This window comes from Hydra vulgaris, chromosome 11, assembly GCF_038396675.1.
Source record: "Hydra vulgaris chromosome 11, alternate assembly HydraT2T_AEP".
Taxonomy (NCBI): domain Eukaryota; kingdom Metazoa; phylum Cnidaria; class Hydrozoa; order Anthoathecata; family Hydridae; genus Hydra; species Hydra vulgaris.
The window spans coordinates 8,726,314-8,798,402 of NC_088930.1; the positions used below are offsets into that span (position 1 = coordinate 8,726,314).

Below are 72,089 nucleotides of genomic sequence, written 5' to 3' on the forward strand. Positions count from 1 at the left end.
CTACAGAATGATATTCCTCGGCAATAACATAACAATACCATTGGATCTTCCTAGTCAATAATATTTTAGGCAGAACTTATCATTTGTCATGTAGCTTAATAAATTTAATATTAAATAAGTTGTAATAACTTATTTATGATTAAATTAATTACATCGACAAATTTGACAGTCTAAAATATTATATAATAGGGTAGAAAAAAAAGTATACCTTGTACTAGGGTAAAAGTACTTGTACTTGTAAAAGTATACTTTGTACTATTTGATTTTTTGCGTGTTGCAATATGAGAATTATCAGCCATAACGTTACATGATTTTGAACTAAGCTTTGTAATATATCTATTAAACCTAAATTAATAAAACTTAGATATAAGATAATATAATATGTTTAGATAAAATATTATACATGTGACATTTTATTTTTGTCAAAAATGGATTGCGACGTTATAAGATATCTTATACCTATATATCTTATATACCTAGATATCTTATACTTTTTTTATTATTATAAAACTACAATCCAAAACAATTATATTATTATAAAAGTAAAATAAAAAGTAATTACAATAATGAATATATAAACTACATATTTCATATAATCATTATATTTAAAAAATTTGGAAAATTGTTTGCGGAAAATATCCTGAAAAATTCAGAATATTTTTCCCCTCATTTTTCCCTTAATTTTGCAATGCTTAATTTAAGCAATGCTATACTTGAGAGAAACTTGCTTTACATATTGGAAGGTCGTCAACATTGAAAGATAAGTATAATGCAGTTTCAAATACAATAGCATCATAATCATCTTTTTGTGGGGAAAACATTGAACAAATCCGCGTTAATAACCTGTTTTATATTGTACATAATAACAATAGTAATAAAAGTCATATAATATATACAATAATAATTTCATAAATATAATTCAAATATATATATTAATCATATAATATTTAAATAATATAAAAAAATGAAATAAATAAGTATTAACCTTTTTTAACAAGTAAAGCACAAGATCAAGATGTCATATATTACAAGAAGATAAAGTATCTAATAATAAAAAATAACATAACACATTTATTCATTGATATTATTATAGGCAAATTCTTTAGCCTTGTTGATAAAAACCAAATAATAGCCTATTAAATAGGAGAAAATCTTTTTTTGGTTTTTATCTAATCGACTCTTGAGCAATAATGTATGCAGAAGTTCTACAGACATTATTATTGCTCAAGAATCAAGAATAAGTTCTGCTAGAACTTATAATTTGTCCATGTAGCTTACTTAATTTGATATTAAATTTGTTATAACATAACTTATTTTGTACTAAATTAAGTAAGCAAAATGGGCAAATTTGCCAGTCTAAAATATTATATCATAAAGTATAAAAAAAGTATACCTTGTATTTGAGTTTAATCTTATTTGTGTGGCAAATAGGGACGCTTGGTACTAATTTATTTAACTTAATTTGATATAATTTGGATATTAGATAATACAATTTAAAATATATTGGACTATATAGTTCTGTTTTAAATGCGTCGTAAGATGTTATACAGACCAATTTTTTTTTTTTTTAATTATGATACAACTACAATAAAAATTAGTTATATTATCATAACAGTAAAATAATTATAACTAATATAATGAATACAAAAACTATTCTATAAAAAAATAAATAATATATAAAAAAATATTATTTCATATTTCTTATCACAGGTTTTTGTTAAGAATAAAAAAAGTTCCGAAAGACGCAATATTTTGGCACGTAACTTTCACGTAAAGTAGTAACCTGGACAAAGTTACCTAAAATACACGTGATTGAAACGTGAATAAAACGTTGCGTGCCTACTGGGTATTGCAAGAAACAAATTTTAGAAAATCTTCCTTTACTTTACAGCATTCATCCACATATCAAACAATTACAGTCATTTGTTCTGTTTAGCTAACATCTGAAGCTTTATCAGCTAAAATAGAAAAAAACTTTGCTTTCTTATTGTCTGTCGATAGCAATTGAACAACACCTGCACAAATATCAATCAACTCATTCTGCACTACCTTAGATCCATAATTAGCATTTTTTAAATGATTTTTAAAATGGTCACTCAAGATCTTGTCACCGCATAATGTTATCAGGTCTAATAAGCATAGGAAATTACCAGCATTATTACGTTGCTCAACCAGATATTTGACATCATCTCTGTGTCCTTTAAGCGATACATTCTGCTACAACAAAAATGAGTTGCACGTGTTATTGAAAACAAAATTTGTTGATTTCTAGAAATATTATCAGATAGAAACTTATTGAGTTGCAAATTAATTGGAACAGCTTTATTACTCATCGCTGCTTGAAAATCAAGCATTATCTGTATTGAGGTTTTATGCATTAGAGAAGTGTTATTATGTGATAATATTCTTACATTTCCAACTGACCAAAGCCGATATGGAAATTTATAAAATTGAGTAGTTAAAGAGGCTTTTCTGAACAGAACACAAGAGATACAAAACAACCTATCATAATATTTTGAATAACACAGCCATGAAAATTTTTTGAACCAAACAGGGTTACATTTATGACCATTAGTTTTAGGAAATATGTAGTCAGAAGGTGGCACCCATACACTCATTAGAAGATTATACTTCTCATGTTTTGATAATTTTTCCACTTTGTCTACAAACAACCTAATATCAAATTTATTACATTCATCTTCTGTTGTTGTCTTTTCATAAATAACATGCAGTTTCGGAATTATGACACCTGATATCGATTTTTTAATTTGTTATTTAAATCCAAAGATGAATCAGACTCAGGCAATGGTTTATTGTTCATAGAAAAAAAAATCCTTAATACTCGATGAGGGTTTGATCAAATTACTTTTTTGAATAGCAGAACAGTGGGGTATTTGAACAAGTTGGGTATTTGAAGTGCATTTTTCTCCTGCTACAACAATATTTTTTACAGAATTTAAACTTGTTTAAGTACAAACTAAAATATTTCGAAATTCTGGCTGAGCGCTTTTAACAGATACCAAAGGCACATTGTAATTAGTTTTCAAAAAATGCATTTTTCCCATATGTGTAAAGTTGCTTGGAATTTATTTTTTCGTGTCAACATTTTACAGTATTAAGTTAATTATTTGATTGGGTTATATTGGGTTTATATATCATCAACTTTAGACTTCTTAGCCTCAAATGCAGTATATGCATTTGAGGCTAAGAAGTCTAAACTTGAATGCTCGAGACGAAAAACAGGATGCACAGCCAAAAAATTTGCGTTCTTGCATAATTCAATTGCACAAAGTTTCCTAAGAGTTGGTGCTAGTGTATTTTTTCTGAATAAAGCAATGGAGACAGCAGAAAATAAACAATTGCCATCTTGAGGAGTTTTGGACATAAGATTAAATTTATGTACATACACACAAATATATATATATATATATATATATATATATATATATATATATATATATATATATATATATATATATATATATATATATATATCAGTGGCGTAACTAGGGGGAGCACAGCCCCGCAAGGCGGTTGGGCCCCGGAGCTTAGAGGGCCCCGCGAAGATTTTTCACGTATTCTTAAATAAAAAACAGATAATTTTTCAACAATAGGAAATCTATCATAGAATTTAATTTTAATAGAATTTCTATTATAGAATTTAATTTCAATAGAAATTCTATTATAGAATTTAATTTCAATAAAAATTCTATTATAGAATTTAATTTCAATAGAAATCCCATAATAGATTTAGTTTCAATAAAAGTTTTATCGGAGAATTAAATTTCAATAGAAATTCTATTTCAGAATTTAACTTCGATAGCAAATCCATCATAGAATTTCTATTGAATGTTAGTAAACATTAGCGAATAGTAACGTTGTCTATTATAGAAATACCGCTGATATAATTTAGTACTTTAGTATTTGTCGATAAAGTCAGGTGTTTTTATAGTGGAAAATTAAGTATAAATTATTAAATATAATTATATTCAGAAGGTAAGTGCTTTTCTATTTATATGCATTCATGCAAAGCAGTAAAAAAGTCATATAATTATAATTTTCATTACAATAAGTTGAGTTATCAAAATGTTTAGCTAATAGGTAATAAATTAGTTATATTTAAAATATTGGTAATATTTTTTAACTGCTTGTTAAAATAATCTTGCAATTTTATTCTAGCGATTTAAAATATCCTATATAAATTAATTACTGAGATTTGAATTTTTAAATAAAAAATGTATATAAAAGCGATACAGGTAGAACCATGTTTTTGTGTTGAGTACGCAGGAGGTTTTGCTATAGTACGAGGATAGTACGAATTAACAAAGAAACACAAATTATGTGTTCATATTTGATATAAAATTAAAAGGGCGGACTCAAGATACGAACTAAAGAATAAATACAATTTAAGTTTATTATTTATTCAAAAATATTTAGCCACATATATTTATATCTATAGGGTTAATACATATAATTGTTCTAATAAAACATTTTTCTTACAATAGCATGGACTCAAAAAGAACCTATATGAGTGGAGCCAGAAAAAGGAAATTAAAAAAGGAGGCTGATGATAGATTACGTAAAAACAATAAAAGATATCCTTATTTTTTTCATCAGTAGAACAGAAACCTAGTGAAGAAGTTGCAGATAAAAATATCAATGTCGTTACTAGTACTTCTCAAGCAACCCAACAAGAAGAAATGTTATCTGTTAACTTAGAACACAAGGAAATTTCGAAAGATCAAAACAAATCTCGTTATAAAAGTAATGCATATATTTTTGCAAACCCTAACAATCTCACCACTGCAATGCAAGTTGAAGAAACAGATCCAGAACCGAATATATTTCAGGAATTAAATACATTAACAACAGATATGGGATATTTTAAAGGAAAATTTCTAGATGATAGCACAAATTATTATTTCCTCTGAAAGATGCAAACCAAAAGGACCATTTAAAAAAGATCCTTCACAAAATTTTAGACATTTTTCCACAAATTATTATTATTGTGCATATAAATTAGGTCGAACACAGCGATTTTGGCTCTGTTATTCCAAAATTCTGGACTCAGCATATTGTGAACCATGTTGGTTATTTTCAAATGATAAAAATAACCAATGGCGTACGGGAGTTCGAGACTGGAAAGGGCTAAGTAAAAAAATAAAAAGTCATGCTAATAGCCTAAAACATATTGAAGCATGTCAAGTATACGATCATTGGAAACAAAAAAGGACACTTAATGAGGATACAGAGACAATAATTCGTCATAAAGCTTCATTTTGGAAGATGGTATTGGAAAGGTTATTTAACATCACTTTAATGTTAACAAAAAACTCACTTGCATTTAGAGGTCATAGTGAAGTGTTAGCAGATGAAATTTACAATGGCAATTTTTGTCTCATGTTTATTTGCTGTCAAAGAACGACGATACAATGAAACAAGTACTCAATAAGCCTAAAGGCACTATAAAATATCTTAGTCCAGCTATCCAAAATGAAGTGATTCAATGTTTAAGCCAATATTTAGAAAAAATATTATTATTCGAAATAAATGAATCTGCCTTTTTTTCTATTATAGTTGACAAACTCAAGATGTATCTAGAAAAGAACAATTAAGTTTAATTTTTAGATACGTTCACATAATGCGCAAACAGGACACTCAACCCTGTCAATTAGAGATTAAAGAAACATTTTTGGGTTTTTATGAAATAAAGGATCATTGCTTGAAAATAAAGGAATAGATTTAAAAAAGTGCCGTGGTCAAGGATATGACGGAGCTAATGTGATGAGCGGCATTTATAACAGGGTTCAGAAAAAAATAAATAATATTCAGCCATCTGCACAATATGTTCATTGTGCGAGTCACAATTTAAACCTGGTTATAAATGACGCTGTTTCTGGTTATAGAGAAGTAAACAATTTTTTTATAATTTTACAAGAAATTTACTCCTTTTTTGGCAACAGTGTTAAAAGATGGGATTTGGTATCAAATTTTAGCGGGGAGTCGGAAGTAACATTAAAAAAATTAAACCCAACAAGATGGTCTTCAAGAATTAATTCTTTATTAGCTATAAAGTTACGTTTTTTAGATATAGTTAAAACTTTAACAGAAATTTCTTTAAAATATTCGAAAAGAGTAGAACAAACTAAAGCTCTAAAATTAAGAGACAAAATATCAAACTTTGAATTTGTTTTTATTTGCGTCATTATGTATCACATATTAACGAATGTAAATTATGCTTCAAAAAACTTACAAAAAAAGTACATAGATCTATACGAAGCGGCCACGTTATTTGGTACACTGAAATTCAAGTTAAAAGATTTTAGATCAAATTACGATTTATTTAAATTAGAGGCTGTTACTATTTGCAGTAAGTGGAAAATAAGACCAATATTTAAGGTTAAGAGGCAATCCAAATATGCGAGGCATTTTGATAATTTAAGTGGAAGTGATTTAAACGAATGCGCTGAAAAAGATTTCAAATTAATGTTTTTTATAGGACCATAGATATTGTTAACGTGCAAATAAGTGATAGATTTACTGGAATGGAAAAACTTTCAAATCTTTTTAATTTTTTGCAACCTCAAAATTTAATAAAATTGTCTGAAGATGATCTAATTAAATCAGCTAAATTATTGCAACATAGTCCCAGTGAAAAATAAAACCGCGTCCCACATGGGTTACGCGTGGGTTCCGTGTGGGATTGATGGGATTTACGTGGGACGGTTTTTCCCATGTGGTATCCGTATGAAAATTTGTCACCTTAAACCCATGTGGGTAATCCCACATGGGTTACATGTGGGAACCATATGGTATTTACACACATGGGAAATCCCACGTGGGTTTCCTGTGGGATTTGCATGGGAATTAATTTGAAAGCTGGAAACTAGAAAAAAATTTTTTTTTAAAACTAAAAAAAAAATTTTAAATCGACATTGCATTGCGTTACGTTTACATTGTGTGAAAATATTTTATATTAATATAGAGAATGGCAAGCAAGTATGTAAGTACCACGAATAATGTTTATCTTTCTTTATAGAAATAAGATTAAGATTTGTGCAAATAGACTTATTATCAGGATAATATAATAGTTATTTGAATATAGATCTTGAGTAAAGTATTTGCAAACAACTGATGCAAGTTGAAATGTTGTCAAAAACCAATCTTGCATGCATGGAACACTGCAGTGTCCCACAAAGAAATGCAGGTTTGAAAGTTAATGAATTTTCAATTTTCTTTATTAAAAAAAGATAAAAATAGGATGGAGATGGGTTTCTGTAACTTTTTTTATACTCCAAAACTTTTAACTTTAGATATAATAAGGTCCTTAAGACTTAAGGGACTTACGAACTACATTGAGAAACAAAAACAGATATTTAAAAATAGATATTTACAGAAACTTTTCAATTTTTAATCTGGAGTACCACAGTGTTATTAAGAATAAAGCCTCAGGGTCCAGTTTTCAAAGTAATATGATCTAAAGTAATGTTTAAATAAAATAATATGCTTTAAAATGCGTATAGTTATACATATAACTCCTGATAGTTAACTATATGTATAACTAGTTATACATATAATTTGTTATAAAAACTTATTTTTTAAGGTTATGCTTGAACAAATTAGTACCAATTAATTCAAATTCAAGATTTAGTTCAAGTTCAAGTTCTTATTTATTCATTGTTTTTGTTAATTTTATATTTATTTGTTCAAATTTATCAGTTAGTACTATTTTTTACTACAGTAAGAATGTTTATCATTGTTGAACGTGATTTTATTAGTAACTTAATTTTATTTTCAACATATTTTGACAACACCCTTTATATTTTAAATGATGACAGCTTTACTTTTCTATTGATGTTAAATTCATTACGTTTCAATAACTCGGATTGAATCTTAACTGAATTATTGTAAGCTTTGTAGGGGTTTATTATATATCAAATGGTGTTGTAAATGAAGTAAAAATAATATATATATATATATATATATATATATATATATATATATATATATATATATATATATATATATATATATATATATATATACATAGTGGTCACATAGGTGGTCAAAGCTTGCTCAATAGGTAGGGTCTCAGCATAACAATGTTTTTTTCTTACACTTTCTAAAGAGAAATATGGCAAATTGATTACTTATTTTACCTAAATCATAGGGTCATCTATGCATAATGATGTCAGATGATGACCCGGTTTATTGAACACCTTTACCCTTTTATCAAACTCAGTCAATTTTTTTGCCATCTCCCATTGAAAATGATGTCAGTTTTTGTTATCATATTATGATGGTATATCTGAATTGTTAATATAATATAAAAAATGCATATACCATCAATTTTTTTCTGGTTCAATTATACATTTATTCTCAACTGTACTAAAAGTAAAAAAAAAACATAAATTGTTCTTTCACATAAGCAAGCTAATTTCTGAATTTAAATTGTTTTTCCTATGATCCTCTACAGTTTCAAGCAACAAAAGCAAGAAGTTTTTAGACCACATTGTTGCTGTAAATACCTCTAAAACCTGCTCATAGCTAGCATAAATTGTTTTACTTTTTTTTAAAATAAAATATTTTACTTTTTTTTTTAATTCCATTTTTTAATTGACATTATTTTGGTCTTAACATCCCCTCCCCATTGTCAATTATTGTTAAACTTACACTGCCCCTTTATCTACTGGCATTATTTATGGATGATCCCATAGCCTAAATACTATATATATATATATATATATATATATATATATATATATATATATATATATATATATATATATATATATATATATATATATATATATATATATATATATATATATATATATATATATATATATATATATATGTATATATGTATATATATATATATGTGTATATATATATATATATATATATATATATATATATATATATATATATATATATATATATATATATATGTATATATATATATATATGTATATATATATATATATATATATATATATATATGTATATATATATATATATATGTATATATATATATATATATATATATATATATATATATATATATATATGTATATATATATATATATATATTATTTTTACTTTATTTACAACACCATTTGATATACAATAAACCCTTACAAAGCTTACAATAATTCAGTTAAGATTCAATCTGAGTTATTGAAATGTAATAAATTTAACATCAATAGAAAAGCTGTCATCATTTAAAATGTAAAGGGTGTTGTCAAAATATGTTGAAAGTAAAATTAAGTTACTAATAATATCACGTTCAACAATGATAAATATTGTTACTGTAGTAAGAATTAGTACTAGTTAACAAATTTGAACAAATAAATATAAAATAGTGAAAAAACAATGAACAAATAAGAACTTGAACTTGAACTAAATCTTGAATTTGAATTAATTGGTACTAATTTGTTCAAGCATAACCTTAAAAAAAAAGTTTATATAAAAAGTTTTATGTATAACTAGTTATACTTATAGTTAACTATCAGGAGTTATATGTATAACTGCATGCATTTTAAAGCATTTTTTTTTATTTATATATCACTTTAGATCGTATTACTTTGAATACTGGACCCAGAGACTTTTTTCCCCAATTACACTGTGGTACTCCAGATTAAAAATTGAAAAGTTTATGTAAATATCCTGTTTTTGTTCCTCAATGTACTTTGTAGGTTCTTTAAGTTTTACAAACCTTATTATATATAAAGTTAAAAGTTTTGGAGCCTAAAAAAAGTTACAGAAACCTCCCTATCTCCCCCCTATTTTAATACTTTTTTTTAATAAAGAAAATTTGACTTTCAAACCAGCATTTCTTTGTGGGACACTGCAGTGTCCCATGCATGCATGCTTGGTTTTTGACAACATTTGAACTTGCATCAGTCAATTGTTTGCAGATAATATACTCAAGAACTATATTTAAATATCATATGAACATGTTAGAGAATGTTTATATGATATTTGAACATTACAAGTTTAATAATATTGTTGTGATATGTTATATAAATAATACCATAATAGATTATAATATGAAAATAAGATAGGATATGAAGGTAATGATCAAAGAATAAATTTACTTATAGAAATTTAGATGTTTGTTTATTAGTTTCAGAATATTATATTATGTGTAACCGCGGCCTTCTATAATAACAGGCCTTGACATCGCGCAACAAAGTTGTTAAACTGAAGGCCTATTCCTAATACTGTGTTTACATTTTCATCTTTTAACATTAGACGAAAGTTTGTGTTTACGCTTTTTTAATAAATCTTTAAAATTTGATTGGTTTATAAATTAGATAGCGCAACTTCAAGACGATAACGTTGTAAGGTTTATTGGGTTAACATTGTAAGGTTATAATATTGTCAAACTAATGACAAGTTTTTTTAATAATTAAAATGCCTTTAAAATGCTGTGTATCTCTTTGCAAGTCGAACTATTTCAACTACAACAAAAATATCAATTTATACAACTACAACTGCAATATCAATTGCAACTACAACAAAAATATCAATACTCAACTACTACAAAAATATCAATTTATAAATTCCCGAAGAATCTAGAGGAGAGAAAAAGATGTAGTGAAACTATCCCAAGAACTGGTTTTATTTTTACAGAATATACATCAATATGTCAACTGCATTGGCCAAATAAAGCACCTTTTAAAAGCAAATATGGGAAGCAACGACCTTTAAACCTACTATCTGTTTTTAAAAATATTCCGCCTAGTTGTTTAGCCACACCAGCAAGTAAAGTTAGAAAAACTGTAACTTCAAGCGGTTTTCCAGATGAGTTAAATTTTACCAGATGAGTTAAATGATTTTCTAAAAGAGGATGAACTTATATTGGCGATATTCAATCTTTGTTAAGTGATAATAATGATGTTATTGTTTTCCAGCTTAATAAAAAAAGTTTACACATACAATAAAAAATGTACAAACTTGGTGTTTCATTATTTATTTGAGTAATTTTCATTGATTATTCATTTGTAGCTAACCATAATAGCACAATTTGTAGTATTTCATCTTTAGCTGTAAACAAATTAAAGTTAATAAAAACAAAATCAGCTTTATTTGAAGCAGTTAGATTTTTAAAAAATAAAGAAAGTTCGCTTCAGTCAAATATTCTATTCGAACACCTTAATGCTATGAGAAAAGTTAATGTTGGTGAAGTTTAATATACTTCAGATATTATATGTAGAGCATATGAGTATTTTGCTATGCGACGAAGTTTATATGATAGTTTGTGTATTGACTACAAGTTGCCAAGTATAAGGACTTTATCACGATTGACTTCAAAAATAAGCTCAATGGAGGACCTAAGTTTCATAAAGAGTATTTTTATGAATTTAAATCTATTGAAAAGAACTTCCATACTACTAATTGATGAGTTCTATGTCAAAGCGTCATTACTTTACCAAAGAGGTGCTTTGTTTGGTCAAGCAGTAAACTACCCTGAAAAGTTAGCTAAAACAATTTTATCATTTATGATTAAATGTCTTTTTGGAGGTCCAGAATTTATATGTAGAGCTCAACCTGTTGCAAATCTTTCCTCTGAATTTCAGTTTGCTCAATGTCAACAAATTGTTGATACGATAAATAATATTGAAAATAGTAAGACACTGGTAATAATTACTGATGGTAACCGTGTAAATTAAAGATTTTTTGGAATGTTTAAAACAGTTGATAATAAACCATGGTTAACAAAATCAGGTATATATTTATTGTATGATTATGTGCATCTCTTAAAATCTATACGAAACAATTGGTTGACAAAAAAGACTGGCGAACTTCAATTTTTGAACAATAAAGAACTGGCTTTGGCTAAGTGGAGTGATTTAGAAACTTTATATAAAACTGAGTGCAATAGTCTTTTTAAACTCTCTAAACTTACAGCTAAATCAGTTTATCCAAAACCAATAGAGAGACAATCTGTAAAGTTTTGTTTGTCTGTTTTTTGCGAAGAAACAGTAGCTGCATTAAGAACGCATCCAGAGATTGAAAATAAAGCATCTGAAGGTACTGCTGTATTTATTGAAAAAATAAGTTTTTTTCGAATGTTGTTAATGTCAAAGCACCTGGTGCTGGCATTCGGTTTAGAAATGAATTATGCGGAGAAATCCACTCAGTTGGTGATCAACAGGTACAACTGCTATGAGATATTGCTGAACTGTCAAATTTTATGAAACCTACAGGTAAGCGTGTAAAACAGCTTACGCTAGATACTAGCAATGCAATAGTGCATTCATGTTATGGCTTTATTGATCCTGTAGAAACTTTGTTGAGTAATGGAGCAAAGTATGTCTTATTAGGTTGGTTTTTAACAGATCCACTTAAAAAAGCTTTTTCTAAGCTTCGACAGGGATCTGGAGGTACTTACTTTATAAACGCTAAATCTGTAATTGAAAAAATTAATATTCAACATACTAAATTGTATGGATGGTCATACTTGTGACATATGTTTTAAAGATATTTCTACTGATGAAAAAGAACTTCTAGATAATATACATGATCTTTAAAGTTCAGTTAATAAATCTACATTAGAGGCTATAGTTTACATAGCTGGCTATGTGCAAAAAAGCGAAATAAAAATTTATGATGATTCTACCAATTATTATTATAAATATGAAAGTTATCTGTATAGCCAAAACAGAGGCGGACTTGAAATTCCTTCTGATACTCTTGTCTAATGGTCAATATTTTGCTTTTTTTTTTTCAAGGTGCTACTGACCCTTAATGCAGAACATTTTGTGTTACTCAGTTTCAGTTCATTGCTGCTAAATATAAATTTAAAATCACAAAAAAACAATGCAGAGTATATTCTGATATTCTGCTAAAGTATTACAAACTAATTACCACTCCCAAAATACTAAAGCTATCATAATTTATGTAAAAATTAGTTTTGTAATTTATTATGCTATTTACTTGTTATGTTTTTTATTTTCTCATTAGCCTATATGTCTCTCAATATGTTTGGATTTGTAAATATTTACCCTGTTGAGATATATTGATAAAACTTTTTTTTCGCTTGAATCAACTTTTGTTGGTGTTTTTTATTGCTAGTGATTTTTATTGTTACCATTTTTAGCAAAAAAAATTAAAAATACAGTTATCTTACTAATATATAGATATATACTTTGATATTGTTCTGCTTGTTATTGATACTATTTAACATTATATAAATATTCTTAATGAAATTTGAAATACGAAAAATATACATAGACTGCCATTACACCCTACCTTATATAAAAATATATCAATAGAAGTAAAAGTAAAAGTTTAATCGGCCTTCAGTTTTTACGGCATTTTGCGCGATGTCAAGGCCTGTTATTATAGAAGGCCTTGTGTGTGACGAAAAAGTAAAGATACTTTTGCATCCAGTGGCTATTGCACTCAACATCTACATCATTGAAAAGTAGGTTTTTACATTTTTGATTTTGTTTTTTTGTTTAACTACTTATCCTAATTGATCACTTTTTTTCAGGATTCTCCTCATGGGTTCAAGCTCATTACGCATAATATGTGTTCAATTACCCATAATATGTGTTCAATTACCCATAATACGTTAGTCATTGTAAGTAATAAATTAGGAAATAATTATTTGTGAAATATTGTAGTCATTAATGACTCTCTCTCTCTCTCTCTCTCTCTCTCTCTTCTCTCTCTCTCTCTCTCTCTCTCTCTCTTCTCTCTCTCTCTCTCTCTCTCTCTCTCTCTCTATATATATATATATATATATATATATATATATATATATATATATATATATATATATATATATATATATATATATATATATATATATATATATATATATATATATATATATATATATATATATATATATATATATATATGTATATATATATATGTATATTTATATTTATATATTTATATATATATATATTTATATTTATATATATTTGTATTTATATTTTTTTTTTTAGAAAATGTTTGAAGAAAGTTAGAAGAAAAAAAAACCTTGGTATTATGCAAGCCGAACCGATTTAATTAATTCAATCGACAATAAACGGCGTGGAAATCGCAAAAGAAAAAATAATATTTTTAATATTCATTTTGGATGTATTGATTAATAGCATTTATTTTAAAATAAATTCATTTTGCAACACGTTTTTTAATTTTATAAAATTTCGTCATAATAGTTGAAGGTAAGTCCCACATAGGTTATAGGTGGAAAACATCACATGTAAAAGATAAAAAATGCTAGACATTTTGAATACCAAATGGGATAAAGTACCAAATACCAGATTAAGTTAAGCCTCTCTGAAAGCTTCGATGATTAATTTTAAATTACTTTTTAAGTAATTTTTAAATTAAAAGAATTTTAAGAATTATCATAGAAGCATTCGGACTTTCATTTGTCTAGTATTGACTACTTTTATACCATTTGGATTAAAATATGTGGCATTTAAGATCTATAACATGTAGTATTTTCCACCTATATCCCATGTAGGATTTACCACATAAAACCCGTGGGATTTACCATATGAAACCCACATGGGACAAAATAATAATCCCCATATGGGTTACATATGGTAAAAACCCACGCGTATCCTATATGGGATTTACCATATGGAATCCATGTGGGATTTACCATATGAAACCCACATGGGACAAAATAATAATCCCCACATGGGTTACATATGGAAAAAATCCACGCGTATCCCATGTGCGCCTTTTCACTGGGGTTACCCAGACGATTTGACAAAACATTTTCCAACCCAATTAATTAATGCAATCACTTTTATTAAAAACGACATCACAGAAGCAACTACATTAAAAGATTTAGCTGACATACTGCTCATCAAATACAGTTTTATGGAGTGCGATTTTTCAGATGTAAACACAGCAATATTGCTATTGATGACAATACCTGTGACAGTTGCAAGTGCTGAAAGATCTTTCAGCAAATTAAAGATTATCAAATCATATTTAAGAAATAGCATGTCTCAGGAGCGTCTCAAACATTGTGCAATTTTGGCAATAGAGAACGAAAAAGCACAAACATTAGAACTAGATAAAGTAATTGCGGAATTTGCGAATAAGAAGGCAAGAAAAGTTTATGTTTAAAGTTGTTCAACAAATACAAAGTTTCTTAGAATATTCTTCAATTTTTTTTTCTATTCTTGATAGCATTCTAAGAATTACTGTCTTAAGATAGTATAGTTATTATGAAAATAAAAATTCTCCCATAGGCTTAAGTGAGGTAAAGTTAGTTTTTGCTATTAAGGATGTTCCTTCTTTTTTATAATTATTTTGTGAAAAGATTCTAGATTATTTCTCAAATTTATGAAATAAATATTTTTATATACTTAATCGTGTAATATTAACTCAATATAAAAAGCAAATATTGGATATTTCATTTGTAAATATATTTTGAAAAAATTTAAAGTGGGAGGGCCCCTTTTCGTTTATGGCGGGGGGGGGGGGGGGGGGCAAATTTATAGTAACGCCACATATATATATATATATGTGGCGTAACTATAAATTTATATACACACACACACACACACACACATATATATATATATATATATATATATATATATATATATATATATATATATATATATATATATATATATATATATATATATATATATATATATATATACACACATATATATATATATATGGGCAATTCCACGTAAAAGAGGAAAAAAAAAAAAAAAAAAAAAATTCTCGGCACCTTAAAAAAACTTCATTAAATTTATTTTCCAAATATTTAATAATAATTTTAATAAAAAAATTTATTAAAAAAATAATTTTATCATACTATAACATACTCTTAAAGTTGTAAGGGTTATATGAGCATTTTTTGACGTTTATATATAGTTATGTTGTGAAGCGTTGAAAAAAGTTTCAGTGCTGTTTTTTTAAATAACTATTACTTCTAAGTTTGACTAAAAGGCAAAATCAAGCATTATGCATAATATTTTTTATAAAAAAGAACTCTAACTAGGTCTATAAGAAGAACATATTAATGAAAACAAGACGTTACGACCGTCACAAAAAAAAGTCGAAAAGCTTTTTCTATCCTTCGTATCAAACTTTTTAAAACTACAACCATGGTAAAAGTAAAGACTCATACATATTTTATCATCGTTTCAAAAAAAAAACATTAAAATGCTTTAAATCACTCTTTCAACATATTACTAAGTACGTTACGACCATCACGATACGTTTGCTCTTCCGTAACGGCTTCTTGACTTAAAAAATAAAAGTTTAAGCGCGAACGATATAATCCATTTCAAACGATTTACGTCATTTAAACCAAGTTATAATATTAATCAACTTTGTTTATTGTTTAATTTGCAGTTTGTTTATTCATTTTATTACTAAACTTGTTAAAGTTTTTTTTGAAACCATAAGTAACTGTTTTCAAAAAATTGATGTAAATAATTTTTTTTTAAGAAATAAAAACTTTTTAACAAAAAGGCAATTTTTTTTAGATTAAATGTTGTTTATAGTTTGCCCTGCAACTTTTTGGTTTAATCGATTTCGCGGTTGTTTTTTTATTTACAACATTTCGCGGGTTTTTTTAAAATATATAACGGAGCATATATCATAAACAGCAGCCGTTATATTTAATAACATATTTAAAATGCCAAAATCAGATGCTGAAAGATCGAAAGCTTATAGAGCAAGAAACAGAAAAGCTTTGTTAGAAAAAGAAAGAATTAGAAGTTATCTAAGGAGGCAGTTATTGACACCAAGAAAAGAGAACAAACAAAAAAATCAAGCGAAGGTTCGCAACCAAAGGCTAAGAATGAAAAAAAAACTTGATTTCATAACTAACGTCAGTCTAAATTCTACGCAAGACAATTCTTATAACTGCAAATCGTCAATGAGAAAGGCATTAAACAAGTATTTATTATATTAACATATATTTTTTAATATAATTGCTTACACATAATTTGGGTTCTTTTATATCAAATAACATATTTAGGACAAAACAGGCTCTTCCAAAATCTCCAAATAAAAGACGAACTATTTTAGAGCAGTTGGGTGCTGAATATGGCCTATGCACTGCTAAAGAAACACATCGAGTTCACTTTACATCAGAAGAAATTAAAAAAGTAAAAGTATTTTATGAAAGAGAAGATATATCAGTTATGTCTCCTGGAAGAAAAGACTTTATGAAAATTGACGGAGAAATAGTTCAAAAACGCTACTTAGTTATGAATTTGAAGGAGCTGCATCAACTGTATTGTGAGGAGAATGCTGACAAAAAAATTAAATTGAGTAAGTTTTGTGAATTAAGGCCAACATACATTCTTACGTGCAAAGATACACCACTTGAAACATGTGGTTGTATTTATCACAGTAATTTTACTTATTTGTGTGCTGCTTTGGCAAGTAAAATACCTTTTCCTTTGTATTGCAATAAATGGTTAGAAAATTATGTATTGTGCAAGCCCCCAACGTACCAATGTTGGATAATGAAATGTTCATTGTGCTGTGATAGTAAACTATTGAAAGTTTCTTTGCCCGAAATCGGAGACATGGATACCTTAATCAGCTATAAATGGTGGATTAAAGAAGATCATCGCTGTGTACTTAGTCAACATAAAAAAAACATAAAAGATACTTTTAAACATTTCCGCGACTATTTACCAGAGTTTACTGAGCATCATCTCACTAAAAAGCACCAGTCTGAGCAATACCGCAGTCAAAAAGAAAATCTCGAACCAGGCCAAATTTTGATACTTTGATTATTCACAAAACTATACATGTGGTTATCAGGATGCTGTTCAAGCTGCTTATTGGTCGCAGTCAACTATTACCTTGTTTACAGTTGTAATCTATCGCTACCAATTAGAGTCAAAATCATTTGTAATAATATCCGACGATAATGATAAAACAAAACGCGCCACTACAACATACTTAACTGAAATATTTGACCTCTATTGCATTGATTATTTAAAAAAAGTTATATTATGGAGTGATGGTCCATGCACTCAATTCAAAAATAGATACATGGCCAAATTCATACAACATTGCTCTGTGAAATATCATTTTCAAAGTATAGAATGGAACTTTTTTGCTACCTCTCACGGTAAAGGAGCAGTTGATGGGGTAGGAGGGTCATTAAAGCGATTTGTTTGAAACAGCGTAAAATCTCGTGAAGTGATCGTCTTAAACGCTAAAGACTTTCTCTTAGCATCAAATGGGTGCAAAACTTATGTTAGACTTATCAACACAGATGATATTAATCTAAGGTGGGCCTTAATATCTGATAAAATAGAAAAAGCGAAAGCCGTTGCAAATATTACCAAAATGCATTTCTGGCAAGTAAAAAATGGAAAGTTTTTGGTTTCAAAATTCTCTAATATTTTGTAATGGGGTTGCGGAACTATTTTAAAATTTATATATTAGTAAAAAAAATTTACTTGTCTAAGATATTTTTTTCCTATATTGGATTCCCGGCTCCGCAAAACATTTGCGAGTCGTATGAAAGTACATACTCCTAGATATTGAGCTATACTAAATAGAGTTAATAAAACAAAAAAAACAGGGAGCATAAATAGCATTAAGCGTTCGTTGCCTACTCCAAAAAAACGATCCCAGTATTGAAGAATCACCATGGATAACCTTGATAATGTTATAAAGTTCATATTTTTTAACATAATTTAATTGGTTTTTATAGACATTTATCTTTTTTTATTTCATTTATTGCGTTATTTGTTGTTTTTCATTTTTGGCTTTTTCGTTACGACCGTCACGACATAAAACTTAATAAAATTCATGGAAAACTTCAAGCGAAAACTATGAAACTTACCATATAGTAAGTTCAATGTGTAATTAAAGAACACAGCAAAGGATTTTTTTTCTCTCTGTGTAGATGGCTGCATAAAGATTGACAAAGTTTGTTTGTTTAGATTTGTCAAAAAGTAAGCGTTACGACCGTCACGCTACGTTGAGTTGATTTTTCAAATAAATTGAACACTTGAATAATTTAACTTTTGAATACTAAATTATATAATAGTATTTAACATTTCTAGAAATTTTCATGTAAATACCATTCTTGGTTCATTTTTAATGGCTGAAAACGCGTCAAATGTTACGACCGTCACTTGCGTGGAATTGCCCATATATATATATATATATATATATATATATATATATATATATATATATATATATATATATATATATATATATATATATATATATATATATATATATATATATATATATTCAAGGCCGTAGACTTTTTTGGATGTTTGAGCTATGCGACTTTGAAACATGAAGAAAACTCCATATTTAAGTATATTATATATGATATATATATATGAGGATATATGAGATATGATATATATATATGAGGCATATACCCAGTGAAAAAGCGCACATGGGATACGGGTGGATTTTTTCCATATGTAACCCATGTGGGGATTATTATTTTGTCCCACGTGGGTTTCATATGGTAAATCCCACATGGATTCCATATGGTAAATCCCATATGGGATACGCGTGGGTTTTTACCATATGTAACCCATATGGGGATTATTATTTTGCCCCATGTGGGTTTCATATGGTAAATCCCACATGGGTTTTATGTGGTAAATCCTACATGGGATATAGGCGAAAAATACTACATGTTATAGATCTTAAATGCCACATATTTTAATCCAAATGGCATAAAAGTAGTCAATACCAGACAAATGAAAGTCCGAATGCTTCTATAATAATTTTTAAAAATCCTTCAATTTAAAAATTACTTAATTAGTAATTTAAAATTAATCATCGAAGCTTTCAGAGAGGCTTAACTTTATCTGGTATTTGCTACTTTATCCCATTTGGGATTCAAAATGTGTAGCATTTTTCATCTTTTACATGTGATGTTTTCCACCTTTAACCTATGTGGAATTTACCATAAACTATTATAACGAAATTTTATAGAATTAAAAAACGTGTTACAAAATGAATTTATTTTTAATTAAATGCTATTAATGAATACATTCAAAATATATATTGAAAATATTATTTTTTCTTTTGCGATTTTCACGCCGTCTTTTGTTGATTGAATTAAGTAAATCGCTTCGGCTTGCATAGTACCAAAGTTTTTAGTATTTTCTAACTTTCTTTAAACATTTTCTAAAAAAAAATATATATATATTTATAAATAAATACAATATATATATATATATATATATATATATATATATATATATATATATATATATATATATATATATATATATATATATATATATATATATATATATAGAGAGAGAGAGAGAGAGAGTATTGTGAAAAAGTTAAGAACCACAAAAAAAACAAATCACAATTTATTTTTATTTTTAAATTTCTTTTTAACCGAATATATTTTTCTGGTAAAAAGAATAATAATAATAAATTTTAGAAAATAGACAAACAAAATAAAAAATAATAATAGTGATAAAAACTTTTAAACAAATATAAAAAATGTATTTAAAGTTTTATAGGTAATATTTATTTTAAAAAAATTGTGAAAAAGTTAAGAACCACAGAATAAAAAACGATAATTTTTACCACCAAATACCGCGTAATTCTACCATGAATTTTTAAGCACTCATTTATACGATTTGGCATTGAGTCTATTAAATTCTCTAAAATATGTTTGGGAACATTTCCAAGTATTGCTGGTAAAATATTGCGCAACTCCTCAAGGCTCCTTGGTGCTTTCTTGGCAATCTCTTTATCAAGCCAACTCCGAAGATTTTCAATGCAATTTAGATCTGGGCTATTTGGTGGCCAAGTTAGACGCTCAATATTTTTACTTTCGAACCATTCAGAGACAATTTTAGCCCTGTGACGTGGTGCATTGTCTTGCTGAAAAATGAACGGAACGCTTTGCTCAAGTGCATCAATTGACGGTAACAAGTTGTTATTTAAAATATCGACATAATAAGTAGAGTTGAGTTGACCATCAAATAATTTAAACATACCGAGACCATAATATGTCATGCAGCACCATATTCCAACCGACCCACTACCTTGTTTTGTTCTTTGAACGATACAATTGTGATTATATTTTTCTGAAGGCTGCCTGCGAATCATAATTCGGTTTTTTCGGTTATCAACCTCGATATTCATCTCATCACTGAACATTACTGTCCTCCATTTTTGTTTAGACCATTCTTTGACGCTTTGGCAAAATTCTTTTCGCTTTTTTATATGTCGTTTGGTAAGTTGCGGTTTTAGAACAGCTTTTTTCCATAACATATTGTTAGCTAATAGTTTCCTACGCACAAGTGATGCCGAGGCTTGACGTCCATTTGAAAGCTTCCATTCCCTTCTTAATTCATGCGACGGCATGGTTCGATTTTTCTTTGCCAACCTGATTAAAAGGCGATCATCATTGGGTGTCGTCAAACGCGGTCTTCCAGAACGATGGCGATCAACGTAAGATTTCGTCTCTTTGAATCTTTTGATGATTGTTAGCACCGAACTATGTGATCGCTTTACTATTCTTCCAATTTCGCGAGCGGATTTACCTTCCTGGTGAAAATGCACCACTTTTACACGATTTTCATAGGTAATAGCTTTTCTGCTCATTTTTTCAAAAGGAAAGAATTTTTTTTTGTTTGAAATTAAATACTTTTTTTAAAAGTATTTAAAAAAATTAATTTTTTTCAAATGTTTTTATTGGTTCTTTGGTAATAACTCAGGTCATTAAAAGAATATTTTAAAAAAAAGGGAAAAATAAATTTAAAAAGACGTTTCCGCCGCATTTAGCACAAAAAATTCTTTGTGGTTCTTAACTTTTTCACAAAAAAAATATAAAAAAAAATTAACACATAATATTTAATCCTTATTTTTTATAGGTTTTATTAACTAACTTTCAAAAAAAAAAATTTTTTCTTTTTTCTCATGCTATATTTAATGTTTGAAAAAAAAAGACTATTTTATTATCTATAGAATAAAAATTAATTAAATTTATTTGAAAAAAATTTTTTTTTTTATTTAGTGGTTCTTAACTTTTTCACAATACTGTATGTATATATATGTATATATATATATATATATATATATATATATATATATATATATATATATATAAAGAGAGAGAGAGAGAGAGAGAGAGAGAGAGAGAGAGAGAGAGAGAGAGAGAGAGAGAGCAATTTTAATAAGGAACCTTATTAGTCGAACAATTTTAATTATTAGCCAGGTTGAAGTCATTAATGACTACAATATTTCACAAATAATTATTTCCTAATTTATTACTTACAATGACTACCGTATCATGGGTAATTGAACACATATTATGCATAATGAGCTTGAACCCATGAAGAGAATCCTGAAAAAAAGTGATCAATTAGGATAAGTAGTTAAACAAAAAAACAAAAACAAAAATGTAAAAACCTAATTTTTCAATATTGTAGACGTTGGGTGCAATAGCCACTGGATGCAAAAGTATCTTTACTTTTTCGTCACACACACGGCCTTCTATAATCTACAGGCCTTGACATCGCGCAAATTGCCGTAAAAACTGAACGCCGATTAAACTTTCACTTTTACTTATATTGATATATTTTTATATTAGGTAGGGTGTAATGGCAGTCTATGTTTTCTAATAATAATCTCTAGTAAAGACGGAAATATAAAAAGAAAATCAAAAAATTGTTAAAAGATAATCATATTTTTCGTATTTCAAATTTCATTAAGAATATTTATGTAATATTAAATAGTATCAATAACAAGCAAAACCATAACAAAGTATATATCTATATATTTGAAAGATAACTGTATTTTTAATTTTTTTTGCTAAAAATGGTAACAAAAATCACCAACAATAAAAAACACCAACAAAAGTTGATTCAAGCAAAAAAAAAGTTTTATCAATATATCTCAACAGGGTAAATATTTACAAATCCAAACATATTGAGAGACGTATAGGCTAATGAGAAAATAAAAAACATAACAAGTAAATAGCATAATAAATTACAAAACTAATTTTTACAAAAATTATGATAGCTTTAGTATTTTGGGAGTGGTAATTAGTGAGTAAGTCTTTAGCAGAATATTAGAATATACTCTGCATTGTTTTTATGTGATTTTAAATTTATATTTAGCAGCAATGAACTGAAACTGAATAACACAAAATGTTCTGCATAAAGGGTCAGTAGCAACTTGAAAAAAAAAAAAGCAAAATATTGACCATTGGACAAGAGTATCAGAAGGAATTTCAAGTCCGCCTCTGTTTAGGCTATACAGATAACTTCCATATTTATAATAATAATTAGTAGAATCATCATAAATTTTTATTTCGCTTTTTTGCACATAGCCAGCTATGTAAACTATAGCCATTAATGTAGATTTATTAGCTGAGCTTTCAAGATCATGTATATTATCCAGAAGTTCTTTTTCATCAGTAGAAATATCTCTAAAACATGTCACAAGTAAGACCATCGATACCATCAACAGAAATGTCAAGTTGTAATATCAATTTAGTATGTTGAATATTAATTTTTTCAATTACAGATTTAGCGTTTATAAAGTAAGTACCTCCAGATTCCTGTCAAAGCTTAGAAAAAGCTTTTTCAAGTGGATCTGTTGAAAACCAACCTAATAGGACATACTTTGCTCCATTACTCAACAAAGTTTTTATGAGATCAATAAAGCCATAACATGAATGCCCTATTGCATTGCTAGTATCTAGCGTAAGCTGTTTTACACGCTTACCAGTAGGTTTCATAAAATTTGACAGTTCAGCAATATCTCATAGCAGTTGTAACTGTTGATCACCAACTGAGTGGATTTCTCCGCATAATTCATTTCTAAACCGAATGCCAGCACCAAGTGCTTTGACATTAACAACATTCGAAAAAAACTTATTTTTTCAATAAATACAGCAGTACCTTCAGATGCTTTATTTTCAATCTCTGGATGCGTTCTTAATGCAGCTACTGTTTCTTCGCAAAAAACAGACAAACAAAACTTTACAGATTGTCTCTCTATTGGTTTTGGATAAACTGATTTAGCTGTAAGTTTAGAGAGCTTAAAAAGACTATTGCACTCAGTTTTATATAAAGTTTCTAAATCACTCCACTTAGCCAAAGCCAGTTCTTTATTGTTCAAAAATTGAAGTTCGCCAGTCTTTTTTGTCAACCAATTGTTTCGTATAGATTTTAAGAGATGCACATAATCATACAATAAATATATACCTGATTTTGTTAACCATGGTTTATTATCAACTGTTTTAAACATTCCAAAAAATCTTTAATTTACACGGTTACCATCAGTAATTATTACCAGTGTCTTACTATTTTCAATATTATTTATCGTATCAACAATTTGTTGACATTGAGCAAACTGAAATTCAGAGGAAAGATTTGCAACAGGTTGAGCTCTACATATAAATTCTGGACCTCCAAAAAGACATTTAATCATAAATGATAAAATTGTTTTAGCTAACTTTTCAGGGTAGTTTACTGCTTGACCAAACAAAGCACCTCTTTGGTAAAGTAATGAAGCTTTGACATAGAACTCATCAATTAGTAGTATGGAAGTTCTTTTCAATAGATTTAAATTCATAAAAATACTCTTTATGAAACTTAGGTCCTCCATTGAGCTTATTTTTGAAGTCAATCGTGATAAAGTCCTTATACTTGGCAACTTGTAGTCAATACACAAACAATCATATAAACTTCGTCGCATAGCAAAATACTCATATGCTCTACATATAATATCTGAAGTATATAAAACGTTACCAACATTACTTTTCCTCATAGCATTAAGGTGTTCGAATAGAATATTTGACCGAAGCGAACTTTCTTTATTTTTTAAAAATCTAACTGCTTCAAATAAAGCTGATTTTACTTTTATTAACTTTAATTTGTTTACAGCTAAAGATGAAATATTACAAGTTGTGCCATTATGGTTAGCTACAAATGAATATTAATTAAAAATTACAAAAATAAATAATGGAACACCAAGTTTGTACATTTTTGATTATATGTGTAAACTTTTTTTATTAAGCTAGAAAACAATATCATCGTTATTATCACTTAACAAAGATTGAATATCGTCAAATATAAGTTCATCCTCTTTTAGAAAATCATTTAACTCATCTGGGAAAATGCTTCGAAAACCGCTTGAAGTTACAGTTTTTCTAACTTTACTTGCTGGTGTGGCTAAACAACTACGGAATATTTATAAAAATAGATGGTGGGTTTTAAGGTCGTTGCTTCCCATATTTGCTTTCAAAAGGTGCTTCATTTGGCCAATGCAGTTGACATACTGCTGTATAGTCTGTAACAATAAAAGCAGTTCTTGGGATAGCTTCACTACATCTTTTTCTCTCCTCTAGATTCTTTGGGAATTTATAAATTGATATTTTTGTTGTAGTTGAGTATTGATATTTTTGTTGTAATTGTAATTGATATTGTAGTTGTATAAATTGATATTTTTGTTGTAGTTGAGATAGTTTGACTAGCAAAGAGGTACACAGCATTTTAAAGGCATTTTAATTATTAAAAAAACTTATTGTTAGTTTGACAATATTGTTACCTTACAATGTAACGCCTTGAACCTTACAACGTTATCGTATTGAAGTTGCGCTATCTAATTTATAAACAAATCAAATTTTAAAGATTTATTAAAAAAGCGCAAACACAAACTTTCGTCTAATGTTAAATGATGAAAATGTAAACACAGTATTAGGAATTGGCCTTCAGTTTAACAACTTAGTTGCGCGATGTCAAGGCCTGTTATTATAGAAGGCCGTGGTCACACATAATATAATATTCTGAAACTAATAAACTAATAAACATCTAAATTTCTATAAGTAAATTTATTCTTTGATCATTGCCTTCATATCTCATCTTATTTTCATATCATAATCTATTATGGTATTATTTATATAACAAATCACAACAATATTATTAAATTTGTGATGTTCAAATATCATATGAACATTATCTAACATGTTCATATGATATTTGAATATAGTTCTTGAGTATATTACCTGCAAACAATTGACTGATGCAAGTTCAAATGTTGTCAAAAACCAAGCATGCATGCATGGTTTTTGACACACTGCAGTGTCCCACAAAGAAATGCTGGTTTGAAAGTCAAATTTTCTTTATCAAAAAAAAAAATTAAAATAGGGGGGAGATAGGGAGGTTTCTGTAACTTTTTTTAGGCTCCAAAACTTTTAACTTTATATATAATAAGGTTCATAAAACTTAAGGGACTTACAAAGTACATTGAGGAACAAAAACAGGATATTTACAGAAACTTTTCAATTTTTAATCTGGAGTACCACAGTGTAATTGGGAATAAAGTCTCTGGGTTCAGTATTCAAAGTAATATGATCTAATGTAATATATAAATTAAATAAAATGCTTTAAAATGCATGCAGTTAAACATATTACTCCTGATAGTTAACTATTTGTATAACTAGTTATACATAAAATTTATTATATATAACTTATTTTTTAAGGTTATGCTTGAACAAATTAGTACCAATTAATTCAAATTCAAGATATAGTTCAAGTTCTTATTTGTTTATTGTTTTTTCACTATTTTATATTTATTTGTTCAAATTTGTTAACTAGTACTAATTCTTACTACAGTAAGAATATTTATCATTGTTGAACGTGATTTTATTAGTAACTTAATTTTACTTTCAACATATTTTGACAACACATTTTACATTTTAAATGATGACAGCTTTACTTTTCAATTGATGTTAAATTTATTACGTTTCAATAACTCAGATTGAATTTTAACTGAATTATTGTAAGCTTTGTAAGGGTTTATTGTATATCAAATGGTGTTGTAAATAAAGTAAAAATAATATATATATATATATATATATATATATATATATACATATATATATATATATATATATATATATATATATATATATATATATATATATATATATATATATATATATATATATATATATATATATATATATATATATATATATATATATATATAGTATTTAGGCTATGGGATCATCCATAAATGATGCCAGTAGATAGAGGGGCAGTTTGAGTTTAACAATAATTGACAATGGGGAGGGGATGTTGAGAATTGAATTTTGAATTAAAAATTGAATTAAAAAAAAAAGTAAATTATTTTATTTCAAAAAAAAAGTAAAACAATTTATGCTAGCTACGAGCAGGTTTTAAAGGTATTTACACCAACAATGTGGTCTAAAAACTTCTTGCTTTTGTTGCTTAAAACTGTAGAGGATCATAGGAAAAACAATTTAAATTCCAAAATTAGCTTGCTTATCTGAAAGATCAATTTATGTTTGTTTTTTTTGCTTTTAGTACTGTTGAGAATAAATGTATAATTGAACCAGAAAAAAATTGATGGTATATGCATTTTTTATATTATATTAACAATTCAGATATACCAACATAATATGATAACAAAAACTGACATCATTTTCAATGGGAGATGGCAAAAAATTGACTGAGTTTGATAAAGGGTGAAGGTGTTCAATAAACCGGGTCATCATCTTACATCATTATGCATAGATGACCTATGATTTAGGTAAAATAAGTAATCAATTTGCCATATTTCTCTTTAGAAAGTGTAAGAAAAAAGCATTGTTATGCTGAGAACCTACCTTTTGAGCAAGCTTTGACCACCTATTTTATAAATTTGAGAGACAGAAGTGGAGGTGCGAATCGCAAAAGAACTAATAACAATGCTCTAAATTGATTTTAACTTTGTAGACTAACATTAAGATAGTATTTAGAAATAATAAATGAAGTTTACATGATTTTTATAATTTGTATTTATTTCCATTAATTATCAGTTGTCAGTCTCTATTTTATAAAATGAATTAAAAAACTATTTATTTATAGTATAATAATAATACATAAATACTAGTTTCCTAATGCTATTATCATCACAATGTTAATGGTATTCGTTTTAAAGTGAAATTTTGTATCAATTTTGTTGTTTTAATGTTATATATATATATATACATATATATATATATATATATATAAATATATATATATATATATATATATATATATATATATATATATATATATATATATATATATTATTTTTACTTTATTTACAACGCCATTTGATATATAACAAACCCCTACAAAGCTTACAATAATTCAATTAAAATTCAATCTGAGTTATTGAAACGTAATAAATTTAACATCAATAGAAAAGTAAAGCTGTCATCATTTAAAATGTAAAGGGTGTTGTCAAAATATGTTGAAAATAAAATTAAGTTACTAATAAAATCACATTCAACAATGATAAACATTCTCACTGTAGTAAGAAATAGTACTAATTGATAAATTTGAACAAATAAATACGAAATTAACAAAAACAATGAATATATAAAAACTTTAACTTGAACTTTAACTAATTCTTGAATTTGAATTAATTGGTACTAACTTGTTCACGCATAACCTTAACAAATAAGTTTTTATAACAAATTATATGTATAAATAGTTATGCATATAGTTAACTATCAGGAATATAACTCGGAGTTATACATATAACTTATATGTACAACTATATGCATTTTAAAGCATATTATTTTATTTAAACATTACTTTAGATCATATTACTTTGAAAACTGGACCCAGAGGCTTTATTCCTAATAACACTGTGGTACTCCTGATTAAAAATTGAGTTTCTGTAAATATTCTGTTTTTGTTCCTCAATGTAGTTCGTAAGTCCCTTAAGTCTTAAGGACCTTATTATATCTAAAGTTAAAAGTTTTGGAGCATAAAAAAAGTTATAGAAACCCACTCCATGCTATTTTTTTCTTTATTTAATAAAAAAAATTGGGAATTCTTTGACTTTTAAACCTGCATTTCTTTGTGGGACACTGCAGTGTCCCATGCATCCAAGATTGGTTTTTGAAAACATTTCAATTTGCATCAGTTAATTGTTTGCAAATAATATACTCAAGATCTATATTCAAATAACTATTATATTATCCTAATAATACGTCTATTTGCACAAATCTTAATCTTATTTCTATAAAGAAAGATAAACATACTTGCCTGCTATTCTCTATATTAATATAAAATATTTTCACGCAATATAAATGTAACGCAATGCAATTTAAAAATATCGATTAAAAAATTTTTTTTTAGTTTTTTAAAATCTTTTTTAGTTTTCAGCCTTCAAATTAATTCCCATGCAAATCCCACAAGAAACCCACGTGGGATTTCCCATGTGTGTAAATACCATATGGTTACCACACGGAACCCACGTGGAACCCATGTGGGACGCGGTTTTTTTTTTCACTGGGTATATGAGGAATGAGGATGCTACGCAAAAAACTGCCGTGGTTGGAGACTGGGAACAACAAAAAACCCAAAACGTTAGCCCCCCCTCCCCCAGCCCCAAATAGGAGGGCAATGAGTCATATTTGTTATTTTTTTTTTGTCATTTTTTATTTGTTGATGAATATAAATAAAGTTTAAAATTAAAAAAAACAAAACAAATATGACTCATTGTCCTCCTATTTGGGGCTGGGGGGCTAACGTTTTGGGGTTTTTGTTGTTTCCAGTCTCCAATAACCGCAGTTTTTTGCGTAGCAATGAACATACTTAAATATGAAGTTTTCTTCATGTTTCAAAGTCGCTTAGCTCAAACATCAAAAAAAGTTGTCTGCGGTCTTGAATATATATATATATATATATATATATATATATATATATATATATATATATATATATATATATATATATATATATATATATATATATATATATATATATATATATATATATATATATATATATATATATATATACATAGTTACGTGCGTATCTGGGGTTTTTTTTCACAGCGTGCTCGAAGTCGGTGTGGTAAGAATGTATTTATTTGTCATTTTTTTTTAGAATTTTATATCAGCTTAGACTTTATTAAAATGTAGAATGTTTTATGTTGAATAAATTATGGTTTTTTTTTAATGTGTAGTAAATTTTTCAGTTTTTTTATTGCTATTTAAAATTTCGTTCCTGTTCCGGAACTGCATTGATATTGAAGGCATGTTGGTACACATTTGAAATTTTCCAGTCAACTGTTTAAATCAATTTTCTATGTGCCTGCCGAATTTCATTAAACAAAAATTTCTGACCACGTCTTTTTTTTCGACCCAGTGGAGGTTCCATTTCCACCTCTTTTAGTGTTACTATTACTGTTACACTTTATTAAACTGTTTCTGCTACTGTAACTGTTACTTTTTGTTATAAACTCTGTTGTTTTTTTACAGTTACCAGTGATTTTTATTCGGTTTTAAATTTTCGTATCTGTTCCAGGAGTACATTAATATTGAAGGCATGTTGGTACATATTTGAAATTTTTCAGTCAACTGTATAAATCTATTTTCGATGTCCATGCCAAATTTTATTTAAAAATATTCCTGACCACATACCCTATTGTTCCGCGCAGTGGAGGTATGTATTTCCACTTCCGTTACATGCTGTTAGGGGGAGGGGTGGTTTTTGACGGTGAGCATTCAGTATATTTGATTTTTTATTCATATTAATGATATATTTTATTAGAACTGTTATCCAAACTTTTTTGTTTTAATAGCCTTTTACTACTAAGAATATTTGTGTTTTCTTTTTTTATAATTTTAAAATCATTTACACAAAAACTAACAATTTAAAAAAGAAATTTTAGAAAAAAATTAAATAATTAATTTGAATAAAAAATATCAAGAAATATAAAAACCATTAACCGGTATATGCCTGCCGGATTGTAGCAATATTCAAATTGAAAAATATATGTAATCTTTTCTAAATATATATTCAATCATTTTCAAATATATATTCAATCTTTTTCAAATATATTCAATCTTTTTCAAATATATTCAATCTTTTTCAAATATATTCAATCTTTTTCAAATATATTCAATCTTTTTCAAATATATTCAATCTTTTTCAAATATATTCAATCTTTTTCAAATATATATTCAATATTCCTGGGGAGAACGCGGCCAATCGGCTTTTGGTTGAACAAAACATTGTCAACATTTAAAAATACTTTAATAATATTATTTATAGAAAAAGCGTGTAGTTATAAAAAGCAGTTATACTTATACCGATATGGATAGTTATAGCAAAGTTGCATCTTTGTTAGAGGAAGCTTCTATTCTTCTTCGCACAAATCAAAGCACAAATATCAGCAGGCCACAATCGGAACTCACAATAACCTCCACATTACAAAGAGCTAGAGGAATGCTCAATGAAAGTGGTTCATCGGGTATTTTTAGGCGCCTTAATAGAAACGATAGATTAAGGTCGTCAGCACCATACAGTAGCAATATAGGCAACCACATAGGCAATCAAAATAAATCAAAGAAAATGACAAAAACATTAGAATTTGCACTAATTTCATCTACAGAAAATCATAAAAGAACAATTCCTAAAATGGGATTCTGTAATTGCAAATGGAATTTTGATTATCAATGAATTCGATAGTGAACATAAGAGAGAAAATAAGAGAGAAAATAAAGGAGTCGTTGCATGAAAAATTTCCTTTGCTGGGTTCAGATGAATTCGATTTTGTTAAAGTATCACGAAAAAAAATATCAAAATTAAATAAATGCTCAAATATTAATTACTCATATGATGTTGTAAAAAAACTAGCTGGACAAGGGCTTTTATATTTACAGCTAAAAGAACGATGCAATGATCATCAAATGATCATTCCAACGGAAGTTATTGAAATTCCATCAGCTTCATTTGTATCAAAAAGTTCACAACTAATAGATCAAGAAGATGTTAATGAAGTTGATATACAGGAAATAAAAGAACTTACATCAGCTTCATTTGTAGCAAAAGGTTCAGTTGATAAAAATATATATATTGAAATTGATTTTGAAAACCAAAAAATTAAGGAAATTAAAGAAAATAATCTTCAGGATCCAATAGAAATTTTAAGGTTTCTTCAAAAAACAATGATCAAGGGCAGAGTTCAAGATATAGAAAACATTGATGAAAACACGGATAAAGATTCTGAGACAAACTTTATTTGTATCGATCGACAAAATATTTTAATGTCAACATTTGCTGTATTAGAATCCGTTGAAAATTTTTTAATTACATTTGAAGTTGACTTTATGGGAGAACTAGCTAAGGATTATGGTGGTCCGAGGAGAGAGTGGATACGAGAATGCAATAGAATGATTAAAGAGAGATTATTTGATAGTGGTTTGAGAGAACTCTTTGCTGAGGAATATTACTTTGTAGGTTTGTTAATTGGTATTGCACTCTTTCAAGGAGGGCAGCTACCAACATATTTACCAGACAGCATCATTATTAAGATCACCGAAAATACAGCAGATATTTGTATATCTAATATACAAAAAGGTTTAAACAAGTTTAATTTGATAAGGTTTTTCAAAGAGTTTCCACAATTACTTGAATTATTAAGACCTTCAAAAGTACAATTCACAGCAAAAATGCTTTTAAAATTATTGAAGCCAAAATTTTCATCAGAAGGGTCGACAGCTTTAGTTAAAGAAAAAGAGAGATTTATTCTATGTTTGTGAAATATGTCAGAGAGGTAAGTTTTTTTTAAATGTAAAACAGTGATCACTGTGATGTTTTAGATGTTACATATAATATATTATTTAGGTTGCCAGTGGTAGAAGAGAGTGTGTTTCATTGGCAAATATTCTTTCTTTCGTCACTGGAGCTTCAGAAGAGCCTCTACTTGGGTTTGCATTGCAACCGTCTGTTGAATTTATTCCTACTATTGAAGCTGATGAAAAAGTAAAAGATCTATTATATTTAATAAAATAGTAGTATTTAACTGAAAGATTTTGCTCATACTCAAAATAAATATCGGAATAATTTATTTCATTCAAATTTAGTTTGTTATCGGAAACTAAATTATAATTTGAAAGATGTATATTATTAAAATATTATTTTTATAGTCTGTCAAGTCATGTTATCCAGCTACTGGTAATATGTAATCTAGTACAACCTGATTCATGTTAACATTAGGAAGGGCATTTAATTGTAAAAATGTTGCTTTAACTTTTCTATAATGGTTTTTAAGTGTCACTATGAAGTGGTTTGGATGGTTCTTCATAGTTTATGGTTTTTAGATTTCTTCATAATACAAAACTTGCAAAATTAAAAAACGTAAAAAAGGGCAACTTTGGCCCTGCATGTTTCTGCATGACTTTGTTTCACAATATATATTTTGTTTTAAAATGTTTATATTCTCTACCATAACAGTGTTCCCACAGTCCTGCAATGTCCGGGACTAGTATCCTAGAAAGTCCTGGGATTTTTCTTTTTTTTTCTCAAGAATCCTGGAAAAGCCCTGGAATTTTTAAAGTGTAGGGGAAGTTCGTGTACCTAGGGCCACGTATTTTCAACTTCAAAGTTTAATGCTCCGCACTTGTCTAAAAATTGTAAAACTGATATGATCAAATGTATATACCAATTACTTTCTATTGATATAAGTATATTGACTTAAATAAAAAAGTTCCGCCATATAGAGGGGTTTGAAAAAAATTGGCCATAGGTACAGTGAGCTTTTTTTTAATTGTATCCAATTTAATTGTAGACCAATTGTGGCCAATTTTTAATTGGCCACCAGCTATTGTACCTAGGATAATTTAGGTGCAAAGTGGGACAAAACCACCCCAGTTTACTTTAATTAGTGTGATTTCTATAATAAGCTAAAAACATAAACAAGAATAATATGCAAGATCTTGAAATTTTTTTAATAAATACGCAAAAATGCGTGTAAAAAAACTCCATGCTTGGATTTATGATGTAATTTTTCAAAAAATATTTGAAGGTTATTTTCATAAAAAATTGTTTTTTTAAATAAAAATAATAAAACTAGACATTCTTAAGTGTTGCAAGTTATAATAATATTTTTATTTTTGTTCATTTATAGGATCAGAAGACACATGAAGCATATATGTATATACCAACTGCACATACTTGCTCTAATTGTTTAGTTTTGCCGCGTGGCTCGCTGTTATGCAAGCTTCCAGCTAATAACGACCTTTTTGATGTTTATGACATGGCATTTACTAATAACTTTTTTGGAACAATATGATTTTGCGATATGTTTGATGATATTTTTACATGTTCATATATGAAGTCTTACCAAGTAATATATAATATTTGAGAGAAACGCTAATCTTTTTTTTCCAAGTCTCTGGTTTACCCTCTAAAAATATTAAGAGACCGTCTAGAACGAATGCAAAAATTTAAAAAGTAACCTTATTATGGATAATTTCCATTTAGTAGCAAATGAATATATTGCTTGATTTGAATATAGGCTCAAAACGAATTACATGGAAGTAAAAAAATATAGTACTCTCGAGTCCTTAATAACCCACCCCCCCCCCCATTCCCCCTGTCCCGTTTCTTCCCACCCCCCTTGTAATACTCGAGAGTATAGAGACACAGGATTCTACACAGTAGAACCTATTCTGTACACATTAACAAGCAGCTAATACAAAATAAAATAGAACAAGAAGTTAAATTCATCTGAAATTATAAATAAGATTCAAATTTTTCCACCACAAGTGCTAAGGCTTCTATGTAAATGTCGATTGCCATTTCAGTGGATTCTTTAGACATATCTATTGAATTTCTGACGAATGCTTCAATATCAATTCTATTCGGAATACTAACTGAGTTAACAACAACATTGTTTAAATCGTGAGATAAAGGGCCGTCAACATCTACTCCATAGATATTAAAATCATTTATATCATTTTCAGTTTCATCTCTTGACATAGGGTTGTCAATATTTATCATTCCCATAGCCCATATTTGATTGGGAGTCCAATTTTCTTCTGTAGATAAACGATGGTCGTTGTACATAAGTTTAAACTCTTTCAAGGAAAGATTTATTCTTTCTAAATAAACTATATGCAGTGTGAACATGTGAATTGGATTTTCAATATCTAAAATGCCGCTCTGTTCCATAGCATAAAAAGTGTAATAAAAAGATAAAACGACGCATCGAAACACATCTCTCCATAACCTCTCTATTCTTTAATTTCTTGTGGAAGATCCAGCTAAAAAACTCCCTATGCCATGACCTCTTCTTGCAATCATTTCATCACATATAAGAACATTTTCTACCCCAAAGTCTACTCTTATTCTTGAAGGCGTTGAAAACTCGCTTGTCGCATTTAAAAAAAGATTTAACACCGTTTCTGCTAAATTATTTGTATTGACTTCCAAAAACATTACTTTCCTTGATTTACCATCAATGCACCCATGTATTACGAATTTCCAACGAATTAGAGAGTGATGTCCATCTATATGCCATAAAGAATTTGGCCATGGTACATAATAAGATCGCCTTCTAACCAATGCTCCCCATTGCAATGCAGTATTCCTATGATCCACTCTGTTTAAACTAGAGCGGATTCTTCTTCTTTGTATATGGTAACCTTTTGATCTAAAATAACCAGATAATAATGGTTCCCCTGTTGCTACACCGTGACGAGATATGTATTCAGCTATAATTCTGTCTATTTCGTGGTCATTGATGTTGCTAAAACGACCTGTTTTGTTTAAATTAAGTTCATTTACTCTGCGATGAACTGTCCAACGTGAAACACCTAAAACCTTCGATGCAACATTCCAAGAAAAACCCAAACACTTAAATTCTTTTAGAACATTTTTTGGAATTTCGTACTTTGGCCTTCCAGGGGTTTTACTATATAACACATCAATATTGATACTGCAGTATTTTGAAGATTTTTCATGATAATAAAGGGAAAGCATTTTCCGAATCTCCAAAAATATATATAATATACTTTCTATTCTTTCTTTGTTGTTTAAATCACCAATAAACTCTTCATTAAAACTGTTCAATACTGGAATAAGTTGATCGATTAAATCAATATGCTGTAATAATAACGGCAAATAATCACCACAAGTGGTTTTTCCAATAAAAGATTCAACTTCATCTAGAAAAAATATTAAATTTTTATAAAGATCTGCACCCATGTCTTTTTCAATGATTTCGGTCGCCATTGTTTTTGTTTGTGTTTAATTTTTTTGTTTGCCATTAATTGTAGTTATTATCCTTCTATTTACGCGCGTAAATTGCTTTATCCCAGGAATATTGAATATATATTTGAAAAAGATTGAATATATTTGAAAAAGATTGAATATATATTTGAAAAAGATTGAATATATTTGAAAAAGATTGAATATATATTTGAAAAAGATTGAATATATTTGAAAAAGATTGAATATATATTTAGAAAATATTGCATATATTTTTCAATTTGAATATTGCTACAATCCGGCAGGCATACCGGTAATTAAGTTTACAGAGTAACATTTTAAAATACTAAATTATACTTCAATACAATAAATCAATAAAAGTTGCGTTTTTGTTTGATATTATTTTTTTATAACATAAATAGTTAAAGATAAAATCGCGATCTGACAATATACAAGAAGTTTGGAAGTATCAAAATCTCTTTCGTTGAAGTAGTTTCATAAGTGTGATACTAATTCAAACATTTTTTGACGAAAAAATTATGTAACAAATAAAAAAAGATATAAAAAAGAAAAAGCTTTTTATGAGTATCGCCTTTAGCAATTTTCATAATCGCGCTCGCTGACGTTATCTCGAGCACATAATCACGCCCGATGAAAACATATTGTAATTTTACGAGCGCGATATAACACGCTTGACGATTTTCTTCATCCCAAGCCCTGAATGATATAATCACCTTAAGCTATATACGATGCATAAAAATTATATATATATATTCAAAAAATTTTTTATAGATTAATAATGATTTTTTAAATTATTTAATTATGATTAATAGCTGACCCAATTATATAGTGGCAAATTATGGTTGTTGAATTTAATTTAGTGCATCATGGGACCTCACAAGAAAACATATCTATTTTGAGGTAAAGCTAAAATTTATTTAGATTGTAATTTTCCAATACCAGCTCATTTAAAAATTGCTGTAAAAATGGACATGTACTGCATAAATTTGCAACCAACAACGATTCATTTGAAGTAACTGTAGAATTAAACGGTAAGTATTTCAACATCAAAATTTGTTCAAGTCAGATTCTACAACTAGTTAGAACATCAAAAGTCTTTGTAAACCATTTTTCACGAAATTCGAAACCATTTGTTGACATCTGTGACATGCTTTTTGCAAATCAAATAACAACATCTGCTGTGGCACAAACATCGCAATCAATCGCAACCTCAATTGAGATGGCTACATGTTATTCATTTTCTTTTCAACAAATCAGTGTTTCATCTGGATCAAATAGTGATCACTTATCTTCTTTATCTCGTCCTACTTTAAAAAAGAGGATATTAAAGGTTTAAGAGATAAGGCAAAAGCTAGACCATACAGATTTAAATATCTAAATCAAGCTATTACTTGTAAGGAAAAGATAATTTCTCAACTTTTTATTTTTTATTTTTTTATTTTAGGTGCCCCAAGAAGTCCTAACGGTCTTGTCACAGAGCAACGCGGAAGAGCATTTAATCAGGAAGTTCACGCCTCCTTCCTTACCGCGACGCGAAAATATGCCCAAAGCTCGTTTCGAACCTGGATCTCCTGCATATAAAGCAAGCGTTCTAACCACTGCGCCACGGCCGCACAAATTTACAGTTAAAAAAACTTCAAAATCAAATTTTTTGTTTGAAACAACAGTTGACATTCACGCAAAGCAAGTTTTCTTATCAAAAGGCAATGTTAAGCCAACAACTTGCTGAAAAAATTTCTGCAATTCTTGTACTGCAAAATGATATACTGATTTTACAGGAAGAGTTGGAGGAAATTCAGCAAGTAACACAAAACACCGAAAATGAAAAATGCTACTCAGCAGATATTAGGTATTGTATATGACATTCTTGTGTGCCAAGTTCCTACATATAGTGTGTCATCTCTACTCCGTTGAAAGAAGTATTTGCCACGTGTGGTTCGATAATGCTACTTACACCCAGGATTAAGGATTGAGATTGGGGAATGTGGAGGCCAGTGGTTTTTGTCAATAAAAGCAGGAAAATTATCACAACACCATTGTTGAGTTAAATGATGCGTATGTGAGGTTGCTCAATTTTGTTGAAATGTCCAATCATCACCAAACACCTCGTTTCCATATTTCAAGGCTACTGGCAACACTTTTTTTATATACTAGTCATGATTTACTGTATCTTTGTCCAAAATAACCAGTGGTGTAACACCTTTTGAACAAACTCCCAACCAAACCATTACCTTTTGAGGGAATTTTTGTTTCTGTTTAATACCACCATCTTTATCGGCTTCATTACAATTAGTGGACCATATGCAATCATTTTGGGCATTGTACATACCATTTAAATCAAAAAAAATTTCATCTGAAAACAGAATTTTCAGTGTTTGTTCTTTTCAAAAATGGTTTCTTATCCAATTTGCAAATTTAATTCTCTTGACTTTTTGACCATTTGTAAGCAGTGATTCAACTCTGTGTTTGTATGCCTGCAAATTGAGATCCTTTTGAAGTTTTCTTTGAATACTGGTTCTAAAGATATTGAGTTTATTAGCTAATTTTCGAGATGTAATCCTTTTTTTACATTTCAGACGACTTCAGATTTTTTGAATGTTTGCATTTGTTCGAACTGATCAGAGTTGAATCATTTGGACCACCAAATGATTCAACTCTGATGGACATTTCAACTCAATAGAGCCTGTCTCTCTTATCATTTGACACCACCGATTTATTGTACGCAACCCAATGACACCCTTAATATCAGCAAATATTTTTGATGGACCATCACCATTTTGGTATTTAGAAAGTACAAGCTTTTGCAAATCTTTAGATTTCATTATCTACAAATAAAATTAAAAACCATAAAACAAAGCCATCGAGACAGATTTATAGACAATTTAATAATAAATCTTTTTAAAAAAAATTCACTGTTCTAGCTAAAAAAATAACAAAGTCATAATAAAAATACTACCTATGCCATTTATCTTGGGCCACCCGTTAATTGTATGTCTTATAAACTTGCATTAACAGATATTATTTACAGATAGTAGGTTAATCTTTTTTTTTTATAATAAATTTTACAGTGCCTAATGTATATCATATTCTCTACCCTCCCTTTTTTTTAAGATTATGAAAAGATTTATAATTATTCAATTTGTTTTTATGTATACATATATGTATATACATAAATGTACATAGAAATGTAATTTTAGGTAGTCGGTTAGTTACCGATATTCAACAACCAGGGTTGACCAGGTTGAAACGTGCTATGGGAAACCAAAGCTCATTTACTGTTTGACATAAGCAAATTGCCTGACTCATGACAATTAATGTTAACCACAATGATGGTCATGCATTGTTTCTACCCAGAAAGACAGATTTTTGCTTGCATGGATGAGAGATGTTAGTGTTTAATTACAATAAATCAGTACACTCTAGATAATAGCATCTGTCATTACCAGATAGTTACGCAAACACAAAATAACTTTCTTTTCATTATAATTTACAATCAAATCTATTATATTTTAGGTTAAAAAGTATTGAAGGGTCGATTTCTACCGATTTCTGTTTGGTTATGGGAAATGTGTTGTGTATCAGGAGTTAAGTGATTTTGAATTTTTTTTTAAGTTAGGAAACCATTCTCATCTTCTCTAATTTGTAATGGGTTTTTCAGTTATTGTGCTAAATATCTAATATATTTTCATTTATCTTTTGTTGCAAGGTTTTAACTATGATGGCAGTTTGCTACTGTAGATGTTTATCTTAAAGACCCCAAGTTTATATTTATGAATTCAGTAATAATAGTTAGATGTTAATTTATTATACATTAGTTAATTGTTAGCCTTAATTTTTATTTAAATTTTATATATCTGATATATTTTATCTTATCTATTATTGCAAGGTTACACAACATGATGAAAACCACACGATTGCTTCGATGGATGTTGATCTTTTTTATATCAAGATTAAACCGGTTAGATCATATTTTTTAGAGATTAATTATGTTTATTAATGCAATAATAACAGTTATATATTTATTTATTATACGGGACATAAGGCATCCTTATTAAATAGGTATGGCGGTATTAAGTTAGGGGTTTACTTTAGATATCATTGGATATGGTTTCCTTTGAGACTAAAGAATCGACTCTTTCTAGCTATGGATATCACAGTTTTGTTTGCTTTAAAAACTAGGCTTTCTTCAAAGCCACAATTCTGTTAAAAACATTACTAAGCAAAAAAGAAAATAATTATTATAGTCTAAATTTTTTGTTAAAGAAGTATGTTTTAAAAAAAATACACTATAGAACAACAAATAATTGCTTCTAGTCATCAATGACAAAAAATACTTTTGTTTTGCAGGAGACAACATGCCTGGAATTTCTGGATACTACACAAACAACAAAAAGACATGCCCAGAAAGTGTTCGTTTTAAAGGAAAAGAGAAATTTCCAAAAAAATTATTAATGTGGATAGCCATATCTGACCGTGGTATGTCCGAGCCATTGTTTCGCAGTTCCAAGGCTGTAGCAATCAATTCATCAATCTATATTAATGAATGTTTAGAAAAACGACTTCTCCCATTTGTTCACAAGTATCCTGGAGACTTTAACTATTTATTTTGGCCAGATTTAGCAAGTTCTCATTATTCTAAAGATTCTCTAAATTGGATGGACCAATGTGTCTATTACGTTGATAAAGAATCCAATTCCCCAAATGTGCCTCAAGCACGACCAATTGAAAATTTTTGGGGACATTTGCCCCCCATCCTCTTGGCGGCCCTGATTACTATTATTATTGTTATTTAACCAATAAAATTTTGTTTAAAGTTAAAATTTAATATTAAATTATTTTTTTTAACAATTAGTCTTATGATAAAGATTGTAATAATTTTAATTTAATTAATAATTTAGACTTAAAAGTCTTGGGTCTCGCAAACCCTGGATCTCTGTACACTTATAATCTATTTTGAGCTGCACACTAAAACATAAAAATATAAATTTGTATCTTTAGGGTATAACATATCCTAACCTTGAAGGTAGTAAATTATGTCTTTAAGGTAAAAAGTTTTACGAAATGTTGTGTAGTTTGCTCGTTTAGGGGTAAAATGTTCTACCTTATAGTGTTTAACTTTCAACCTTAAAGGGTATGATATGTGATATACCCTTAAAGGTAGAATATATGATATATTTAAGGTTGTTTCTACCTTTTATTTTAGAAAACACAATTTTATTTCCTCATTACTTTTGAATAGAATCTGATACCATAAAAGATGTTGCACCATCTGATTGAAGAGCTTATATCAGTTTTACGCTAGCAATAAACTCAAGAGTTTTTTGCTATTGCCTTCTTTTTTATATGCAAGATCTTATGGATAACATATCGATCGGTTTGTCCGACGTGCTGAACTTTGCAATGCTTGCGATATTTTTTTTATCTTTCATTTGTCGGATCTGTAAACGCTCTTTATTCAACTTAGCTCTATGCTTTCTTAGTTTTGTTGTCTTTCTACCTTTGCAGATTGTACCCATACCTTATTTTTGATTGCCTTTGATGGTTTTCTACGTAAAGCATTCACAATTATCTACATCACTTTTTAATGTACTCGCTTTATTTTGTAGAGGTTGCTAGAATATACGCATTGGTGTCTATTGTTTTGAAAAAAATAAAAGCTATCCCAGTGGGCACATTTTAACTTAAATTTAATTAACTTAAATTTAAGTACATAAAGGTCTATGGCCATGCTTATTGTAAATTCAAAAAAAGAAGTGAAGTTTTAATTAAAAAAAGTAGTAAAACATTTATTAATCATGGATAAAGTTTAACTATAAGTAACCAATTAGGAACAATTATTAACAATAAGTAACTAATTAGTAAAAATTAATAACTATAAGTTATTAAACTTGATAACTGCGCGAAATATTTACGAATTCAAATAAATTAATTTTAAAACATAACTTTACTGAACCCATCAAATATATCACGGTTTGTATATTTGGGGTCCTAATATCAATGAAATACCCTATGAAAATCCTTTTAAGGGGTGATAGTGCATGCCTATGGGAGCCCAAAATAAAGGGTTTTGAAATCCCTCATTAACATCCAAACCATAATTTTGGTCAAGAAGGTTATAAGCTTTTGCATACCATAATGCGATCTATTTAGGTGCTTAAAATGCTACAAGACATGCTTTGTTTAAACAATATATATAATATAAAATGTAATGCATAAAAACAAAACTTTTTTATTTTAAAAAGTTTTATCCAAATATGCATCTTATTGTTGTTCCGATGTATCAAGATAAATTCTCAAGTTCGAACTTTGCCCCTCGGTTAAAAAATTACCGGCCAATAATTTTTTCGGGAAATGGCAGTAATTATTCAAAGAAGAAAGCAAAATGTAAACACAGTGAGCGCTTTTTAAAATTTAAAGATGCCTACATTTGCAAAAACTCATGAAGATTGAAAAAAATCTGTTTGTGTTATATGCATGAAAAAGGGTGATTAAGAGTTGACTGAAAACTATATGTTAAAAATTCTTCAACTGATTTAAACAGACATAGATTTCAGTAATGAAAGAGTGCCTTTGGCTACTTGTGTTTCATGCAGATCTCAAATTGGAAAACTTTGTGCTGGAAAATCAATCATGTGCCTAAACTTTTTGACTTCAAGTCAATTTCTATCAAACCTACAACCAGAGTTTCGTCAGTTTGTGAGTGCCTTTAATGGGAAATTGCCAAGATCAAAGGAAAGAAGAAGCATCCGTTTGACAAAGTCAGAGTCCGAAGAAAAAATTCCAAAGCAAATTTCTTAAAGTTCTGAAAAGCGCTGCACAAAGTGCTTGTCAATTATAATTGACAAGCACTTTGTGCAGCGCTTTTCAGAACTCTAAGAAATTTGCTTTGGAATTTTTTCTTCGGACTCTTTGACTTTGTTAAACGGACCAATAATTATAGGCCGAGGACTTCTTCACAACTGCACCATTGGAACTCGCCATGAAAACCTGAGAAGAATGGCCAAATATGATCCTGTAGGTGCAGAGCAAGTGGCTGCAGCAGTCTTAGCATCCAAAAGCGCATCTCCAAATGGCACTATTAGACTCAGTCAGCCTTGTGGAAAACTTTTGCCATTGAGGAGAGGTAATTACTTCTATTGTCCAGTTAAGTATCATTATGCTAACTTAAAGGCACTCAAAATGTTGATTCACAGACATTTAATTTATGGCCTGTAATAATTAATTATGAGAAAAAGAAACAAAAATGCTTTTATATTAATTAAAATGCTAATTGCAACTGCTTTTATTGAAAATTCATCTCTTAATTAATTACCCTGCTTCAATTTTATTTCATAAACCTAATTTTACTTTAAATCATTCTCATTGCAAGAATAAATATTTTTTTTCCTAATGGATGTTATTTTATTGTTTTTAAAGGTCCGTCATCGGCTCAGCAGCTATTCAAAGAACCACTCACAACAGAAAATATGGTTCAAATTCAGCAAAATACAGGACTTTCAAACAATGGCATGCGAAAACTAGGTTCAGCACTAAATCAAATCATCCCAATTAGATTGGTGGAGCCAGGTTTTCCTTTGAAGTTTGCTCTAGCCGGCCAGAAGCTTAATGATCAGTTTATGGTCAGCAACATCAGATTGGCAGAGAATGGTCAAACATGTCAAGTTGTGCACTGCCAGAGCCTCAGCAATCTCAGTGATGTTTTCATAGCATCACAAAAACTATCAGAATCTTCCATTTTAAAACTCGGGATTGATGTTGGTGGATCATTTCTGAAAGTGAGCTTCACTCACATTGTGTTGGAAGAAGATGAGACTCCTCCACACAGCTCAGTACAGAAGACAATCAAGCTGATGGCACCAGCATCAACCAAAAAAACGAGTGTTAAGAAGCAGATGCTGATAGCACTGTCAAAAAACACTCCTGAGAGTTACCAGAATATGAAGGCCATTTTTAACCTCATTCAAGTCAAAGAAAAATGCCAAACAAGTTCTTTGGTTTTCTCTTGTGACCTAAAGCTGGCCAACATTCTTTGTGGCATTCAGTCTCACAGTAGCAAACACCCTTGTTGTTGGTGTGATGCTGCATCTCCAGGTCTTGAAAATTGTGGAAAACTTTGGACTTTTGGCCAGATCAGAAGACAGCATTCTGAATACATCCAGGCAGGAGGAGATTCAAGAAAGTCGAAGGAATTCAAAAATGTCATTCATGTACCTTTGATTGAATTTCAAGATGACAAGTTTGTCCTTGAAGCTATTCCAGAAAAATGGAGCTCCACTTATTACTTGGAGTTGTGAGCCACATCTTTAAAAATCTTTGCGACCTGTGGCCAAGGGCCAAGGAATGGCCTCCATCACTTCATATCCCTATCCAGCCTTACCATGGGGGGCATTTCAATAGGAACGATTGCATGAAGCTTCTAAGAGGTCTGGATAAGCTTCAACAGCTTTCAGAAAAAGAAGGTTTCAGTCCAGCTCTTGGCTTCATTCAAACACTCACACTATTCAAGACAGTGGTCACTTCGTGCTTTGGAAAAAGCCTGGACCCTGACTATGAATCCAAGATTGAACAGTTCAAACTTAGCTACACCAACCTTCCTATTTCTGTGACTCCCAAAGTGCATGCAGTATTTTACCACGTGCCACAGTTCATCAAGATGAAACAAATTGGACTCGGCCTCTTTAGTGAGCAGGCAACAGAAGCTCTACATTCCAAATTCAAATCTCACTGGGAGAGATTTAAGAGAGATCCATTGCACCCAGATTATGCCAGTCACCTTTTAAAATGCGTCATTTTTTTTTTTTTTTTTTTTTTTTTTTTGGTGCTCCAAGAAGTCCTAACGGTCTTGTCACAGAGCACCGCGGAAGTGCATTTAACCAGGAAGTTCACGCCTCCTTCCTTACCGTGACGCTTTTCATTGACTACAACAGCAAGAGAATTTAACTTTATTTAGAAAAGAAAATTTTCTTCAGAACATGCCTTTTCTCTGTAATCCATTAATGTAAATTCAAGGTTGTAACAGAACTTGAAAACAAACTCACTTAGAAAATAAATTAATTAAAGAATATTGGTTTGAATTTTACAGGCTAATATATTCTGTCTTGTAAAAAAAAAATACAAAAAATTTTTTTTCAACTTTTTGGGCTACTCATAGCCTAAATGTATGGGTATTTCGTAGTAAAACATTCAAAGCTAAATAAGTCGGTTGGATTTTAATCCAGGATTTTCAAATCACTCATTTTGTGTTCCATATGACATGCACTATCACCCTTTAAAAGGGTTTCCATAGGGTATTTCATTGATATTAGGACCCCAAATCTACAAACCGTGATATATTAAGTAAAAATTGCAAAGAAAACTGGTTAGCTTACTAGAATAAACAAATATTTAACTCATTAGCAAAGTTAATTTTTCAAACCATTATTACTCCCCAATATGAATACTGTGTCTTTATTTTTCTTTTAAAATTAATAATAACTTTAATATCTTCCAAAAACTAGAAAATCAAAGCTACGAGAATTATACTGATATGTACTAAATTATACTGACTGTTCAACTCAGTCAGTACTGAAATGTCACTTCAGTACTGAAATGTACTAAATTATACTGACTGATCAAAATTGTTAAATTTACTTGATTTCATCAGTATAAAAGATAATAATAATTTTTAAAACCTTGTACTTCCATAATATAACACCAACTCGAAACGCTATATAAGTCATTCTCTGTAAAGAATTGTGAAGTACATCAACAAAACACTAGAAAAGAAAGTTACTTTCACAAAAGTTATTAATCAAATAGAGCAAGACCTTCTGAATCTTTTTATTTAGTTTTAGTATTTAATTAGTTTTTGTATATGATGGCAAAAACAAAGTTACGATCTGCTCTAATTTCAATACTGTTTTGAATTTTTTTATTGAAATATTTAGCTGTATTGTTAGAAATATAGCTTTTGTAAAGATTTTTATAGGGCATAACTTAATTAGAGAATAAAATTTCCTATAGATAAAAAAGACACTTTTGGATTTCATTATTTAAACGTTCAAAAGATGTCTTGTGCGATCCAAATGTTCGGTGGGAAGCTTCTTCCTAGTCCGAACGTTTTGTCTCTGAATACGAGCAACAATAAAAAGTATTACTTTTTAATGCCGCTCGTTGTAATTATAACTTGCTAAAATATTATTAAGTGCACAGTGAGTTGTCCGAACTAAATTATAACTTGCTAAAATATTGCACTATTAAGTGCACAGTGAGTTGTCCGAACTAAATTATAACTTGCTAAAATATTGCACTATTAAGTGCACAGTGAGTTGTCTGAACTAAATTATAACTTGCTAAAATATTGCATTATTAAGTGCACAGTGAGTTGTCCGAACTAAACATTTTCTCAAAATGTCAAAAATTTACTTTTAAAATAAAAGTTCTTAAATGCTCAAAAGTTTGAGCTTTTTAAGAATTTTTATTTTTAAGGTTTTTTGCGTCATAACAAAATTTCTTTAGTTTAATAACTATATTGTTTTAACTTTGTTTTTCATTGTCTATTTATATTAATGCCGTACTTAATAGTTAATAGTAGTAGTAGTAGTAGTAGTAGTACCCTTTCGTGTTTGACACGGAGCCTTTGGCAGCTATTGCAAATGAATGATAATGGCGAGAAAGAATCGTAGCACTTTTATATATAAGAAAATGTCAACAAAAATGTATGCAAATATCTAATTTAGGTAAACTTCAAATTATGTGCTGTTAAAATATATACTAAGTTTTATAGTTTTACTTTTACTTGAAAGCTGTATTGCGACAACGTCTCCTTAATTTTGATTTACAGAATTAATTTGCTTTTTTATAAAGTTTTTCGTTTATTAAATGGTGTTGGAATTTTTCTCAAACAATACGCCTTAGTCGCCGAAGTGATTAGCTCGCAGAGTTTCCGATAAAAAGCGCCGAAGGTCAAATCCTACCATTGGCACCTTTTTTTCTGTTTTAATCTTTTTTCTAAAATACAAAATAAAACACTTTTGAAACTTTATAGATATTATATACATAACATATATAAAGATATTATATACTATAACAAACGAAAGGGATAGAACTTTATAAAAAAGCCTAATTGCCGTTTTATAAAGTTTTATAAATTAAATAGCTTTTTTTTTCTTTCTTTTTCGATTTTTTAAACTGCAAAATAAAACACTTTTTTTTTTGATTTTTAAAATACAAAATAAAACCTTTTTTTTATATATACATAACATATATAAATATATTATATACCATAACAAACAAAATTTTTTAAAAAGCTTGAAATTTCTAAAAACATTAAAATACCGGAAGAAATTAGTTGCGTGTAGAGTAGAGATTACATAAATGCTTAATTCGTGTAATTTCTACATTAAAATGTGTTACTCAACAAGGCTTAGCTATTCGACGGAATGATGAAATTGAAGACAATCTTAGTCAGTTACTTTTAATGAGGAGTGAAGGTTCTCCACCTCTATCGTGCTGGCTATCAAACAGTAAGTACATGTCTCACGATATTGTTAACGAGATGATAGAATTAATTGCAAATTATATGCTAAGAAATGTACTTAGTGCTATTAAATCAAGAATTTTTTTTCTGTAATATTCGATGAAACTCGAGACATTTTCAGTATTGAGCAAATGTCTAAATGTGTTCAATCAGTTTCTGAAAATTTTACAATATACGAAGATTTTCTTGGTCTCTATGCAGTTGATGTTACCGACAGTAAGTGGCTCTTTTATGCCATATGTAATATTTTTATAAGATGTGAAATAGACAAAAAAATGGTGCGGGGGCAAAGTTACGATGGTGTTGCTTCAATTTCAGGACATCTAAGTGGTGTTGCTAAACTATTTCAGATGATGTCAATGAAGCGATTTTTATACACTGTTACGCACTAGACACTAGATAATCGGTATCGTATAAGTCGATACCTAGAAGACTGGTCTCGTATCGCGTGGTATCGCTTATATACTAATGTCGATACAAATAGTATCGGTTCGATACCACTCGATACCGAGAAGGAAGGTCTCGTATCGAGTGGTATCGCTTATGTTCCAATGTCGATACTATCAATATCGCTTCGATACCAAACGATACCGATAATAAAAAGAATCGTAAAGTATCGCATGGTCTCGAATTGAGACTCAATAAAACAAAAAATTAAAATGTAACTTATTGAATTTTTTTATTAACAAAATGCAAGTACAATTGCTTTTTAGAGATTTAGCTATTGTTTTTTAATAATCTACAATACTTTGGCTATCGTCCATTCGTTGTTTTTTTCTTTGCCGTACTTTCGTTGGTATTTAAGGATTTTCTTCTAATAATATTGGCAAAGATAAGTCTGATTCATGTCCTATATCACTTTCATTTTCTTGTTCGATTGGCCATTTTTTAATGTAATTTTCAAGAGCGGAATAGTTCTGCATTATAAATACAAGCTTATCTGCCTTGTCACTATCGAGATTGTATCTACGATCAGTGATGACAAGGCCAGAAGCAGAAAATGCTCTTTTAGATGATGCAGAGGTTGGTGGAGTTGCCAACCAAGATCTTGCAACACCCGAAAGGATAGGAAGTTCTGCTGCATGCTGCTTCCACCATGCTAAGGTGTCAGTTTTTCCTGCATTTTTGGATCTTATTGTTTTTTGGTATTTTTCCATTTCAAGTTTAATTGGAGGGTTTTCGTGTATATGATGTGAATTAGTATCTTCCTTATACTTTGCTAAAATAATATTGTACTCATTTTCCTCCCAACCTTGTGCATTATCAGGAATGGAATCGTTACTACCGTTGTTATTACTGGAGCTTGAGACAGATAATGAAGAATTCTCAAAGTATTCTTTGGTTGTGGGATGGTTTTCAACCAGTTTTTGAATATTTTTATCGTCAACATCAAGAAGATGTCCACGAAAAAATGGATGAAAGTAATGTCCTAGTGCAAATGCGGGTAATTTAAGGCCTTTGTCTGGGAATCTCTTATTTAGTTCTGATAATAAATTCTCCAAAAATTTTTCTACTAATTTGTTGTTTCCATGAGTAACAAAATTATTTTTTTCTTTCTCGATGAAGTTGATGAGTGCTGTTACTTTCCACAGTGACATGTCAATTCGGATCTCTGTGTCAGAAGATAAAAAAACTGATAAATCTTTGACAGATTTAAGCACTGGAACAATAACTTCAAAGAGTAAGAACTGTTCATCTGTAGGTACGGTTTTCTTCCAATCATCACCTTTTGTATCGCGTAAGTATATGAGTGGAACCTTCAGTCGAAGCATGACGTGCAGCATATCGTAATGGCTATTCCATTTCGTGGTTACTGTGGAGGGTATTTTGAGATAACTCACATCTAACCTAGAACAAGCATCTTTCAACAAAGCACTGAATGCTGTAGATTTATGAAGCCTGGTAGTAAGTGAGCTGGCTTTAAGAAAAGCAACTTTCAGTTCCGGGGTACCCTCAACTGTTCTTTGAAGTGCAGTGTTGAGTTTGTGATCACTGCATGTAACAGAACCTTCTTCTTTAGTTATTAAAGTCACACTGTTGTTTAGAGCACATGCCATATTTGATGCCTGATCAATAACACACAGTTTATTGGGTACTTTTTTTAATGATTCAGGGTATGAGATTGTGTTATCAAGTGCTTTTGCAATGTTGATACCAGTGTGTCGCTCTTTGAATAGGCACACTTCTAATGTAAATTTCTTTAGGGCAAATTCTGGCGAGATATAATGTAATGTCACGGACATGTATGAATCATTTGCCCTTGATGTCCAGTGGTCGGTGGTTATGGCAACCTGATTAAGATCTATGAGCTCTTTTTCCATAACTTCATGCATTACTACCTTCAGTGTATGGTAAAGCTGAGAAAGTTTTATTTTTTGAGAAAGTCATTGAATGTTTTTTTGTGGCATTTGGTAATATTTTGTTCATAAACCTCGTAAAATTTTTTGAATCAGCAAAAGTGAACGGCAAGCACTCAGTAGCAATCAAAGTAATGATGTCATGATCAACTACTAATTGACGCCGATCTTGAAGTGGCCACTTTTTTGTAATCGCTTTCTTCGGGAGAGTGAGAGTTTTGAAGGCTACATCTTTTGCGGATCCAGAAGCACCTGCCTCGATTACGTTTAGTTCTTCATCTACTTGTGATCTCCGCTCGTCTTCTTTTTTTTGAAGTTCGATGAATAACTTCCCATGTTGTGTTTGAATATGCTTTCGCAAGCCAGTAGTATTTGCTTGCTTTGTTGCAAGCTTATTTCCACAAGTTTTACACAGAGCAGATTCTTCTGAAAATGTAAAATACAGTTTAATAACAAATAAAATGATTTTACTTTTTTATTATTATTTTATTTTACTTTTATTAAAAACAACAGAGCCGGGACGCTTCGAACTCACTTGGGGCCTGAGGCAAAATTAAGTTTTGGGGGCATTTACTGTAAATTTTACCTCTAAAAAATGTCAAAAGAGTTAAATAATTTCAAAAGTATTATTACCAAAAAAAGACCCTTTGATAGGTGTGAACTTAATTTTTTTTTTTACAATTAGTTACTAGGTATCTTTATATGAAACAAAAACGAATTCAGAGTGGGCCGGCATACAACCTGGCCATCAATTTAGCGCACTGTGATTTATGAATTATTGCTCCACCAATTAAATTAATTTTTTTTCAAATCTTAGTAGTTAATAAACAATAATAGTTATAACGTAAAAATGTAAAAAAAACCCTGCATTTTTAGTTAGAAAAAATTAAAAAATCTTAAATTCTCATGAATGACTTGAACCCAGAACTCCTCGCGTACATGCCATAACTCTATCCGCTTGGCCACGCAAACATACGAGAATGCTAGTTAAGTTATTATATCTAACAATAATTCTGCCGGTAATTAATTTTAGAATTATTTCCCGAAATTGTCGGCAATTACCTTTTGAGATAAAGTATAAAAAATACTTAGTAAGTAGTGCTTACCTATATTTTTCTTGAAATAATCCCAGATTAAAGATGTTGTAAAAGGCATAACGAGTGAAGATTAGTTTTCTTTAATAACTAAAGTATACTTATGTTTAATTGTTTAAAACTAAAGTTTAGTTGTTGAATGTTGAACTAAGAACAAAGCGAGAATTAAGATACCACGAGAGATTTAATTAAAGTAACTATACCAGAAAAGAAATTAAAATATGAATGCGTTATTACACAATTAATTAAATTAAAATAACTGTAGTGACTGTTACAAAATCAATTCCCTTTGAACAATCATTTCTAATAAGCGTTTAGAATAATTATTAACGATTGCATCACAAGCAATTTCCTTTGGAGAATTATATGAAAAACATTCTTTAATGATTGCAAAACTATTCCCTTGGAGATTATATCCGCACAGAGAATTTTCGATTGAATGGAATAAAAATTCGATTGAGTTGGAATAACGACATCGAAAATTACACAGGGGCTAATCCAGGTCATTGTTCTAAGGGGGTAGTCGGACCAAAAAATATATAAAAAATAAGATTTGCGTTTTTTCAAAATTAAACAACTGTTTCATTTGATATTTAGAATGATTTTAGAAAGGTTATAAGATAGTTAGCAATAATAAATATATTGAATGGTTATATATATATACTTTTTATATTTTCTTATTTTTTTAATTTTATCAATAATATTTTGAAGTTTGACGTTTCTTAGGTAGGGGAAGGGGGTAGTTACCTTGAATACCACCCCCGCTCCCTTACCTTTTTGTCCGCCCTTACACACTGTTTAACATAATTTAATAATTTGTAAAAATTTCATATAGAAATAAATGTTGAAAAAATCTTTTTTTTCCTTTTAATCACGGTAGAAAAAGTTGTAATAAGGATAACAGATAAGAAATTAAAATACAGAACCACACAATTAGTTAAATTAAAACAAAGATACCCGATGAGAAATTAAATGATAAACATGATGTCATACAACCAGCTTAGAGAATTTTTTTTTATAACAAATGAGCCATATATATGTTTCATTAGTTATACGAATTTACTATTTCAAATTACAAATCATTTATAAAAATAACATGGAAGTTCTCATGATGAGCCGAGTTGCAATACCAAATGATACTATCGGTACCAAACAATACCAACATAACCGATAACTTTTAATATTAGTATCGATATCGATACCGTAAGGTATCGCACCGAGACCAAACGATTCCGACATAACCGATACCAGTATGGCGTGATCTCGATATCGATACTGTATGGTATGGCAGCGATACCAAACGATACCAGCATAACCGATACTTTCGATACCGGTATGCGTGATCTCGAAGTCGATACTGTAAAGTATCGCATCGAGACCAAACGATACCAAACAGTACCAACATTAACGATACTTTCGATACCAGTATCGCGTGATTTCGATACCGATATTGTATGGTATCGCACCGATACCAGACGAGAAATCGAGACTCGAGACCGATTATCTAGTGTCTATTACGCACATCGGCTCAACCTTGTTCTTCAAGATGCTTGCAAAAAAGTCAGTTGTGTGAACGAGGGACAGGAATTGTGAAAACTTTTGTATAAATACATTTGTTTAGCTTTAACTAGAGACTGGTAAGGTTTAAAAAATTACAATGCATTATACTTGACGAGGATGTCAACCAAATCAATTTAAGTGCTCCTTGTCCAACTCGTTTCACCACGAAGACCAAATCGTATGATTCAATTCTGAAAAATTTTCAAGTAATCGTTTTAGAGCTTTAAGAAATTTCAAATGATCCTGTTCAAAAGAGTCTTATAATGTGTTTGTAACTGTAGAGCGATTCTCTCAACATATGCAATCTGCTGAAGTAGATGCTCAAACAATTGCTTCATCAATAATGTTATTAAAAGTTGATATATCTTCTATGAGATCAGAAACGCATTTTAAATCATTTTTGAATCTTGTGTTAATGAAGGAGTTTGTTTTGGAAATTTGGTTGCAATTTACCTCATGCTTCTTTGCCTCGCCGACGTTTAACTCCTTCTCGCTTTGATGATAACACTTTGAACATTCACAAATGGGACACGATGGAATATTGCCGAGCTCAGTATTACGCGGCACTTGATATTATAGACAGTCAATTAAACCAGCGGTTCCCAGAAAATTCAATAGCAACAATAATTGCTTTTGAAAGTTTTTTATTGTCCACTGCAAGTGGTGATTCGGACATAAAAGCTTTAGGTAATATAAAGGTTTTCTATAAAAATGATATAATTTATGAAAAACTAAAAGCTGAACTCTTTCTATTTAAATCCGTTAAGGTAACTTATAACATTACATCAAAACTTCTAAAAATTTACTTGGCGATACCATTGACAACCTGCACAGCCGATAAATCTTTCTCTCATCTTAGAATAATGAAGTCATATAGTCGGTCGACCTCGACTCAGAAGCGATTGAATCATCTTCAACTTCTTCAATTTTATAAACTGAACACCGTGGAAATAGATGTAAAAGCATTAGCAAAAGATTTTATAAATGGAAAAAGTAAAGACACCAGAATTTCTTACTTTGGAAAACGTTAAGTTATTTTTAGATTGTTACAAATTCTTTTAATTTTATTCTTTTAAGAATAACTTAAAATTAATAATAGTATTATAACATTTGCAAAATATTTTTAGCCCCCCCCCCTATTTTTTTCCCCTTGCGCCACCCCTGTTTATATATATATATATATATATATATATATATATATATATATATATATATATATATATATATATATATATATATATATATATATATATATATATATATATATATATATATATATATATATATATATGTATATATATATATATATATATATATATATATATATATATATATATATATATATATATATATATATATATATATATATATATATATATATATATATATATATATATATATATATATATAGCAAGATTAAAAAGATTAAAAAAAAAATAGTTAAAAAAAATTTAACAATACGCTTACATAAGGATACGTTTGCAGTGCGGCCGTGGCGCAGTGGTTAAAGCGCTTGCTTTATAAGCAGGAGATCCAGGTTCGAAACGAGCTTTAAACACATTTTCGCGTCACGGTAAGGAGACATGAACCTCCTGGTTAAATGCACTTCCGCGGTAAATAAACGAAAACAAAAAAAAAGGATATGAACCCTCCGTAACAACACTAATAATACAATAAAACCCTGAGTTTCGAATGCAATAAAACCCTGAGCTATCGAAGATATGCATTTAGGAGAAAAGCACCATTTTATAAATCTCTTATAAGTTCTACGTATGCGGTAAAGGTGCACACTTCTACTGCATACGCATTTTTTTACTTTTAAATCTATTTATTAGAATGAATTATTTTACTGAAAAATATTAAAGTAAATAAGAAATAAGAATAGAAATGATTGATTTGGAATAGATAAGTATAGAAATGGTCGGTCTGGTAAAGATCTATTTTTACGGGTCCGGATAGCTAGGATCAGGGCCTACGGGAGCGCCAATAGTGCCCTGGTAAAAATGAGGAACAGCGCCTCTATTTCAAACCAAGAAAATACAAAATTTAAAGTTGTGCAAACGCAGTAATTATCTATTTCTGATACAGCACATTGTATTTCTGCAAAAGATAAATAAGGCACTTAAAAATTAATTTTTCGAGCTTTTGTGGCCGCTTAAATACCGATGACATACCTTTTAAACCGAATCTTCTCCAATCAAAATAATCAAAAGATCAGTAACATGATCCAGGCCCATGGTTAAACGAAAATAGTTTTTTACAACCTTCAGTTTACTAAACGACCTTTCACCCTCAGTAACTGACACAGGAATAGTGTTGAAAATACGGAGCATGATGCAAGTGTACGGAAAAAGGCGTTCAAACCTCTTCTCGAAGCTGCTGTGAATTAAAAATTGTTTCTTAGGCATTGTTAAAACGGCAAACTTCTTTAATGATATTCTCTTTGTTCACATCCTTGGATAAAACCGTGCAAGTTTGCAAGCTTTACTTTGAATGGAAAAATCATCATTGTCCAACTAGATGAATGATTTGTTGCTTATGTATTCAATTTGTTTATATTATATTTTTAAAAGTTTGTTGTTAAATTTCTGGCACCAGATCTAGTTTGTATTAATAAATGAACAGTATACTTTGGTAAATACTTATTTAAAAGATTTGTAGTGCTTTTGTTTTTTCCAGTGCGCGTTGAGTAAATTTTTTTTTGTTCTACATTACTTTTGAAATATGCTTTGGACGTAAATAAAGCTGTTTTAACTTGGAAAAGTGAAAACTGGCCCAAGCTTTATTGGCATACGTAATAAAAATGTAATAAGTTTTAAATTATATGACAAAACTAAATTTTTTTCTTTTATCTTACAAAATAGCTTGAGAGGAAATTTTACAAAAAATTTTTTATTTCTTGTATGCGTTTCAAAAAAAACCCGCTTTGAAAAACGGCTATAGTATGTGTTTCAATTTGTATTCCTGCAAAATTTGCAACAACACTTGTTTAAAAAAAATTCTTTCATTACGTAGCAAACATCTGCAACTTATATGCAATTAATAACACATTCTTTATTTATAAAGTGCTTCAATTTATTAATAAAAAATCATTGCACACTATTTTAAATTATTAATGGTATATTGAAATTTACTGAATTGTTTCGACGCTTACGTATTCAAACCGCTTTCGTTACTGATTCATGAACCAACTCTTTGGCTGACTCATAATTATGAAATTGATTTTAACAAATAGGAACTATGTTTCATTTTATTTTACGTTTAACTACTAAAAAAGATAAAACATAAAGAAAAGATTTTTTTAAAAAAACTTTAAATTCATTTTGCTTTTTCTATTTTAGCAGTATCCAAAGCTCAAGAGAATAAAAAAAAATTAATTGCCTGTACTTCAGAAGAATCACGGAATTATAATACGTCATGAAACGAGTTATATTTCAGTTGTTGGTTGCATTTGTTGTATTAAATTTTATCAAATCGGGTAAGTTTATTTATGCAACTAAATATGGCATTAAACATTGCGTAGTTATTGAACATGAATAAATATTGCTTCCATTTTCTTTTTGCCAGATATTGAAATAAGCTCTAATGCGTTTCGCGTTTTTCATCAAGAACAAATAACAACACGAGAAAACTATATCAAACTTCGATTTAAAACAATTGAAGCGACAGGTTTGATTATGTTAGCTCAAGGAGCTGATAACGAACGTTTTTTGTCAATGGAATTGTTCAGAGGAAAAATAAGGTAAACAAAAGTATGAAAATTAATGTTTTTTAACTTTCAATTTTTGAAATTAAGTTTTAAAATCTTAAATCAGAATTGCAGCTAACTTTGGAAATGGACCGTTAAATCAACTTCGTCCTGTAAATGGATTTTACGAAATGTATCTTGGGGTAGATCTGGCTGATAACAAATGGCATACTGTAGAATTTATACGAAATGTGAGAGACAATATTATTTATATAGACCGTGGTCGAGGAAAAATGGAAAAGTATTCTTATGTGCTTTCGCCGCCTACTTATATTGAACTACCTATCTCAATGATAACGTTTGGTGGGTATTATTCATTTCAGGCTTCTCAAATAAGCATGCAAAAATCTTTATCACGTAAAGGAATTAAAGCTTGTTTTAACGAAGCTGTTTTTAGTCAACATTTACCAGAAACTAATGGTAAGATTTACGACTTTTTATTAATGAATTCTCCTAATTATAAGCATATAGGGGAACCGGCTATACCATGTGCTGACTTACAATATTCTCCGTTATATTTCCCTTCATCTGCTGCTCATATTGCTTTCACGCAAAACTATACAATACAGTCAATAAAAATCTTTTTGAAATTTCGAACTGTTATAAACGAGCAAATTCTTGCAAACTATACTACAATAGGTACAGGAGATATGATCCAGTTAATTATTGACAGAAAAGGTCGAGTTGGAGTTAGTGTTGGATTTAAAGGAAACACTCAGATCATTCAAACCGCAAAAGAAAACTATCATGATGGGCAGTGGCATAACGCATCTTTTGAAATCGACAACGTTGCTATAACTGATGGTACGTATATTATCAAGTTTACAGTTGATGGAAAAACAAGACTTTCAAATTCAAACAATAAGTTTGATTTTAATGGATATATAAATATTGGATTTGGTTTCACTGGATGCATGAGAGACATAAAAATTAATGATGATGATATTAAAAGTGTACGAAGAGATTTAAAAGATACAAAGCATTTTTTTACTTACAACGATGAAGGTGTTGTGTATAACTCGTGCACATTAAAAGATTATTGTAATCCAAATCCATGTCAAAATGGCGCAAGCTGTAATCAGACGGAAGATAATATAAAGTGTGATTGCCAGAATACATTATACGAAGGTTCTACATGTCACAGGCGTAAGTACCTTCATTTAAAAGGGATTTTGCAACTCCTTTTTTTTATTATTTTTAAAAAGTAACATGCTTTATAAAAATTTTTTAAATAACATTATTAAAAGTTTACATTATATATGTTTAAAACTTTTTTTCAATGATTAATTATAGTACTTCCAATACCGATATCATTTTTCAATACTGGTAATTCGATACTGAATAATTTCAATAACGGTATAATACCGGTATGAAACTTTTTTTTAAGTTAGTAGTAAAAGTTTAACGGATTCAATAAGCCTATTTCTTTTATCTCAAAATAACTGACTTTTTCATTTTTCTTTTTTTCTCCTCTGTAAAATAAGTCCGCAAGAAACATAGGGCGTTCAGAGTATTATCCTCAAGAAATGATCGTAATTTTGTGACAATGTTGCCACGGGCTAAAAATCCACGCTCCAATTCGACACTTGTTTGCTTCACAGTTTTCAAGTGTTCGTAGGAACTTTACAAATATATGCCACGGTTTCCTCTTTCAAAAACTGCCGTCTCATTACAAATAATTTTGGATAAGTTATTCAAAACATTTAATCTTCCCGTGTTGCTGCATTTCTTATTTTTCAAAATTGCGAAGTCAAGCATTTCTTTCAATGACATGTTTAAAGCGTTTTCAACAAAATCGCATTCAGAAGAAACGTCGATGAAAGGGAGAGGATTATACGCTTTCTGATTAAGCCGATCATTTAGTCTAAGAACTGTATTTACAATGGCTGATTTGTTAAGATGCTTAAAAAAGCCAAGGTTGATCAGTGACTTGTGAATGCAATTTTTTAATTTTACAAAACGTTCAAGCATTGTGTGCAAGCTACTCCAGCGAGTTTTGGAGTCAAATATTACCAAGTATTACCATGTTCGTCTAATGTGTATTTTTGAAATGTTTGATCATTTTTGTCGGAGAATGGTAAAACAATTTAACAACAGTGCGCACCTTATTGATTAACAGCTGCAAATTATAAGTCAGTTCAGTAGAGTCATTCTTTTCACTCATTACACTGGAAAAGTCTTCATCATCATTGGTTTTGTTTGTGTCATCGTCAGTATTTTTATCCTTGTCACTTTCATAGCTATTGTGCAATTGCAGTTTACTATCAAGTTTTATTTTTCAGAAATTGTCAACTTTTTGTCCAAAACATTTCATCTTGGTGGTTTTACAAAATTAAAAACACTCTCAAGTTTTAATTTTTTTACAGTAATTTTCAATTAAAATTGCATGTGCGTCAGCGCTAAAATCAAATCACATTGCGTTTCCTTTTCAACACCCGCTTGGTTAAAATAGTAAAAAATCCAGAATATAGAAACCATAAAAATCAGCGGTAACGACTTTAAACTTTTCATCCTTTACGTTAGTGCAAAACTCAAACGTGTTCTACTACAGCTAGTGATGTAATTATATTATTTCAAATAAGTAGACAAAATTTTACTTTTAAATTAAATATAATTTTAATTAACTAAATTTTTTTAACAATAGTTTTTTTTATGAAAAATCACTTAAGCAACTTATTATTTTCACCATTCCAAACTCTTTAGCGAGCGTAATTTTATACACTCATTTCAAGATGAACGAGCGTTGTTTATCGCGACTGGAAGTTTTAAATATTTCATTTACTTTCGTGTTTCACGTAAAAAGTGCGATTGCATTCGCTTTATCACTAGCCCTCCACATATTTTTTTAAAACCGGTATCGGTACTACCGGTATTGGAAGCACTAATTAATTATTCAAGATTCTTAAAATAAAACAAATGATATCATAGTCATACCTTCATATGAATTGGATAAATATGTAAGATTATTTGATTGAGATAAATATGTAAAAAGTATTTAATAAATATGCCACCGTGTGCCTGGGGAAAATCGAGCCTCTATGAAAACAACCAAAAAAATGTATTATGTCATTCTTTGACATACATATACTAGTTATAAAAATTAAAAAAATAAAAAACATTTGTTGGGAAAATTTTGAGAAATGACCCTTAAAAAGCCGCAAAAATAAAAAAAGGTATAAAATCTTTTTATAAGGTGATACAAAATATAGTTTACAGTTAAGTACAACTTAATTAGATATAAAAAATTAAAATACATATAATTGCATACTACGTAACTAAATATTATCAGCATTAAATTTTAGAATAGCCTTAGAGTAGTTTTCCATATATCTAGGTAAAGAAATGTCTTTTATCAAGTATCGTTCTCAAACCTCCAAGATTGCTGAATGTGAGTTTTCCAACTCCTGTTCTGAAAACTGACCAAGTCCCCTTCCTGTTATGTTGATGAACTGCTCAATATGTGTGTGTGTGTATTACATGAAGCTTAGGGGTTTCAGATACTCTAAACTCTTCCTGTAAAGACTTAAAAGACATCCTTAGGTTTTTTAAAACATTCTTATAATTAGGATCTACAGACACACCAAATGTAGAGTCAATGACCTTTGAAAAGTCATGCATGTAATCTAAAAAACCAGACACCTCCATAGGAAGTACTTTCTCAAATCTATCAAGGAGTCTTAGAACACTCATTACCTTCAAGCGTGTCACCATGGTATGATTCGAAGAGAATAAAATGTCCTACTAACCAATCCCGAAGTCTTGGCCAAATGTTTTGTAGCTCCTTAAGGACATGATTTAGGGACAACTTAAGATGAAGAGCTGGTTGTGGACTCTTAAGGATCACCAAACTGACACTAGGATCATCTTCCTGAAAGAGCAAAGGAGTTGCCATACAGTTAGTATACTCTTTTGCTTTGATCATTTTACCTCCAGAGGTTATCCAATCCTCTTTGTGGTTTTTAATATTCCCGAATGTTCTGAGTGTAGCATCTGTCTGCCAGGCTTCACTTCCTTAACTATTTGGAGACTCAAAGTATAAGCATGGATATTTTGATGCACATGACATTATTCCAGACACAATATTTAAGAGTTTAAGGTCACCAGTGAAGTTAAACAATAGAAGATTGATTTGAGTCTTCTCTTTGAATATCTTGCAGTTATGATATGTCTCTGAAATCTTTGGAAATGATCCAATGATCTGAATCTTCCTCCTTCCAGTCTCTTTGTAATGATATCCTAAATTGATATTTTTGAACACTTAATAAAAGTTAACACATTAGTTAAAAGCAATTGCATGTGAGATTTAAAATTATTTTTACCTGAACCAATGCCTCTTTTCCTGGTTACTCTGCTTGAAGGTCTGATGAAAGTTAAATCATCTGGATCATAAAGTGTAAGAGTTAGCTTTAGATGTCCTTTTCCAAAATCAAGACTAAACTTTGAAGCCATCTTTAAGAAAGGCTGTTTCCTACAATTTAATATATAATATAAATATTCAACAATTAGTTTAAAATAATGAATATGAAATCTTAAAAAGAAAATAGCGATCAAAATTGTTATGATTACCTAAGATATGCTAGTTTTTCCACAAACTCCAAGATATTGGAACAGAAGATGCATTTCCATCCCCATTTAAGTCTAAAGTTTTTCAGAACTAAAATAACTTGACGATCAGTCAGCCTAGCTTCCTGTTGTATTATAGAGTCATTCTCTGCAGTCAGAAATCCCTCAACTATTGTTTCCTTGTTCTCGGCAAGGAAACAATAGTTGAGCTGATACTATTGTCTTCGACAATAGTATTAAAGGTTTTCCACCATTAGGGGACGTAATGGAGATGATTGAATTGCGTAATTCTTTCTTTGTTTTATAGTTTTATAACAGATCTGTTCAGCCAGTTTGGGATCAATTAGGTTTGTAATGTTAGTTAACTTTTCCAATTTTAGTTTACACTTATCTTTGAAGTGGTTTGATCCCTTATTGATACTAGCAAAGCATTGTGAACAGATCCGTGTGGGAAACAATCTTGAGTTATTAGATTTATTCTTCTGTTCGTAGACAAATAATTTCCGCTGAAGACCATTCAAGCTAGCAATTTTACAAATTCTGCATTTACATCTTTCCACCTGATAAAAACCAATAAATGTTAAATATATTTACCATTTATAACATTATATTATCATATACTACTATAGTAGTTTATTTTTTGAGAAAAAACAAAAATTTGTATAGAGAAAATAGAGAGGGGGGGGGGGGAGATTTGCGATTAAATAAATACTTGTTAACTTAGACAGACCATATATTATAATATATTATATATACATATAAATATACATATTATTTATATTATAATATATATACATATATATATATATATATTTTTTATTATTTCAGTTTACAAAGTCAGTCGTTATACAATAAAATAAACTGTTAAAATACTTTTACAAATTTATAAATATAGCAGACTACAATATAAACTAGGTTTCCGAAAGAAGATCACAATGATCTTGTCATCGGGACCTTATAAAATATAATAAAATATATAGTTTTTTACATCTTTTTTAATATTTTTTTATTTACAATAATTTTAAAGTGCAAGGTATTATGAAGAATACATATATATTAATCTTTTACACGTGTTGAACTGTAAATAATATAAACTTGCAAAATATTGTAAACAATATAAAATACAAAACGTGAGAAAGAAGTAAGAAAAAAAAAAGTTCACAAGTTAAGTTAAAATAACAAGAAATTAAATTTTTTAAAGTGATTAGTAATATTGTAAAATGTTATCTTGAGAGAGAATAAAATTTTTTGCTTTGTTTTTAAAAAGATGAAGAGAATTAGTTAGATCAAAATCAAAATTTGAAAAAACAAGTTTATTCCACAGGTGTGGCGCACGATAGGCAAGACAGAATTGATTAAAATTTGTGTGACAAAAAGGTTTTTCTAAAAAAAAATTTTTTTTTTTTTAATTTCTAAGTTCGTATTTGTTGGTTGGTTTTAAATTGAAGAGATCTTTAAAGACTGGAGGAGATTGTTTTTCTACATATAAACAAAACATAAAATTTTCAAGACATTGAGTTCATATATATTTAAAATTCTCATTTCAATAAAGTAAGGTTTACAATGAGAAAAACGATCAGCAAAGTTAATTATGTGAACTGCCCGTTTCTGACAGCGATAAAGACGTTGTAGTTTACTTTTTTCAGTACTTCCTCAGGCAATATTTGCATAGTTTAAGTATTAATGAATAAATAAGAAATAGAGTTGTCTTAAATTTATCTTATTGAGATAATTTCGAGCTTTGTATAAAACTCCAATGTTTTTAGAGATTTTAGAGCATATATAATTAATGTGTTGATTCCAAGTAATGTTCTCATCGAGATAAACACCTAGAAATTTGGTGACGGGATCTCTTTTAATTTCAATATTGTCAATAAAGATTTGAGGCAAGTTTGAGGGTAAGGAATTTTTTTGTTAAGCGAATGAAAAAGTGTCCATTTAGTTTTTTCGATGTTTAGTGTTAGTTTATTAGATTTGAACCAGTGGGATAAATTTTCAAGTTCTTTATTTGCTGTAGCAAAAAGTTCGTTAATATCACTCTTAGAGACAAATAAATTAGTATCATCTGCGAACATGATGCTCATCAGATTAGTTGCTTTATTTAAATCGTTTATATAGATTAAAAAAAGGAGTGATCCAAGGATTGAACCTTGTGGAACCCCGCATGTTATATTAAGACAATTGTTCTGATAGTTATGTTTAGACAATTGATTTGCTTCATTATTTCCCAAATACGCTTTGTGTTATTTTTAAATTTGTTAATTAATTCTGAATAATAATTTTTTTTTAAGTTTTTACGAATTTTCGCAAACAAATATTTATAATTTTTGTAAATTTTTTCGTTTGCTTGTTTTTGTTTTAAGAAAAGTTATATACAACTTTTGCTTGATTTTCGATGGTTTTTTTAATCCCTTAGTAATCCAAGGAGAGTTCAAATTCTTAGGTTTTGCAATTATTTCGACAAAGGGAAAGTTAGCGTCATATACCGAATAAAAAGTTTTGAAAAAAGTTTCATATATGTCATTTGCATTATCATTAATGTTTATATTACTCCAATTTAGTAAAGATAGCTGGTCTTTGAATGAATTAAAGTTATTCTGATTATAAATTCGTTTCTTTATTACTTTTTTTTTGTCATTTTTTTTTCTGTATAGGTGTTAATTGTAACAAAAATGGGGAAATGGTCTGTTATATCAGTTTTTAAAATACCTTTTTGCAAACCATTATTAAAAATATCTGTTGAAATAATGTTATCAATTAGAGTCGCTGAGTTTTTTGTTACTCTAGTAGGTCGATTGATGAGGGGGATTGATCCTGTTTCAAAAATTGCGTCATAAAAATATTTTACTTTGTAGTCATTATTATAAAGAAAACGATTCATATTAAAGTCCCCAAGTAAAACATTTTTTTTCTTTTCCGCGTCGCCTTTTTTAATAATTTGTTGTAAAAACATGCTTAGGTTTTCGCTCACGCCACCAGGTGGCCGGTAACAACAGCTAATCAACAGGTTTTTTGTTTTTTTGTTTTCAATTTCAATTGTTAAAACATCTTTATCGCAGTCAGAAACGCTCAACTCGCCTCTAAGTATAAGCCTTAGTGTTTCATGTGCGTAAATTAAAATTCCACCACCTCGTTTGTTTGTTTGTCTCTCTAATGAAATTATGTTAAAGTGCGGGATTTGAAAGGCGCTATTTTGATCTTTTAAAGTTATCCAAGTTTCTGTTAGGCATATTATATTAAAAAGATTTTTTGTTTCTTCTAATAGATTTAAAAGTTTTTCAAAGTTACGATTTAAACTTCTTATGTTGAGGTGGAGAATTCTAATTTGATTATAGATTAGAATTGATTATAGATTAGAATTTGATTATAGATTAGAATTGATTATAGATTTTGATTATAGAATTTGATTATAGATTTTGATTATAGAATTTGATTATAGAATTGATTATAGAATTTGATTATAGAATTGATTATAGAATTTGATTATAGATTAGAATTGATTATAGATTAGAATTGATTATAGATTAGAATTTGATTATAGAATAGAATTTTTGTCAATAACATTCTTAAAAAGAAACCCTGCTAATTCACTTGGAAAAAGATACGAACAATCTGAAAAATTCTCAGAATAAAAATTACTGTCGGGGTCTCCTTGGAGTTTTCATCCAAGGAAAAATTCTTTTTCAAAGAAATTAAAAGCAAGAGATTCAAAATTATTTAATGCAGCCATGATTGTTTAAAATAAGCTCAAAAGATTTCCTTTTAAGAATGCGTATTTTAGTTTACTTTTATTCTATCATTCTCAAAAATAGTAAATATTAAAAAATAAGTTGCAATTTTATATATAAATACCTTGTTATAGTTTTTAGCTCTAGGCCATAGTTCTTTGCTATTGATAGATTGACTGTAAAATCTCCGTTTTTTATCTTGTTTAAGTCCAATCTGCAGTCAACATAAAACCCAGATCGAAACCTTGGGTCTTGCAGTGAATAGTTTGACACCAAATGAGCTTTCAGTTCAACCTCTTGTGTATTAGTAACTTGTCTGTTTTCATTTTTTCCCCTTGTGCAAAAGCAAATCGCACAAACTTGTGCACGGTTTTCATCGTGTGATTTTGGAGGCATTGTAATTAGCTCACAATTAATGTTTAATTTTTTAGTTATATTTACTAACCTAATAATATAAGTGGACAATTAGTGGCAGCCACTATAAATGGCAAGTCAATAACTTTCCGACATATTAATAGAGGTTAGTCATCGGCTAGCCACTTTTGACATGGTCCACTAAGTAACCGATGATTAAAACTATAGTGATCCTCTCAAAATTTCTAAATAGGTCTAATGAAATTCTGCGATAGAATGTTTGCAGGGGAGTAATGAAAAAACTTGTAAAATTTATTTATTCATTCATTTTAGCGAGCAATTTATTAAATTACGTGACGATCAGCTTTTTTTTTTTATAAACAAATTTTGTTAACTTTTTAAACTTCAGCACCGAATTATATTTTTTATACACCGATATTAAAAGTTTTCCTCAAATTTTCAGGTGTATGTTTTTATACAATTCTTAATCAGCATAAAGCTCTCTATCAAAATTGTTAAATGATCGAAATATATGAAATTATTGAAATTATAAAATAATAGGGATTACAAACTGAAACAGTGCCAAATAAATAATTAATTTAGATTCAACAATCAAACTGCGTAAATCCTTACTCAAACAACTATTCATGGTAATCTTTTTTAAACCTTTTCCAGAAATTGTTTTTTTCACTCTATTAATAACCAAGTTTCAATGCAATGAAAAAATTTTTTGCTATGTTTATTTTTTATTTTGTTAATTGTCTTTTAAATTATAATAGCTCGCTTTAACTACACATGTGCTGGTATAAAAAAATCAGGAGAAAAAAGAAGCGATGTTTACTATATTGATTTTGATGGTATGGGACCAATGCAGCCTGTTCTCGCTCTGTGTATTCTTGGTAGAACCATTGAAAGTAGTATAACTCAAATAAATAATACAAACTACAATGATAAAGATGTCACTACTGCTTCAGGAAAGAATAACTTTGACATTGATTATGCAGCAAACATAATCCAGATGAGAGAGCTAATCTTGAATAGTGCTTATTGTGAACAGTATATTAAATACACGTGTTTAGGAACTCCAATATTTAGATCTCCGGAAGGTCCACCTTCTGTAAGTAAAAAAATTATATCTTTTAATTCTTATTTAAATCTTGACTTATTTTTCACTGTTCTTTGAAAGGAAATTTATTGAACTTAAGCTTCAAAGTTATATAAAATATAAAACTAAACAATATGCAGCAACAAAAGTTTAAAATATGTTTTTATTTATATAGGTTCGTTGGATGGGAGGTGATGACATTCTTCATTACTATTGGGGAGGAGCAAAAAATAATCGCGGTTATTGTGCATGTGGTCTTGACCAAACATGTTATAACGTAGGTAAATATTGTAACTGTGATGATTTAAGTGCTTACCAAAGTCTTGTTGATGATGGTAATTTAACAATAAAAGAGCATCTTCCAGTTCGTCAAGTTCAATTTGATCAAGTTTTAAAAGGCTCAGTCACGGCTCAACTACGAGTTGATCATTTAAGATGTGCTGGATCAGGTGCAAGAGAAGTAGCAGCTACTTTTAGAAAGCCATATTCTTTTTTATCAGTCTACTTTCCTGATCAGCCATTTGACAATATATATGCAGGTGGTGTATCTTTTGAATTCAAAACTTCTGTTGCCTATAATTATCTAACTTTGGTAAATGCCTACGGACCATTTTCTGGAGATTACCTCAAGATAATGATATGGTCTAGAACCCTGATAAGGGTGCTTTTAAACTTTGGTTTTGGAGAAATTAAGCAAGATGTTGACATTGAAAAAATTGGTAGGTACATTGATGATAACGAATGGCACGAGTTCGATTTAATGTTCAATATGAAAGAAGTTAATGTAACACTTGATGGCGTTCTTATGATACACGGATTACCTTTACAAGATGATCCCGTTCAACTTAATGTAGATGGAAGACCAATGTATATAGGTGGCAGTTATTACGATGAGTATGGGTTCGTTGGGTGTATACGTAGTCTGGTAAAACTATTTTTTATATTTATTTTTTGGATATGTTAACCAGACAAATTTAATAAGTTAATCAAGTAAAAAGTATGTTTTAAGTAATATTGATAATTCTATTCATAATGTAAGTTAATTTAGCTAATTTTTACCATTATTAAAAAAATTTCGGAAATGAAATACAAAGTTTACTACTCTAAGAATAATAAATTAGGCAACGCCATTTTGCATAGGTTTCTTTTTATACCAAATTAAAAAAAACATTTTATTTACAATTTCTATTGAACAAGTAAAGTAAATAATTACCGTTAAAAAGAGGGTAGTTGAGTTCACTTTTTTAAATGACCTAGTCTTTTCAAAGGTTTTAACCAAGGAACTTCGTCGAATAATTTATTTTCTTGTGATGATCAGAGACACCAGTAATACAATAAGAGGCACATACCACAATAAGAGGTTAAAATCTGCTAGAAAAACTAGTGTTGAAATCTGCATAAAAAACTCTTTAAATGCTTTAAACAGTTTTTTTCTAAATATACTAAAAAAAATGATTTTTTTTAGTACATTTAGATCCTAAATGATCTAAATATACTCAAAAAAAATCATTTTATGATTTTTTTTGAGTATATTCAGATCATTTAGGATCATTCAGATTACTAATTAATACTTGTTATTGCGCAATGTTGTTTGCAAAGCTAGATGCAGCATTTTTTTGGTCTTTTAGATAGCCTTAAGGCAAACTCCAAACATTTATATGTTTATACTTGTGTCAAATAAGGATGATTTGCGAAAAATTGCAATGAATCGAGAGTGGCAACAAAAAAACATTTTTTGTTGCCAGTCTCCAACCAAAAAATTTTTTTTTAACCCCTTCCCCCCACTTCCTTCTCTCCTGTCCCAAACGTTATTGCATTAAAATAAAAAAATATATTTTTTACTATTCTAGAGTTTCATAGTATAATCTTTCAGCATTCAATAATTATGACCTTATAAAAGTTTGAACCCCCTCCCCCACCTCAATTTGAGGGGGTTATCTGTTGTTAATAAGAAAATGTTCATTCATTGCTTAGTTTATTTGTATGAAGATTTAAGTATATCTATCGTTATCCGTTGTTACGTACACTTATCGCTATCCACTTTTTTTAAAAGCGTTTTTGTTTTAATTTTGAAACTTGCTTTGTTATAGTGTTTAAGAAATTCGTTTGGAAAGACGTTTTTTTTGGCTTTACTTGTGCTTCTCCAGCTAGCACAGACGTTGCGCGTTGCGTTGGCTTAACATTGACCGCTATCGTTGTTTTTATATTACTTGGGTAAGAAATGCGACGTCGCCAACAACCAAAATACAACGTTATATTTTAATTCGGCATTGCGTGATATTTTACATCGAGTCAACATTGTATTTTACGTTGCCGAAACGTTGTATTTTAATTCGATTCAACGTTATATTTTACATTTACACAACGTTACATTTATTTTTATCGAAACAAAATTTTTTTGCTTCATATTTACATATACATTATATATATATATATATATATATATATATATATATATATATATATATATATATATATATATATATATATATATATATGTATATATATATATATGTATATATATATATATGTATATATATATATATATATATGTATATATATATGTATATATATATATATATATATATATATATATATATATATATATATATATATATATATATATATATATATATATATATATATATATATATATATATATATACACACACATGGGCGTAGAGTGATCAAATTTTCAAGGAGAGTGGGAGGGGGGGGGGGGCAAAAGGTTTAAAGTTTAATTTTTTTGAGCAAGGTATGTCTACTGTCCAGTGTATATTAATTTAGATATAAATATAAAAAATGACAACTTTTGATTTTGTTTAACTAGAATAAAAAAATGAAATTAAAATAAGTGAAGATGGACTTTTATACTTAGTTTCCAAATAAAACAATCTATGGCACGCTTCGTTTTATTCAATAAACATATCTAACAAAAAGTCCATTTCAAGACTCTGGGTAATTACTTTATGAGTATTCATTAGAGAAACAGAGTTCAGCCTTTCCTTGCTCATAGTTGATCGAAGAAAAAATTTTAGTCTACGCAGATCACTAAATTATTGTTGACACTGGCTGGACCAGAATTACTTTAATAAAAAGGGCAATTTCCGAGGCAATGCTTCTCAATCCAATTTGTTTTTTAGCGCGGATGAAATGTAGAGCTGATAGAAATATTTCTATTTGGACTTTTTTTCTCTTAGCTTTGTCAATGAAAAGGTTCTGGTGAAGCTGCAGCCTTTGATAATTAGGAAAATTGTCCTTGTAGAAGTTTTTTATATAGCCAATACTGCACTCAGTGTTATTTGATCCAACAAAAAACTCTGGCGGAACCAGTGGCGAGTTTTAGGAGGGACCATGGGGATAATAACCCCCGGCCATCTTGGAATTTTTTTCAGAAAAATTCTTTTGCAGATTGACTATTATACTGAATGGGACTACTATACTGACGAATGAAATTGACTAATATATGTAATTATACGTATATGAACTTGATTATTACCCAAAGTACAAAAAATTAAAAAAGAAAGTTACTTATAAATAATGAAATGCGGACCTTTTTTATTTTTTTGAAGACCTTTTGAGTCCCCTCCTTGGCAAGTGACCAAATCTGTCTTGAACTCTTGCTAGATGACGAGTGATTTCAGTTGATTCAAATTCTATTAATGAAGCCAACTAAAACTGCATCTAAACTGGTAAAATATAACTGCTTGTAGATCTCATTTTGGACCTTTTGCTGGTAATAAGTATCCCTGAAGGCGACTTTAAATCTTGGACGTACTTTCCTCTTCCTGGGTAGAGCTGGATTGTCTAAATCCATTGTTTTAGCAGATTCAGTTCCAGCATCGAAAAGTGTTTTGAATCGTGAGTCAGTGCGCAAAGATATCAAAATTTGTTTCAGGGTCTAAATGATGAATTCAGCCTTACTAAAGTTGAGTTGGCTTCCCTGAAGTTGAATGCTTGAATTTCTAGGATGGTAAAAATGATTCGAAAAAGTTCAAATTTAAAAAAGTTGTAAAGAACCTGAAAAGAAGACAAAAAGGCCGTTGCTTCCACTCGGCATTTGGTAAAGCCAGAGTGGTGGTAAGGTCTTTTAGCCAAACTAGAAGTTATCTGTTAACACTGGTAATAGATACTAGAGATGGCTTGTGCATTATCTATCTGGTTTGACAAAAAGATCTAATTAATGTTCCATTTTGGTGTGCATCTTTGCTTTTTTTTTGGTCTTCTAGGCTTGAAAACCAAGCGAGCCTCTTTCGTAAGCGTCTGGTAATAGCGATGAATTTTTGAACAAGTGATATTTTGATATTTGATATTTTCTATATCAGATATGTTTTTCAGTTCATTTTTTACAACTAAACTTAAATTGTGAGCTCTGCAATGAACTTAAAGGGCTCTGATTTCTTACACTAGTTGAACAAAATTTAGTACATGAACTAACTTTTTAGTAATTTACCTTTTAATTTATTTTTTATACAGCTCTTATTTTTATTTCTCATATAATATCAAATTAAATGATATTATGAATTACAATTATCTAAAAAACTAGGAATTAAAAAAATTTATCTACATAATTTTATAGCTGAATAAAAAATTAGATCAAAAACTTCTGTTTACCTTTTATTATGTTTAAAAAACAATGAAAATCATGGAAAAAACTATTTTAAAACTGAAGTTATGAAACAATGTTGAAAAATAAAGACAAAAAATATAAAAAGCTCATGCTGTTTATTTTTTCTGTCCTAAGGATTATACATCCCTATGACGGTTGTTATAGTTATAAAAATATTTTTGCGGTTTTGGAAAACAATTAAGTTTTTTTTTAAGAAAAGATAAATCGTATTTGTATTCTAGGAAGTTTATTATATAAATTTTTCCTTATTTATTTATTTCCTTATTGTTTGCTGTGTTATGATTGCACACAGCAAATTATTTTTATTCATTATATAATAAAATTACATTTATTTATGAATATAGATTTAGTTGAAAATAGTTAAAAAAATATTTTATCAACTTGTTGCTCTCATGTTTGGAGCAGCTAAAATGGTAGAGCTTTTTTTGTTCCCAGGCTCCAATCAACGCATCCTTATTTGACATAAGTATAAACATAAATATGTGAAGTTTGCTCCATGTCTGAAAAATCTCAAACATCAAAAAATGCTGTTTTTTATTAAATTCAATGTTTTTTTTATTAAATTCAATTGCCAAGTTTACTAATGAACTTAGTCCCAAATTGACTGTGGCTTTTGCAATCGGTCTTTGATACCTTAGATAAAGTTTAGAAATATTTAAAACTGCAGCTGCTGCATAAACAGCAGAGTTAAGCTCATGCTCAAATTGTTTTTTTACATTAGTTATCAGCAATTCGCAAAATTTTTTCTTTTTATCATCTTTTTTAGCCATTTCCTCATATTGCATGATCAATAAATGTAAACTTGGTACCAAGTCACCAATATGTACGCAATTTCTTAGATCCAAAAGCGTAAATCTATATGCTGGGAGCATCAAAGATAAATAGAATTCAATCTCTGCTTGAGTAACTGGACATTTAATAGTTTCAAAACAATGTTCTTTATATGCTTTGTAAAATCAAATCAACATTAAAAAGCTTGATGACCAACGAGTTAAATTTTCGTTTCTTAATCTATTTTTTTGTTGGAAGATTCAGGTAATTTGAATTGTCTGATGAGTTTTTTTAGCAAATGAATAAAGCAATGACAAAATAGTTTTCAATCGTTTGCATGACCTCACAGTATTACGTATAGAAATAATAAATTTGTGGTTTGTGCATGCAAAACGAGGTACTTTTCTGCTGCCGAGTTCAAACTCTAATTGATCTACTATACTATGATCCCCAAATTCATAACTATCAGCATTATCAATTCCAGTAGCATCAATCTCAGCACCAATCTCAATAGATAGTTTGTGGAATTTAATATCATTTTGGATTGGATTTATTTTTTCAGTAAGCAATTCGTTAATTTCAGCTTCAATTTTGTTTTCAGGTAAATCTTTCAGTTCCTGATCATTCTCATCACTGTCGTCATT

At 29.1% G+C, this 72,089-nt stretch overlaps 3 protein-coding genes and 2 long non-coding RNA genes across 6 annotated transcripts in view; 4 read left to right on the plus strand and 1 right to left on the minus strand.

Moving 5' to 3' along the window:
* The first annotated feature begins 4,235 nt into the window (after positions 1-4,235).
* LOC136086828 (uncharacterized) lies at positions 4,236-5,436 on the plus strand. The gene is made up of 4 exons (XM_065809320.1): positions 4,236-4,312; positions 4,506-4,579; positions 4,621-4,908; positions 5,024-5,436. The coding sequence occupies exons 1-4, from the start codon at positions 4,236-4,238 to the stop codon at positions 5,434-5,436; spliced, it is 852 nt and encodes a 283-aa protein (XP_065665392.1).
* A 1,461-nt stretch (positions 5,437-6,897) lies between these two features.
* On the plus strand, positions 6,898-14,149 carry LOC136087381 (uncharacterized). Its single transcript, XR_010641759.1, has 4 exons — positions 6,898-7,003; positions 10,130-13,435; positions 13,505-13,594; positions 13,968-14,149. It is a non-coding gene; the product is annotated as an uncharacterized LOC136087381 (long non-coding RNA).
* A 5,810-nt stretch (positions 14,150-19,959) lies between these two features.
* On the minus strand, positions 19,960-26,318 carry LOC136087382 (uncharacterized). The gene is made up of 2 exons (XR_010641760.1): positions 22,259-26,318; positions 19,960-20,142 (listed from the first exon to the last, which is right to left on the minus strand). It is a non-coding gene; the product is annotated as an uncharacterized LOC136087382 (long non-coding RNA).
* Positions 26,319-30,988: 4,670 nt separating this feature from the next.
* LOC136087383 (uncharacterized) lies at positions 30,989-34,144 on the plus strand. 2 transcript variants are annotated; one of them, XR_010641761.1, is made up of 3 exons: positions 30,989-32,559; positions 32,631-32,768; positions 33,913-34,144. XR_010641761.1 is itself a non-coding variant. In XM_065810007.1 (2 exons), exon 1 carries the CDS (start codon positions 31,460-31,462, stop codon positions 32,543-32,545), a length of 1,086 nt encoding a protein of 361 aa, XP_065666079.1. In that variant the 5' UTR covers positions 30,989-31,459; the 3' UTR covers positions 32,546-32,559; positions 32,631-33,215. The 2 variants fall into 2 exon arrangements, 1 of the variants encoding a protein (XP_065666079.1); XM_065810007.1 differs by lacking the exon at positions 33,913-34,144 and having other exon boundaries at positions 32,631-33,215.
* A 21,558-nt stretch (positions 34,145-55,702) lies between these two features.
* The window catches only part of LOC100203834 (contactin-associated protein like 5-3), a 30,231-nt gene continuing 13,844 nt past the window's right edge, over positions 55,703-72,089 (plus strand). Inside the window, exons 1-5 of the mRNA XM_065810008.1 lie at positions 55,703-56,024; positions 56,114-56,288; positions 56,362-57,440; positions 65,719-66,056; positions 66,220-66,969. Coding sequence (XP_065666080.1) covers positions 55,964-56,024; positions 56,114-56,288; positions 56,362-57,440; positions 65,719-66,056; positions 66,220-66,969 — 2,403 coding nt within the window. The 5' untranslated portion in view covers positions 55,703-55,963. The remainder of the gene's footprint in view (positions 56,025-56,113; positions 56,289-56,361; positions 57,441-65,718; positions 66,057-66,219; positions 66,970-72,089) is intronic.

What these genes read in the sequence shown, in the direction of transcription:
- LOC136086828 (XM_065809320.1), top strand. Translation starts at nt 4,236, where the DNA reads ATGTATATAAAAGCGATACAGGTAGAACCATGTTTTTGTGTTGAGTAC. An exon ending in TTTGCTATAGTACGAGGATA is followed by an intron (nt 4,313 to 4,505) that starts GTACGAATTAAC and finishes TTCTTACAATAG; the next exon opens with CATGGACTCAAAAAGAACCT. An exon ending in GGAGGCTGATGATAGATTAC is followed by an intron (nt 4,580 to 4,620) that starts GTAAAAACAATA and finishes TTTCATCAGTAG; the next exon opens with AACAGAAACCTAGTGAAGAA.
- LOC136087383 (XM_065810007.1), top strand. Translation starts at nt 31,460, where the DNA reads ATGAATTCGATAGTGAACATAAGAGAGAAAATAAGAGAGAAAATAAAG.